The sequence below is a fragment of the Nicotiana attenuata genome, chromosome 3 (assembly GCF_001879085.1).
Source record: "Nicotiana attenuata strain UT chromosome 3, NIATTr2, whole genome shotgun sequence".
In the NCBI taxonomy this organism is placed as follows: Eukaryota; Viridiplantae; Streptophyta; class Magnoliopsida; order Solanales; family Solanaceae; genus Nicotiana; species Nicotiana attenuata.
Genome location: NC_031991.1, coordinates 22,966,404 through 23,038,492, shown reverse-complemented (window position 1 = coordinate 23,038,492; position 72,089 = coordinate 22,966,404).

The following is a 72,089-nucleotide window of genomic DNA, read 5'->3' as shown; positions in this document are numbered from 1 at the left end:
TGGCTTTTGAGTGGAACTAATTAAATAAGGAGAAAGGTGCACTGTTTTGAAACAGTAAGAGCCACTTGAATTGAAAAAAAAAAGAAAAAAATAGTTCGATTGCTGTGAAAAAAAAAGTATTTCTTTAATAAGTGGTGACTCTTGCTGTAATTGTGCTTAAAGAAGTATTGGGTAATATACATTGATGTGAAGGTGGAGTTTGGTTTGACATAAGTATAGGGTTTGAATGTTAAAGTATATGTATTAAAGTGCTTAGGGAGGTGTAGTCACTCTTATATCTAAATATATCCTACCCGTCCCGTAACCTACATTACAACCAAATAAAGTCCTAATTGATCCTAGATTGAATGAGCTCGATTAGTGGAGTAGTACACTACGGGCAAGCTTATGGTGCATCTTTTGTGGCATATGAATGTTATTTCTGAGAGTGAGTGAATTCTTTCTATCTTGAGTTCCTACGTGTTCTTAAATTTTATTGTGTGGAACTACTCTCTTTTGTTGTGTGAGGGCACTTGATTCATGAAGGAAAGGTAATGTCAGTGACCTCTATGTTAGAGTAAGTGGGTGAGTTGTGAATAATGCTTGGTACTTATGAGTCAAATCTTGAGGTGAAGATGTTATGCTTTTGTGCTTAGTCTACTTTAAATACTCTTGGTGTGATGAGTTAGGAGAATTGTTTAAAAAGGTCGTGTCTATAAAAAAAGTGTAGTTTGATTGCTCGAGGACGAGCAAGAGTTTAAGTGTGGGATGTTGATAAATGATGAAAAGTGCATATTTTTGAGTATATTTGCATATTAATTCTTGTGTGTGTCGCGGGAGATTACATGATTTTCAAAGTGAAATATACTCATTTATGTGTTTCTTATGTGTAGGAACAAGTTTGGATGATAAATGATCAAAAGATGACAATTCGACACAAAAAGAAGAAATTGAAGGAGTGGGAGCTCGTCTATTCTCGTGCGTGGCACGAAGTCGGACGCGAAAAAGGAGAAAAGTTAAGGCACAAAACAGCGAAGCGAAGCAAAGGCACGGAGCGCTTCGCGAAATGGAAGAATTTCAAAAGCTGGATCCGCGTCAAAGTCCGCGTCTAGACGCGAAGGCAAACGCGGATCCGTGTCAAAGTCCGCGTCTAGACGCGAAGGCAGACGCGGATTCTAGCTCGCCCATCCGAAGTTGGATTGAAGAATTCCGCCCCTCATCAACCCTAGGTCATATAAATACATCCTAAAACACCACTTTGAAGGGAGAGACACTACTTTAGGGTTAGACAACACCCTTGGAGGCAAGAACTTGCTAGGAGCAAGGAGGAAGATTCAACTACGAGTTTTTCCCCTTCTTCTTCCTATTTTATTGTTGGTTACGAATTGGAGTATTGTGTTTTCACATACTTTTATGAAAAGCTAATTCGTTTTCTAGGGTTTTGATGGAACCTGTTGGGGATGAATTGGTTGTTATATTAATATAGTTTTGAGTTAGTTGTTAATCTCTATTTGTTCAACTACGTTTTGATTTTGGTTAATTGAAAGGATCCTCAATTAGCCGTTCGTATTTATTATGTATCTGCTTGAGAGAGAGTGCATATTTAGGTAGTTGTTTGAACAACATCACTCCCGGAGTATAGGCGAGAGTCATAACCGAGGGTTTAGAGGTTGGATTAGAGATAACGATACCTCGGGTGCGATCTACGTGAACTGTAATGTGAATCTAGCTAGCGTAGCTTGAGAGAGTGCGTCTAGTAAATTATCATAATTGCTTGAGAGAGATTTATGATAGGTGGAGAGTTCATGATTGATAGAGGCAACAAAGTCAAAGCTATAAGAAACATACAACTAATGGAATCAACAATTGGGGAAATCATAACTCTAGACCTCCTTTATTTAGTCTCTAAACCTTTGTCTCGTTAGTTGATAATTTTACCGTTTTATAGTATTTGCTAGTTAATTAGTTAGAAATATAAATCTCAATCTTTATAATTTAAAAAATTATTCAAACTTGTCTTTTTAGTGATATTAAACAGATATAGCTAAGCCTTAGTTCTCCGTGGGATTCGACTCCGAACTTTTAAACCGGATTATATTTGCAGTGACCGCTTATCCTTTTTAGGACAAGAGTTGGGCGTGATCAAGTACCTAGTTCTACAACTCAGAAATTAAGGATATTGTAATGGAGTTCGTGGTGTCATAATTGAGAAATCAAGGATAGTGTCTTAAAGTATTTCTACATTTGATAACTCACGTATAGTGTATGAAGTTCGTACTTCTACAATTGAGAACTCAAGCATAGAGTCATAGAGTTTGTGTTTCTAGAATTGAGAACTCGAGGATAGAGTCATGAAATTTATAATTTTACAATTGAGAATTCAAGGATGGAGCTATGGAGTTTATGGTTATACAACTGTGAACACTGTGATAGGGTTATGGAGTTCGTGGTCCTACAACTGAGAACTCAATAATTGAGTCACGGGGTTCGTTGTTCTACATTTGAGAACTCAAAGATGGAGTTATGGAGTTCATGTTTCTACAATTGAGAACTCAAAGAGAGAGTGATGATAGGCTATAATTACGCATTTTAGTCGATTATTACATTCCAATTCATTGCACTTCAGTTGAGTTTGAGCTTTAATCGCTAGTGTTTTGCACTAATTGTGTGTTTTATGCCTTGTAGGAGTGATTCCAAGCTATGTAGATGTTATGGAATGAATTCAAGTGACTTGGAGCTTTGTATTCTGAGTAAAAGCCCAAGGAATTAAGCCGGGATCGTATTCGGGGATCAACAGATGATAGTTAAGAACGAACGAAGAATCGAGTAGGTATATTGCGCACTGTCTAGTAAAATGAACATAACTTTTAGCTCAGAACTCCATTTGAGCTCCACATATATTGGAAAGTTAATTCAAAGGGCTACAACTTTCATGTTTTACGTTTTCCAAAATTCTGAACCAAACAGGGTAAAAAATGCGCGACAAGTGCGCGGCCGCGCACTGGCCGCGGATGTGAGGCAGAAACTGGGTAAAATCCGCGGCCAAATCCGCAGTTGATAGAAGTCACGGGTTCAAAACTAAGCAACTTCACTTTATATAAAAGAAATCTGCCTCGTCCACACATAAAAAATGTGTTGATGGGGTTTGAAGTAATGTCCTCTAAGGCGTTAAAAGAGCTTTTCTTTTTCCAGTGGGTAAAAGAGCATTGATCCAATAGATCAAGAGTCATATTTGGATAATCTTAGCAATAATAAATTACTTGACTTAGATTTTTTTTTTTTTTTTTGTGTTCTTTCTTCTATCATCTTCTTTCTCGACATGAAATTAATTAAGAATGATTTATATGGTATCAAATGATTGACATCACCTATATAAAATTGATTAAATTGTGACACCGCTTACAAAAAATCCTGCATACGCCACTGATTATTGGTTATGAATTTTAGTATTGTAGTTATGCATACTATTATAAATAGCTAATTTGTTATCTAGAGTTTTTATAGAACCTTTTGTAGGATGAATTCTTGTTATGTTTTAATATAATTTAGCCTTTGAATTTCTCTATTTGTTCAATTACGTGCTTATATCAGTTGATTGAATGGCCATTGATTGACTGTGCCTATTTATTATGTGTTGCTTGAGAAATGATACATATTTAGGTGGTTAATGAACAACGTCACTCCTAGCGTATGTGAGAAATCAATACAGCGGGTTTAAAGGTAGGTTTAGAAATAACAAAGCCTTGACGTGATCATAATGAGCGGTTAGATAAAGCCAACTAGCGTAGCTCGAGAGAATATGTCTAGTAATTTATTGTAGTTGCTCGAGAGAGAATTACGGCACCTAAAGTGCTCATGATCAGTAGAGAATACATAGGCGAAATTGTAGGGAGCATAGCTGTAACGACCCGGCCGGTCATTTTGAGAATTTAAGCTCCGTTCGGTAGCGTAAGATCTTGAACAGCTTCATAATATGTGTATCGACTTGCGTGCATGATTGAATTCAGTTAACGGATGATTCAGAGTCAAATTGGAAGAAGGAAACTAGTTTTGGAAGTTTAAACGATGAGTATTTGACCGGAATTGGACTTTTAAGTAAACGGCCCCGGAATGGGTTTTGGGTGATCTCAACAGCTTTGTATGGTAATTTTGGACTTAGGCGTGCGTCCGGATTCGGATTTGGAGGTCCGTAGGGTAATTTGAGGCGTTTCGGCGAATGTTGGAAAAGTTGAAGTTTGGAAAATGGAGAAGTTTGACCCATAGTTGACTTTTTGTGATATCGCGGTCGGAATGTGATTCCGAGAGTTGGAACAGCTCCGTTATGCCACTTTGGACTTGTCTGCAAAATTTGGCTTCATTCCAGGTTGATTTGATCGGTTTCGGCACAAGTTTTCGAAGTTGGAAGATTTGGAAGTTCATAGCTCGATTCGTGGTGTGATTCGGCGTTTCGGCATTGTTTGATATGATTTGAAACCTCGAGCGAGTCCGTGTTAGGTTATATGACTTGTTTGTGTGTGTAGACGGGGTCCCGGGGGCCTCGGGTGTGTTTCGGGTTGTATTGCGCTCTTATTTGATGTTTCAACGTCGTTTCTTTGGGAATAAAGGGTACCACATTAAACAAATGAGCTCCAAATTTAGTTTTTATTGAATCATTAGATCCGTATCGTAATTATGGAGCCATAACAAAAAGAATCATCGAATTTGGACATCGTATGAGGAAGTTATGCTTATTTTTGTGTCGGGAAAAACTGCTGCTTCTGGTATGGTCGCAATTGCGAACATATCCATCGCAATTGCGATGCCCAGTTCGCAATTGCGAATTTTTTGTCGCAAATGCGACCTTTTCCAGCCCTTCCTTGTTCGCAATTGCGAAGGCTTTCTTCAATTTTGCGAGGGTTCGTACTTGTTTTCAGCTGTGTAACACGGGTTTTTGCTCATTTTTCATATTCTTTGAACCCTAACTCCGAGAGTGGGTGATTTTGAGAGAAGATTTTTATACCAAATCACTGGGTAAGTGTCTCTAATCAATTTCCAACTATATATTGTGATTATATCTTAGATTTAACATCAAATTCATGAGAATCTAAAGGATAATTTGGGAAAAAAATTGTGAAATCTTTCAAAAATGTAAAATGATGATTTGAGGGACCAAATGGTGTCGGAATTAGATAATTTTCGTATGGGTGAACTCGTATCAGAATAGGTATTTCGTTTTTGTAAATTTTGTCGGGTTCCGAGGTGTCGGCTAGGGGAGTTAACTTTTGTTGACTTTTTGCAAATTGTATAAGAATTATAGTTTTGTTAATTGAAATTGTTTTCTCTTGCATTGTTTGATGTATTCAAGTTGTTTTTGGCTAGATTGAGCCGAGCGTTGATGAATTGGTAAAGGAAAAGCTAAATTGAGTATTGAATTGGCCGGATTGAGGTAAGTATCTTGCCTAACCTTGTGTGGGGGACTTCTCCTTAGGATTTGAGTCTTCTATATTGATTGTAGTTCGTGTACGCGACGTGACGAGTGCGTGCTCAGACTTATTTGTGAAAAATTGGTCTTTAGGGTTCTTAGGTCTTTATATTCACTGTATATGAATGTGTTCTTGACATGACTGAGTTTCCTATTTACTAGTTTCACCTCTACGTGCTTAATTGGAATTAAATTGCTTCATGATTCACTCTTATTGCCTAATCGAATCACTACAAGAAAAAGCCTTATCTGCGACCAGCATTTAGGGACAAGTTAATAATCTCGTCTCTAAAAGTATATGTATTGGGATGAGATTTGGATCTTTAGGGACTAGATTCCCCTTCCTTAAAGGCCATTTTTCTTGTAGTGAATCCTATTTGATTTAACTGAAGAATTTTGCCTCTCTTATTGTCATGCTAGCTTGTCTTATTGAGAATTTATCATTGTCCCTCCTGAAATTGTTTAGTCTTAAGTGAAGCTAAGATCATCTTTCCTTAATTCAATTGTCGAATATCCTCGTAATTGTCCAACATTAAAAGGAGTTAGATAGCGTATCTCTTTGTTTACTTGCCTTTATTTGGGATCGTTGCTGCATGTTAGATTTCCCTTTTATTGAACCGTTCCCTTTATGCTAGCATTCTTTTATGTGGTTATTCCTTGTGAGCTGGTCCTACCGTTTCTTCGTGATTTACAGCTCTTGAGTTGACTTACTTGCCGTACTTTGTATTATTGTCATTGTTTCTGTTGTGTATTTACTTTGGGATTACGAATCGGTATTCCGGGAGATCCCCCTACACCTTTATATTTGGGACTACGGGACAATATCCCGGGTTATCCCCTTGTAATGGATATTTACTTTGGGACTACGGATCGGTATTCCGGGAGATCCCCCTGCACCTTTATATTTGGCACTACGGGACGATATCCCGGGAGATCCCCCTGTACTGGATATTTATTTTGGGACTACGGATCGGTATTCCGGGAGATTCCCCTGCATATTTACAATTTGGACTACGGGACGATATCCTGGGAGATCCTCTGCACATTTATGTTTGGGACTACGGGGTGTTATCCTGGGAGATCCCCTGTTGTTATCTCTGTGTTCTGAGCTGTTGTTTTCATTGATCCTATCCCTGTGTAAACAGTATATGTTCTGTCCATTTCTGTACTTATGCTTACTAGCTGGTATGAACTATGATAGGACACTTGCACTAGCATACACGTGGTAAGAACCCTTATCGGATAGGAGGCTCCTTGAGATTTCTAAGTATAGACGCACGCCCTTGTTGTTTGCCTTCCATGTGAGAATGACTCTTTTGGGCACGTGAGTTGTCAGTATGATTAGGAGTTGTGATGAGGGCACAGGATGTCAAGTGTTAGGGTTCAGGTATTGAGACCCGTATTATATGATTATGAGATGAGGTGTCACAGGGTGACTGATATGCGAAGGTTATCTATTTGAAAAGATTATATTCGAAAAGCATTTATTTTGAAAGAACTCTTTTTGAAAAGAACATTTATTTGAAGGAATTATATTTCGAAACATTTTTATCACTTGAAAGGTTTGACTATTTGATCGACGCTTGCTGGTTAAGACTTAAGGTGAAAACTATCGGAGTTGTTGAGTTATGACTTGTCTTTACTGTATTTGTGATTTCGGATTTGGGTTGTATTCTCGCTTACCTTTCCGTGTTTTCTTGATGGTGTTCCGCTGAGTACTTGCTGTTTTCTTTCCTTATTTTTAATTACTGTATTGTTAGCCGTATCGCGTAGTCTCTATATAAATATCATGTTCTGTATATTAGATCAGTAGGTGTCTTGACTGTTCCTCATCACTACTCCACCGAGGTTAGTCTTGATACTTACTGGGCACCACTGTGGTGTGCTCATACTATATTTCTGCACATTTTTTGTGCAGATCCAGGTATTGATCGTTAGTAGCTGAGCGGATTCTTGCCGAGGAGATTCAAGGTAAACCCGCTGCTGCGTTCGCAGGCTTCGGAGTCACCTTCCTATTTTATAATCACATTGTTGTACTTATTTCCATACGGTTGTGTTTAGAAGTTGTAGAGAAACTCTATAGATAAATTTTATGGAGATTTCTGCTTCAAGACTGTTAAATTTCATTTATTATTGTGGTATTTCAGTATGAGTTAGGCTTACCTAGTCCCTAAGACTAGGTGCCATCAACAACCCAAACGGAGGGAAACTTGGGTCGTGACAATAGCGGGAAGGATTCAAACATTTGGGGAAATCATAACTCTAGACCTCCTTAATTTAGTCTCCAACCCTTCGTCTCGTTAGTTGATAATTTTACCGCTTTCTAGTATTTGCTAGTTAATTCGTTAGAAATATAAATCTCAATCTTTATAATTTTTAAAAGTTGTTCAAACTTGTCTTCTTAGTGATATTAAACAGATATAGCTAAGCCTTAGTTTTCTGTGGGATTTAACTCCGAACTTTTAGACCGGATTATATTTGCAGCGACCGCTTATCCTTTTTAGGACTAGAGTTGGGCGTGATCAAATTTTGGCGCCGTTGCTGGGGAACTAACGGTGTAGTTGTAGCTATATATATTGCTAGGTTTCAAGTTTGAACTTTTATTTTGTTTTATTTTTTGTTATTATAACTGTTGATTTGAGAAACATGACATCTTGGAATTATGTGAATTTAGGTGTAGATAATTCTACTATAGATCCTCATACATATTGTGAAGGAAATCACCCGTATCAAAATTATCAAACTATTCCCGAGAGCGAGTTATGTGCACCAACTCAATCTTATTTGTGGAATGTGTGTGGTGGTAAAAATGGTCACTTTCATGGTTGTGCTTATATTTCTTATCTTCCCCCAATCCCTTACTATGATGGTTCTACCTTTTCTTGTGAAGTTAGTAGGAACAAAGAACCTGGGGATGCAGACCTGAAGGAGATCAAGGATATGTTAAAGTGCCTTCTGGAATAAAATATATGAAAAACAATTGCAGATAGAAAGGCAAGAGGCAACTATTCGCAACTTGGAGGCTCAAGTGAGTCAAGTGGTTGAAGCTTTTAATGCTCAGCAAGCCAATTTTGGGGATAGGAGCCAAGAAGAGCGTGAATTTGAGGTGCTAATTGAGGAGGTCAGAGTAGAACATCAACAACCTAGCCAACTACAATTTGAGGATGTCAATGTTGTAGAAGTGAGACTCGAGTCAGCCAAGGACATTAAGGATATAAATTTTGTTGACTCTAGTATCATTGATGTTGAGGATGCTGAAAGTCCTGAAGTTCATGTGTGTGAGCGCATTGGTCCTCACTCCAGACATTTTTCTACATTGTGCTTGGATGACGATACGGAAATAGAGTCATCCGAGCCGATTGAGAAGTCAAGGAATGAGGAACAAGGTGCCTATATTCTGGAATTTTTTTTGCTAAAAAGACAGGACTACATACCTCATCTAAAAGCCAAGAAGTGTAGAATAGTACAATGGTTGCTTTGGCCAATTAGATTTGGTCCTCCACCCCTGGAGCGTAGCCGAAAACTTGATGCCAAATTGGGGATTCAATTCATAAGCTCGAGGTGGAGGCAAAAAGTGATTCGCGTCGTGCTGTGACGTTAAATCAAGCGCTTGTTGGGAGGCAACCCAGCTTTATTGCTTTCTTTTATTTTTTTATTTCTCTAATTGTATTATGTTTGTAGTGTCGATTTTTTTGATTTTCCAGGAGCATGGAAAGTAAAGCTATTGGAAGGATGCAACAGCAAACCATATGGTTGGAACTAAGTGTGAGGTACCCGCACGAAGGACCAAGCCTGGGAGAAGTCTGAGTACCCAATGAGCTGCTAGTGCTTCGGCCTTTGGCCTACCAGGGAGTTTCTTTTACCCTCATATAGTTCCCCAATGCACAATTTTAAGTGTGGGGTGAGGAGATTTTCTGGGTGACTTTCTATGCTACTTTAGTTGTGTTAGTTTAATTGAATAATATTTAAAAAAAAAGATTGGACTTTTCCCGACGATGGATCTATTAGACAATTTTCTTGAGGGATTTAAGTCTAAAGAAAAAGAAAAAAAAAGATGTTCTTTTGTTAGGTAGTGTAGCAATTCCCCCTTGGTTTTTCTTTATACCGCAGTTCTTTTCCAAGGGTTTTATTTGAACCGGGTGTAGTTAGTTTTATTTTTTTAGGAGCAGGAGCCAGTTTGAGATGAATTGAATTGAAGTAATATCTCTTGACTTTGTTATGCCTTGAGAATAGTGAGTACATTGGTTGTGACGCTTAGGCTCATTTTTTTAACTCTTGTATAAGTACCTTAAATTGTAAGCTTAACTTTACTTAACTGCTTTGACTCTGTGTCTTGGTGAAACCAATCCTGGGTGAGTTCTGTGCCATGTGTGTGTGAGGTTTATGTGTTATTCTGTGCATTGTATTTGATGTCTAGAACTTGCCACTTGTGTTTTCAAAGCGAAATAGTAGTTTTGTTCAGTCTTGGAAGTGATATAGGCGTTTCTTTGTTGAGCCATATATATATATTTTACCCGCCTAATTGTTATGTATCGTAGTTAACCCCTTTGAGCCTGTAATCCTGTTTCTTTGGCAACCACATTACAAGCCTTACCCATTTGTTTGAATTAACCATCTATTTGAACCTTCTAACCTCTCATGAGCACTTGAATAGTTATGAACTTTGTAAAAGTTAAAGTGTGGGGTGGTTGGTTTGGCTTTTGAGTGGAACTAATGAAATAAGGAGAAAGGTGCACTGTTTTAAAAAAGTAAGAGCCACTTGAATTGAAACAAAAAAAAAAGAAAAGAAAAAAAATAGTTGTATTGCTGTGAAAAAAATATTCCTTGAGAAGTGGTGAATCTTGATGTAATTGTGCTTAAAGAAGTATGGGGTAATATACATTGATGTGAAGGTGGAGTTTGGTTTGACATAAGTATGGGGTTTGAATGTTAAAGTATATGTATTAAAGTGCTTAGGGAGGTGTAGTCACTCTTATATCTAAATATATCCTACCCGTCCCGCAGCCTATATTACAACCAAATAAAGTCCTACTTGATCCTAGACTGAATGAGCTCGATTAGTAGAGTAGTACACTACAGGAAAGCCTATGGTGCATCTTTTGTGGCATATGAATGTTATTTCTGAGAGTGAGTGAATTCTTTCTATCTTGAGTTCCTAAGCGTTCTTAAATTTTATTGTGTGGAACTACTCTCTTTTATTGTGTGAGGGCACGTGATTCATGAAGGAAAGGTAATGTCAGTGACCTCTATGTTAGAGTAAGTGGGTGAGTTGTGAATAATGCGTGGTACTTGTGAGTCAAATCTTGAGGTGAAGATGTTACGCTTTTGTGCTTAGTCTATTGTAAATATTCTTGGTGTGATGAGTTAGGAGAATTGTTTAAAAAGGTCGTGTCTATATAAACTGTAGTTTGATTGCTCGAGGACGAGCAATTATTTAAGTGTGAGGTGTTGATGATAGGTTATAATTACGTATTTTAGTCGATTATTACATTCCAATTCACTGCACTTCAGTTGGGTTTGAGCTTTAATCGCTAGTGTTTTGCACTAATTGTGTGTTTTATGCCTTGTAGGAGTGGTTTCGAGCTATGTAGATGTTATGGAATGAATTTAAGTGATTTGAAGCTTTGAAGTCTGAGTAAAAAGCCCAAGGAATTATGCCGGGATCGTATTCGGGTATCAACAGATGATCGTTAAGAACGAACGAAGAATCGAGTAAGCATATTGTTTATAGTCTAGTAAAATGCATATAATATTTCGCTCAGAACTCCATTTGAGCTTCACAATATATCGCTGGAAAGCTAATTCAAAGGGTTACAACTTTCATGTTTTATGCTTTTCCAAATTCTAAACCGAACAGGGTAAAAAATGTGCAGCAAGTACGCGGTCGCGCACTGGCCGCGGATGTGAGGCAGAAACTGAGTAAAATCCGCGGCCAAATCCGCGGTTGAATCTACGGCCGCAGAAGTCTGTCCGGGAAAACTGTCCTTTTCCGCGTAGGGGAAGTTATAATTGTTTTGTCCCGACCCTACTTGGTATATATACATAGTAAAACGTTATTTTTAGGACTTTTGACACAGATTCGACCTAAGGAGGCAAGAACACACTAGGAGCAAGGCGGAGAATTCTTCCATGAGTTTTTCACTTCCATCTTCCTATTTCCATTATTCGTTATGAATTCTAGTATTGTAGTTATGCATACTATTATGAATAGCTAATTTGTTATCTAGAGTTTTGATAGAACTTTTTGTAGGATGAATTCTTGTTATGTTTTAATGTAATTTAGCCTTTGAATTTCTCTATTTGTTCAATTACGTGCGTATTTCAGTTGATTGAATGGCCATTGATTGACTGTGCCTATTTATTATGTGTTGCTTGAGAAAGGATACATATTTAGGTAGTTTTTGAACAACGTCACTCCTAACATATGTGAGAAATCAATTCAGCGGGTTTAAAGGTAGGTTTAAAAATAACAAAGCCTTGACGCAGTTATAATGAGCGGTTAGATAAAGCCAACTAGCGTAGTTCGAGAGAATGTCTAGTAAATTGCTGTAGTTGCTTGAGAGAAAATTACAGCACCAAAAGTGCTCAGGATCAGTAGTGAATACATAGGTGAAATTATAGGCAACATAGCGGGAAGGGTTCCAACATTTGGGAGACCTCCTTAATTTAGTCTCCAACCCTTTGTCTCGTTAGTTGATAATTTTACCGCTTTCTAGTATTTGGTAGTTAATTCGTTAGAAATATAAATCTCAATCTTTATAACTTTTAAAAGTTGTTCAAACTTGTCTTCTTAGTGATATTAAACAGATATAGCTAAGCCTTAGTTCTCTGTGGGATTCGACTCCGAACTTTTAGACCGGATTATATTTGCAGCGACCACTTATCCTTTTTAGGACTAGAGTTGGGCGTGTCATAGAGTTTGTAGTTCTACAATTGAGAACCCAAGGGTAGAATAATAAAAATTTGTGCTTCTACGATTGAGAACTCAAGAATGGAGTCATGGAGTTCCTGTTAATTGAAAATCAAGGATAGCGTCATGGAGTTCGTGTTTCTACAAGTGAAAATTTAAGGATAGCACCATAGAATTCGTAAGTCTACAATTGAGAATTCAAGCATAACATCATGCAATTGGTGTCTCTACAATTATGATTTTGCGGTTCTACAATTCAGAATTCAAGGATAGAGTCATGGATCAGAGTTCGTGTTTTTACAATTTAGAACTCAACGATATAGTCGTGAAATTTGTGACTTTACAATTAACAACTCAAGGATAGCATCATAGAGTTCAAGTTTCTGCAGTTAAGAAATCAAGGATAGAGTCATGGAGTTTATGGTTTTACAATTGAGAACTTAGGGATAGAGTCATGGGGTTCTTGGTATTATAATTGAGAAATCAAAGATAGACTCATAGGATTCGTGATTCTAAAATTGAGAATTCAAGGATGGAGTCATGGAATTCGTGGTTCTACAATTGAGAACACAAGGATGAAGTCATGGCATTTGTGACAGAATTCAAGGATAGAGTCATGTAGTTTAAGGTTCAACAATTGACAATTCAAGGATAGAGTCATGGAATTTGTGGTTCTACAATTGAGAACTCAAAGATAGCATCATGAAGTTCGTGGTTCTACAATTGAGAACTCAAGGATAGCAGTATGGAGTTCGCAGTTAGACAATTGAAAAATCAAGGATATCTTCATGATTCTACAATTAAGAAATCAAGGATATCGTCATGGAGTTAGTGTTTCTACAATTGAGAATTCAAGGATAGAGTCATGGAGTTCTTCGTTCAACAATTGGGAAATCAAGCATAGAGTCATGGACTTGGTGGTTTACAACTGAGAACTCAACGATATAATCATGGAGTTCGTGGTTCTACATTTCAAAATTCAAGGGTAAAGTCAAAAACTTTATGATTTTATAATTTAGAACTTTAAAGATATAGTTGTGTAGTTTGTTGTTTTACAATTGGAAGAATACTGACATTAAATAAGAAGGCAAAAAATAAACCTTGGCGAACCTTGGAATGTGAAAGAAAGGTGTAATCTTATTGAATGTGACGGAAAATATATAATATTATATTTTTGGGCATGTTTATCCGTAAAATGGTACTGTTAAATTTGTAATGTGATTTGTAGATACATGAATTACCTTGATCCAAGAATATGAAAAAACAATAATGAAATAAAAAAGTAAAAATAACTTAAAGAAATACAAGCCTGGTTGTATGATGAGCTTCTCAGAAAGCAGTAATATGAACAAAAACCAGTGAGAGATTTTATAGTATGATAGCAAATTTAGCCTTTGAGTGCAATAATTTTTTCGTGTCCCTTAATGGATACTAATTTTTGTATTTATCACTCTATCGAGTGAGACAAGATCCTCAAATCAAGCTCCTCTTGAATGAGAATAAATACGGTTAGCTATTAATACAGAGATTCTCTGTAATGGCTACTCATTGAATGTTGTCCGATGTCATCCCTTCAAATCTTCGCTATTGGTTCCCATGCCTTCGGAATTCACACACCACCGATCACATGCTTGTATTCGATGCCAATTACTTACTGACTCATATCATAACTGTCTTCGGTTTCAAGTGTCTTCTCGTTATTTGTCCAACTGCCACTAACCAAAATTTTACCCCATAAAGATAGTCCCCCTACTTTCCGGTAACAATACTTTAGTGTTGTTGGGAAGTAGATAAAACTTCTTTTCTTAGCGGGTAAGTTTCTGATCAGTTTCTGACACTTGAAAGGACGCACGTCTCTTCGCATTTAATGACCCGATCATGTAATATCCTGTGATTTGGCAAATACTTTTTCCAGTTTCCAAAGTAACCGTGACCACAAATTATGCCGCTTATTATGTAAAATACAGTTATTGAAGTATGGTATCGTCCCTAGGTGGATCAGGAAAACCACTTCAGATGTTCCCCGATGAGATGTGAGCCCTGGTGACAATGTATTAGTAAGAGGTTTCAAGTTATCAATGGTGGATTATAAATCAACACTAAGGTGAATCAACAATAGATAGATAAAAATTCTAAAGTATGAGAGGAGATTATGATGCCATTCTTTAGATGAACAAAAATAAGGAAGCATTAAAGGGCTTAGATTTAAAAATACAAGATAAGCGGTGAGAGAGTAACCTGGAGTTGGATAGCAGACCTCGGTAATAATAAACCAAAGTAAGAGATAATGTATAGTATGACCTACTTAGATGTAGTAAAGCCATAAAGATAGATAACTGAGGCTATGGTACAAAATATAGCAATAGTTGTAAGTTTGACAAAGTATCTAGGGAAGAACCTCAGTACACCTATAGATGCCCAGAGGGACAACTTGTCAAGTTCTGTATATGTTCCCAAAGTGAGGCCTAGAGATTGCCTAAAAGCTGGAGGAAAAAGAAGGGAAAAGTCGCATATTCGCACATACGAGGACAAAGTCATATAGGCTGCATGACAAAACATGGCAACAGTGACGAGATTGGAAGAATTACGACAACAAGTCGTGGTGTGGGAAAGAGGCCTAAAGGGGGGAATGCCCTGGCCTTTAGATTTATTCACAGAATAGTTGCCTAGATGGCAAGGACAATATTAAACATATTCATAAGAGCTATGGGTTATGAGACTAATAACCGCATCAGTCAACATTCGAGGACGAATATTCCAAAGGGGGGAATGATGTTACACCCCATGTTTTCGTACGTAAGAGTACGTCGTAAGTCAATTGATGTAACCTCAAAAATAAAAAGAAATATCGAAAATTCGAGTGGAAATCATCTTTGAAAAGTTTATAAAGTATGTTAATTATGTTATCGTGGAGGTTAAAAATATTTAAGATTATGAATACCAAGTACCAAGAGGGTTGGAAGGCTTAGAAACTAAATGAATTGAAGAAAAGAAGATTCGTCGAAAGTCGACAAGTTGGAATGTTATAAGATGTACTTTTGGGGTGAGACTAGGGTGTTTAAAATTATAAGGAGTTTATGTTATTAGTTTTTGTAGACGTATGATATTCGTATGTTATGTTTTGAAGTCAAGTGAGTTGTGGAACAAAAGTTGGCAAAAGTCATCACAAGTAGCTGAGATTTTCTCTAAATATACTTCGAATTCTTCCTACCAAATTGAAGAACTATGAGTCTAGTTTCTAGCGCATTATTCCGTTCATCGATACGACATCGAAGTAGAGAGATATTCACATTTTTGCGAGATTGCGCAAGTAGTTTCCAATGGGACCCACTTAGGCGGTGGTCGACCTACTTCACTTTTTAAACTATTTGGATGCCTAATTTTTGCTCATTTTTTACTAGACTTCGTCTTCAAACTTCTCCTAAACCTCCTAAATAGATACCATAAGGGTTTGAAGTAATTCCAAAGTGATTACATCATATTTAAACATCAAAAGTTAGTTCTAGTGAAGAACAACACCTCTTTGAGGTTATGTTGTCATTGAGGATAGTTGGGGGATGTGTCTGGCCGAAATTTCAAGTTGTTGCTACTGTCTTAGGTGAGTATAACAGCCTACTAATTGTGCTTAAGCTTGCTTGTATGTTGGTTAAGTTGTTAGGATGATAAACTACAAGATAATACTTGGATTAGTTTAAGTCACTTCTATGGTGTTGTACTGCCATTGAGGGCTGTTGTAAGCTAATTATAACTTGGATTTCAACTAGAGATTCCGGAGTGAAAATGGGAGCAGATCACTATGGATTTCGTTGTTGGGATTCCACGAACTCAGCGGAAGTTCGATGCAGTTTGGGTGATTGTGGATAGGCTGACCAAGTCAGCTCATTTCATTCGAGTGACGACTACTTATTCTTCCGAGCAGCTGGCTCGAGTTTATATCGCAAGATTGTCAGGCTTCATGGCGTGCCGATATCTATTTAGATACTGGAGGATATGCTCCGTGCATGTGTGATGTAGTTTGGGGTCAGTTCTTGCCCTTACGAAATTTGCCTACGACAATAGTTATCAGTCGAGTATTCAGATGGCCCCATGTGAGGCTCTGTATCGTAGGCGGTGTCGGTCTCCAGCGGGTTGGTTTGGGCCGAGCGAGGCTAGGCTATTGGGTACAGACTTGGTTCAGGATTCCTTGGAGAAGGTTAAGGTGATTCAGGATCGACTTCGCACAGCCCAGTCCAGACAGAAGAGTTATGCGGATCGGAAGGTTCACGATATCGCATTCATGGTTGAAGAGCAGGTCTTGCTTCGGGTTTCACCAATGAAGGTCGTTATGAGGTTCAGAAAGAATGGCAAGCTGAGCCCAAGGTTTATTGGCCTATTCCAGGTGTTACGGCGAGTTGGGGAGGTTTCTTATGAGCTTGACTTGCCTCCCAGTCTAGCAGGAGTTCATCCGCTATTCCATGTTTTTATGCTCCGGAAGTATCACGGTGATCCGTATCATGCGTTGGATTTCAGCTCAGTTCAGTTGGACAAGGATTTATCTTATGTTGAGGAGCTAGTGGCTATTTCGGATAGGCAGGTTCAAAAGTTGAGGTCAAAGAGCATTGCTTCAGTGAAGGTTCAGTGGAGCGGTCAGCCAGTCGAGGAGGCGACTTGGGAGATCGAGCATGTTATGCGTAGCCGTTATCCTCATCTTTTCACCACTTCAGGTATGTCTCTATGCTCGTTCGAGAACGAATGATTTTTTAAGAGGGGGAGGATTTAATGACCCGGCCGGTCGTTTTGAGAGTATTAGCCCCGATCCCCTATTTTCTGCTTCCCCCATATCATTTTATGCTTATGTGACTTACTGGGTGGTTTTATTTTTGGTTTCGGAGTGGTTTGGGACACTTAGTCCCTTAAACGGAACGTTAGGTCCTAGAATTTTGACCGTAGTTGGAACTGTGTGAAGACGACTCCGGAATGGAGTTTCTTCGGTTTCGTTAGCTCCGTTGGGTGATTTTGGACTTAGGAGCGTATCCGATTTTTGAATTGGAGGTCTATAGCTGAATTGGGCTTGAAATGCAAAAAGTTGATTTTTTGGGAAGTTGACCGGGAGTGGACTTTTTGATATCGAGGTCGAATTCCGATTCAAGAAGTTAGAGTAGCTCCTTAATGTAAAATATGACTTGTGTGCAAAATTTGAGGTCAATCGAATGTGATTTGATAGGTTTTGGCATTGATTGTAGAAGTTTGAAGTTTCAAAGTTCATTAAGTTTGAATTGGGGTGCGATTTGTGTTTTTATTGTTGTTTGATGTGATTTGAGGGTTCGACTAAGTTCGTATGGTGTTTTAGGACTTGTTGGTATATTTTGTGCGGTCTAGGGGGCTTCGGGTGTGTTTCGAATCATTTTCGGATTCATTTTGGACTTGTGAGAATTGCTGAAGCATTACAACTTCTGGTGTCATTGCACCTGTGGTGGGGTTGACCGCAGGCGCGGACTCACACGTGCGAGTGGAGGATCGCATGTACGGTGAGGTTTGGAGAAGCCTGACCTGCGGTCGCAGAGTGAAGACCATAGAAGCGGAGTCGCTTCTAAAGAAGTTGGAACACAGGAGCGGAAGGCCTGGGGAGCTTGAGGATCGCAGTATCGGAAGTTATCCGCAGAAGCGGGCGTGCAGGTGCGGCCCCTTACTCGCAGAAGCGGAATTGTGAACTTAAGTGAAGTCCGCACCTGTGATGGTTTTTCCGCAGGTGCGGAACCGCAGATGCGGTGATTCCCTTGCAAAAGCGAAATCGCTGGGCAAAAAAGGGGAAATTACGAAGGTTTGATCTCATTTTCAATTTGGGACTTTGAGAGCTCGGATTTAGGCGATAATTTGAGGAATTTTCAGAGGAAGCTATTGGGTAATAATTTTTAACTTGTTTACAGTTATATTCCACTAATGTATCATTAATTTCATCTTTTAATTAAGGTTTTGGGTTGAGAAAATTGGGAAAAAAGTGGGGAAGTTCTTCAACAAAAATTTTGGGTTTCGATTGATATTTTGGTATCGGATTTGTGTATTTATTGGTACGAGTGAACTCTTGGCTGAATGGGTTTTCGTATTTTGTGACTTTGACACTATTCTGAGACGTGGGCTCGGGTCGATTTTTTGGGGCGATTTTCAAAATTCTTGTTAAAGTCTTGATATCATTAGTTGGATTGGTTTCTTATAGTTATATTTATGGTATGCAATTGCTTTTGGCTAGATTTGGGCCATTCGGAGTCGGAAAGTCGTGGAAAAGGCATTCTTACTGATTGATTGAGCTTGTTCGAGGTAAGTGGCTTGCCTAACCTTGTGTGGGGTAAATCCCCGTAGGATTTGGTTCTTTTGTGATAATCCTGTGATATGTGAGTGTTGCGTACGTGAGGTCACGAGTGCGTACACGGGCTAATTATAGTAAAACTCGATTTTTACTAAGCAGTAACCTCTTACATCTTAATTGAGTTACACCAGCATGTGTAATTATCCTGTTTAGCCTAGTATCGCATGCCTACAAGTCTTAGATGCTTATTTGAACTCTGTGCAGCATGCTTAGTTGAATTCCTACTTTTTCCTTGACTTGTACTTAGTCTTAAAGTGTAGGATTTCTTGCTGTAACTGTTATTTCCATCAATTTCGAGCTCTGTGTTTACTTTTGGGACTACGAGACGGTATCTCGGAAGATCCCCCATTTCATATTTACTTTTGGAACAACGGGATAGTATCTTGGGAGATCCCCTGCTGCATATTTATTTTTGGGATTACGAGACGGCATCTCGGGAGATCCCCCTCTTCATATTTACTTTTAGGACTACGAGACAGTATCTCGGGAGATCTCCCGATGCATATTTACTTTTGGGACTACGAGACGGCATCTCGGGAGATCCCCCGCTGCATATTTACTTTTCGGACTACGAGGCAGTACCTCAAGAGATCCCCTATTGAGCATTTATCCCTATGTGTTATGTTATTATCTTCCTGTATTCCTCGTTGTTAAATTATCAGTCTTTCATTATGTTGCTGTATTTCCTGCCTTATTTATTATATACCAGTAAGGCCCTGACCTGACCTCACCACTACTTTATCAAGGTTAGGCTTGGCACTTACTGGGTACCGTTGTGGTGTACTCATGCTACTCTTCTGGATATGTTTTGTGTGCAGACCCAGGTACCTCCTACCAGCTGCGCTACTACCAGAGAGTACTTGCTGCTGCTACGAATACTTCAAGTTATATCTTCCAGCGCCCGCAGACCTCGGAGTCCCCCTCTTTTCCCTCCTATGTTGTTTTCTTTCTGTATTTTTCCTTGGACTCTGGTGTATAGAGACACTTAGTTATTCTCCTAGAAGGTGTGACTTGTGACTACAGGGTTTTGGGAATATTGTTATACTCGAGTGTTGGTTTACTTGTACATGCCGAGCGGCATTTTATCAGTTATATAGTATCTGTTGAAGTCTAGTTATTAAATTCTTCTTTTATTTCCTTTATTTCGCAAATTATTAGGCTTACCTAGTCGTAGGGACTAGGTACCGTCAAGACATCTTATGGAGGGAGATTTGGGTCGTGACATCGATGCTAAGATGTTTGGCTTTCAATTTGTATGCATGTAAAATTACAATTAATTTTATTATACTAAAGCAATGTTAGTAATCTGATTTTTAAGTAGTTAAGTTTAATTGGATGAAAATCCAATTAATAAATGTACATGCAAATAGATTTCACAAAATAAGCTCCTTTCTTTATGGTCCAAAGTTACCATTCGAAATTTCATTGATTAGATTTAGATTATCAATTCAAAATCTTTATATAGATTCTCATTAAATTTTTTCTAATTTTTTATCCTAAAAATGCCAAGTGGCTTTTTCTTAATATTCCACTTGGCTTAACTATAATGCATATTACCTTCCTTTTAATATATTGTAGATTATCTAAAGTTGCTTTTTGGTGTTGCACTTTAACATACTTCTCATGAAATGTTAGATCCGTCCTTGAATATTGGTATTGACTGTGTTTAATCCCAAATTTTTATTAATTTAATTGTATTAAATCAAAGTCTATTTTTTGGGTCGTACAAATACGAGTGCTGGATTCCGCTAAGAAAATTTAAAATTATAAAAAAAGAGCTATAAAAATATTCTAAATTTTGCGAGATATTCTATGAAAAACTTACATGTATATTGTATCAGTGAATATGAGACAAAAGGACTATAATATTGAAGCTATGCCATTTTTCATGTCTTAAACCTGTTTTATCTTTTATTTTGAGAAATCAAAATCTTAATTTTTTCTCCAGATCTGTCCACGAACTCTGATCAAAGTATTCGAAGTTGGTTGACCAAATCCGAAATGTGTCCCACACCCTCACCCATCTTAGTGTCGTGTCGAGATGGGTCGGCATAAAAATGAAGTGTCCGTACAAGTTAGGTATTAACACTTGATGCGAGTAATACTTTCTTACGTTGACCTTCGGTCTCTCAATGTCACGACCCAAAATCCAACTAGTCGTGATGGCACCTAACTCAACCTGCTAGGTACGCCAACTAATAATAATCCAATTCAAATGAGATTTACTAAGAAAGTAAATAATGAAATAACTGAATTTCTACACAATATCCCAAGGACTGGTAGTACAAGTCATTAGCTTTTAAGACTTAGAATTTACGAACCTAGTACAAAATAAATACATCATCTTTTCGAAATATACATAAATGGATTTATAAATCTAAAGCTACAAAGAATAAGAGGCAGCTATAACCGGAACATAGGTACATCTTCAATGCCAGCTCTTGCCATATGCAGCAACATCAGCTCCAGAATCTGCACGCAAGGTGCAAAAGTGTGGTATGAGTATAACCGACCCTATGTACTTAATAAATAACGAACCTAACCTTAGGTTGAAAGTAGTGAAGAGATCGGAAAACACTGTTAAAGTCCAACACCAATAGCTGAAAATAACTCGTAATAATATAATGAAAGCAGTACAAGTAGTAACTCAAAAGATCTCATGCTCAGCTCGTTCACAGTTACAGAATAATAGACATGTTTTTCAAGTATAATAGGAAAAAACCAAATCTTTCACCGGAATTACCAAAATATGAGTATATTAGAAAATTGTGATTTTTCCCAAACATTCAAAAACAGATAATATATTGTATTATCAGATAACATGAGAAAAGTACATCTCTATGCCTACATGTTAATATGCATGTCAAGTCATCACTTATCACATACCGTCTAGCATGAGGAATATACATCTCAATGCCTACATGTCAATGTAAATGTCAAATCATACATGCCACAATACTGTGTAGCATGAGGAAAAATGCATCCCTATGCCTACATGCCACATATGCATGTCAAATGAATAATTCCATGGTGATATTCTTAGGTACTCTCACCCTCAACATACTCAAGATATCTGTCTCAAATGCCCACTGCATCACACACACACACACAGATACACATACAATCACTCAGCACTGTATGGTACCTGCGGTCACTGCTGGTATGTTAAACTGCGGAGAGGCGGATGCTGCCCAAGTGCTAATATAAAGCCAATATGGCCTGCTACGACGTGTAGCCTGATCTCATAATGATAAATAAGCCGATAAGGCCTATTGCGGCGTGCTGCCCGATCCTATAAATAGCCAATAAGGCCTGCTGCGGCATGCAACCCGATCCCATAAATAGCCAATAAAGCCTGCTGCGGCGTGCAGCCCGCTCCCATAAATAGCACTCACAATCCGGCTCTCAGACCCCAACTCAGTCATCAATCTCTCAAATCTCAAGGGATCACAATCTTGTACCACTCAGCCCAAATAATGATAATATGTGATGTAACAATGAATGATGAACAGAGACTGAGATATGATATGCAAATGAAGAATCATGACTGGGTATGTAATTAAAATTAGAGCAGATAACTCAAAACAACAGAGATAGCCTCATTAGGTCTCAACCGAATAAGCGTATAGCCTAAACATGATTTCAACCTGATTCACAGATCATATAATGAAACAAGTAGGGAGAACATGGTTTTAACAAGATATAACATCAAAACAAGTCCAGTCATAGTCTAATAGTCAACTAGGATCATGAATTTCCCGGTGCACGCCCACACGCTCGTCACCTAACATGTATGTCACCTCAATACATCCCTTATAACATAGTTTCCGGGGTTAAATACTCTAAAATTCAAGTTTAGATATGTTACTTACCTCGAACAAGCCAAATCCAATACCAAGCAAGCCAAACAATACTCTAGAAAAGCCATCCCGCGCGTAACAACCTCCGAACGGCTCGAAACTAACTAAAAGCAACTCAATACATCAAATAATGCCTAAGAAAACAATCCCAAATGATAAAGGTGGAATCTTAACACATTTACTCAAAGTCAACCAAAATGTTAAACCCGAGCCTGCACCTCAGAACCTGACAAAACTCATAAAATCCGACAACCCATTCTATTACGTGTCCAACCTTACTAATTTCACTCATATCTGACTCTGAACTGATGTTCAAAACTCAAAAATCCACTTTAGGAAAGATTAGACAACCCCCCCCCCCAATTTCTCTTTTTAAATCATCAATTAAATGCCAAAAATGAAGATGGAATCACGGAGTATAATCAAAACCGAGTATAAAACACTTACCCCAATCAATGTGGTGAAAATCGCCTCCAAAATCGCTTGAATCCGAGATCCTCAACTCAAAATATGACCAAATGAACAAACCCTCGATATTATATAACATCTGCCAAGAATTTCCGCATTTGCGGACAACACACCGCGCCTGCGGCATTGCTTCTGTGACCAAAAAATTACATTTCTGCGAAAACACCTTGACCCAGCACTCATCGCATCTGCGATAGCAAATTAGCTTCTGCGATCGCGCTTCTGCGCTCACAGACTGCACATGGGATTGCGTAGATGCGCTTAGCTCCCCGAACATGCGGCTTCTTGATAAGTTAGGATTTTGACATGTTTTATGCCTCTACATGCCTATGCTTTGATCATATATTTGTACAAAATAGTCCCAAAAGGCTCACGGGTTGTGCTTGTTTGCAGGTTTGATCGACAAAGTGACGAAATGTCAAAGATCGGCTCAAAAAGGAGTGAAACCTGTTCAAGTATCAAAGACCAAGAAATCTAAGGGAAGAAGGCCTAGTGCGGACCGCGCAAATTGGTATGCGGCCGCACTAGAAGATTCAAAGAGTTGGCAAACTAGGCTCAAGGGCAATGCGCCCGCAGTCCATATCTCGCGGTCCGCGGTCAGGGCTCCGCGGCCGCACTACTCTTTTGTGTGGTCCGCGGTCAAGAGATTTAGAGGACTACAATTTTGCCAAGACAATGCCATGCGGTCCGCGGTCGATATTGTACGAACCGCGCCAACTCCCTCCGCGGCCGCGGTTCATTCTACGCGGTCCCCGGAGTCCAACTTCAGAGAGCTAAATTTTGAATTTCAAAGAGTCTTGTGCGGCCGCGGTCCATTTTGCGCGGCCCGCACTGACCCCGCAGGGGTATTTTTATCCAGTTTTTTCAACCTAGTATAAATAGGACATTTTACCATTTTTAGGTCATCTGTTATCTTCAGAACACAGTTGCGCTCGTGAGAACAACTTTTGTAGCCATTTTTGGCATCTTAGCTTCAAATTAACGATAGATTCTTGCGATTTAGTTTAGTATTTAGTTATTATGTCTTGTTCTTAATCTATTTCTTCATTTTCTCCTTCAAGTATGAGTAGCTAAACCCTTTAGCTAGGGTTTTGGCTCAACCCTAGTGTGGGTAATTGATGGGTGTTGCCATCTAGGGTTAGATTGACTATGGGTGTTTGCTATTTGGGTTGATTTTATGTTTAATCTATGAATTGGTGGTTGCAAACACTGATTTGTGCTTTGTGGATTTGACTCTTCTTGAGAAAGAGAGTCTAAGTCTCCAAAATTGACCCAACAAGGAATTGGGATGGACTCATGAGAAATGATAGTCCCAATTAACGGGTTAAATCTCGAGAGAGTAATCACCCTACTTGAGTCCTAGTTGCTTGGTCTAATTTTCCTACCCATTTGGTCTCGAGAGAGTCAAGTGGGCAAAATCACTCTCTCTACCGAGAGGTGTGAGAGTGGTAAAATTGTGCAACGGTTATAGCATAAGCCCTAATTATATCAATCGAACCTTAGTAACATCTACCCGTCAATTAGCCACCTAGGTGACGCCACGACCCTAGTGCCTTTCTTCCCATTAGATACAACTTAGCAATATTCTAGTAGCATAATTTAGCGTTAATCATTAGTTTTATCATAGTACTTATAAAATCAAAAACCAAGAATGTTTGAAGTGACAGTAGGAGTACAAACACATCTATAGACTAGATAGAAAATCCAACTCCACTACTAGCTCCCTGAGGAAATCGATCCCGACCTTTATTTGGGTAAAAGCTATTGCGACCCGCTCTCGCTACTTTTTAGTGGTGCAGAGTAGGCAGCGATTACTTTTTGGCGCCGTTGCCGGGGAGCTTACGGTGTTGACTATCTGTTTAGTTCATTTTGTGTTTTGCTTCTCTTTCCTTCTTGTTTACTAATTTTGTTTGTGTCGATCACTCAGGTACTATGGCTTTAAATGCTAATGACCGTCTAGGCAATGACATGGCGGGGGAGGAGGTAGAAGATATTGATCATGATGAGCTTCCCTTACCTCACGCTCCACGTAGAGGCCGTCAGGCCAATGACAACAATCCTATTCCAGACCCTCATCCGCCACCGCCAAGAGTTCTCCCTAATCAAGGGTATGCGAGTGCCATTGTTCCTCCCCGAATCCGGGCGGGGAACTTTCAAATCACAAATGTTATGTTGACCTTGCTCGAGCAAAGAGGGTATTTTACAGGCACCTCCGATCAAAGTGCCTACAAGCACTTGAAGGGGTTCGTGGATACATGCTGGGGTAGCAAGTAGACAAACGTGTCCGAGGATGCGTAGAGATTGAGGCTTTTCCCGTTCTCTCTTCGGGGTAAAGCGTTGGATTGGTTAGAAAGGCTCCCCAATCATTCTATCACCATATGGGATGAATTGGCGGACAAATTTATTGCCAAGTTCTTTTCTCCAAGTCATATGGCGGCTCTTCGGGATGAGATTCTAGCTTTCAAGCAAATGCCAACAGAACTTTTGCACGAGATATGGGAAAGATATAGAACAATGGTGAAGGAGTGCCCTAATAACGACATGACCGAGGCGATGATACAACAAACTTTTTATCGGGGCATCAACACCACGAATCAGTGCATTGTGAACCAATTGGCCAGAGGGAACTTTATGAAACTTTCTTACCAAGAGGCATGTGATGTACTTGATGAAATGGCCGACACCTCTTCGGCATGGCAAATCCGAGCAAATGTGCCCCAAGGTGACCCCACGGTCATCCATTTGCACAAGGAATTGAACGATCATGGCCAAGCTATTGCCGAGCTTACAACAACTATGAATCAATTGGCTAAGGCGCAATTACAACAAGTCCAAAATCCTCGCCAAGTCAATGCCATGGAAGGAGTGAATATGCTTAAGAGAAGGCAAATAGGGAAACAACCTCAAGGAAATTGTGATCAATATGATGATGGTGGTGGTTTTTCAAATGAGTGTTATGATGAGCAAAGCGAAGAAGTTCAATATGTCAATAACTATCAAGGCAATCGAGGCAACTCTTCAAATCAACAATGGCGACCCCTAGGAAATTGGGGAAATCAACAAGGTGGTGGTAATTGAACAACAACAACCAAGGCAGAAATTGGGGGAACAACAATCAAGGAAACCAAGGGCAGTGGAATGGAAATAACAACAATTGGAACAACAATGGTCAAGGCAATTGGAACAATAACGGAAACCAAGGCAATAGGGGGCAAGGCTTTCAAAGGCCCCCCATGTACCAACAACCGAACAATCCACCCCCGTTCCCTTCTCAAGGATCTAGTTCTTCGGGTAATGATATGGGAAGAATAGAAATGATGTTCGAACAAATGATGAAGAAGAACCAAGATTCCGATGCTCAATTGGCTTCCACAATACCTCCATTCGGAATTTAGAGGTGCAATTAGGCCAAATTTTTCAGTCGTTGAATACTCGCCCAAAGGGTGCTCTACCAAGTGATACGGTAGTGAAACCTAAAGGTGGGAACAATCATGTGATGGCGGTTACAACAAGAAGTGGGAGAGGCGGTGATGTGCATGCCTCGAAAGATAAGCAAGTTGTGGATGATGATGTTGAGTTGCACGAAAATGATAGTCCTTTGGTACTTGAAGATATGGTAGAGAATGATGTGAACAATGATGTGAGGATTGACATTGATGAGGCCGAGGTGGAAACTCAAGAGGCCGTGAACCCGTCTAGGGAGCACATAATTGACATGCCGGAGCCGGTGGTGCCAAAAGCTAAGGCACCTTTGCCTAGACCACCTCTGCCTTATCCTCAAAGGCTAGCCAAGCAGAAAATGAAAACTCAAGAGGCCGTGAACCCGTCTAGGGAGCACATAATTGATATGCCGGAGCCGGAGGTGCCAAAAGCCAAGGCATCTTTGCCTAGACCACCTCCCCCTATCCTCAGAGGCTAGCCAAGCAGAAAAGTGATAATCAATTCAAAAAGTTCATTGACATGATGAAGAGCTTATCCATCAACGTGCCTTTGATTGAGGCTTTGGAGAAAATGCCTGGGTATGAGAAATTCATGAAAGAGTTGGTTACAAAGAAAAGATCAATGGACTGCGAAACTATCAAGATGACCCACCAAGTTAGTGCCATAGTAAATTCAATGGCCCCAAAATTAGAGGATCCCTGTGCTTTCACTATCCCTTGCACCATTGGTAGTGCAGACTTTGCTAGAGCTTTATGTGATCTTAGGGCAAGCATCAATTTAATGCCCTTCTTAGTTTTCAAGACCCTGGGTATTGGGCCACCAAGGCCAACTTCCATGAGATTACAGATGGCAGATAAATCAATGAAGCGTCCTTTGGGTATAGTTGATGATGTGCTTGTCCGGGTGGACAAATTTATCCTACCGGCGGACTTTGTGATTTTGGATTGTGAAGTGGACTATGAGGTCCCGATTATTCTAGGGAGACCTTTCCTTGCAACGGGAAAAGCATTGGTTGATGTTGAAGCAGGTGAACTAACTTTTAGAGTGGGTGATGAAAAGGTTGTCTTTAATGTTTGCAAGTCTATGAAGCAACCCAATCGCACCGAAGTGTGCTCATTTGTAGACCTTGTCACAGCTGTGATTGTGGATGACACAAGTTCTATGATCAACGTGGAGGACCCTCTTGANGCTCTACATGTTATGGAATCTGTGAACCCAGTAAATTGTCTTTGGATATTGAAAACCTGGAAACTTTTGCAACCTGGGAAACTCCACCAACAAAGCCAACAATTGAGGAACCACCGGTGTTGGTAATACAACCACTTCTTCCACACCTCAGCCACACAATCTTTAAGCCTGAAATTCTCTTGGAGGATGATGCAATGCCTTCCTTGGAGCATCAAAGAAGTTTAAATGAAGCACTGCATACAATGGTGACATATCCTCTTAATGTGTTGATTCCAAAAAGAACAGTCACAGGTTGGCAAGGGTGCATAGACTATGGGAAATTGAACAGAGTGCCCCGCAAGGATCTTTATCCCTTGCCATTCATTGATTGGATGCTAACCCAACTTGCTGGGCGTGCCTGTTACTGCTTCTTGGAGAGCTTGATGAGAGCCACGTGGTGGCGCTTCTTGATTTGAAGTGATGTGATGGTAACATGCGTCGTGCCGCGACGTTAAATCAGGCGCTTCTTGGGAGGCAACCCATGTATTTTTCTTCTTGTTTTCTTTGATTTTCTTTGTAGTTTAGGTTTGATTTTTGGACTAATTGGTTGTGAGATGTTGCAGGGATTGTGTTGATGCAGTGCAAAACATGTTGGAAAAAAATGTCAGGTCTCTGAAGTTTCCAGTGCGGCCACACGGCCATTTTGTGCGGTCCGCACTGGGGTGAGCAAGAAATGATGACTCTCTAAAGTTTGCCACCGCGGCCGCATTCCATTTTGTGTGGACCGCGGTGGACCTCCGTGGCCGCGGTCACTTTTGTGCGGACCGCGGAGGTTGCCTTCTCAAGCTTCAATGAAACAAACCCAGCGTGGTCCGCGGTCCATTTTTTGCAGCCGCGCTGGTAGGTAAGGCTGGGTCCCACTGCTTTTTCTATAATAGACCTCAAGGGTCTCCTTTTACCCTTTTCGAACCCTAAGCTCTCGGAGACTAAAAATACACTGTTCATCTGCGTAATAGCATACTTGTACTGTGTGTCTTCACTCCTTATCAATATCCGGTAACATTTCATCCATTTTTCTTTGTTTCATTTTATAATTCCTTTTATTTTCATGATCAGTAGCCCATAGCTTCTTCTTTTTCTCATTTTTCTCTATTTGATTAGCTTAGGTTAGTTTTAAATACTGGTTTTTGTGTGATTGGTGTGCATAATGACTGGAAAAATTGAGTAGGGACATAGTAGGTGATGATTTGAACAATATTGCAACAAAAAAACTTAAACCCTAACTCAATGCCCTAAGTCAGCACCTTCCGCGGTGCTTAAGTTCTGAGAAATGACCTGTGCTAGCGCGGCCGCATTGCACTTTGTGCGGTCCGCGCTGACCCACCGCGGCCCCCATACCACTTTGTGCGGTCCGCGGTGGGTAGATTCAGAGAGCATGTTTAGGAGGGCCTTTGACTTGTGCGGACCGCGGTCAATATTGTGCGGTCCGCGATAGCCCCTGTGCGGCCGCACGTCCATTTTGTGTGGCCCGCACTGGCCAGTTACTGCAACTGTTTCTGCAACTGTCTGAGCTTCTATTCTATAATTCATTTTGCATCTGTTTCACTGCCTGTTCTTAGACTAACAATGTTAGATGTGTGTGCTTGCAGACAATGGTTAAACAAAAAGGTGGCAAAGGATCACAACAACCCGGGAGAGGTGGTTCCTCCCGAGGGGGTAAAGGCAAGAGAGTAGCAAAACTCACTCCCCAAGCTCGAGAGAACATCAAAAAGACTCGGAAATTGATAAAAGCTACAGATAGAGCTGCTTCCCATTCCTCGGGGAGTGAGTATATGCCATCCCAGGACATCTCCTCAGACTCAGTCCCAACTCACATCACTACCCACTTCCAACTGACTGATACTCATCCAGCATCACCCACTGTCAAGAGGCCAGTAAATGTAGTTTCTGACTCATCTGAGGGGTCGGAAGCAGGTAGTGGAGACGACTCCACCTCCCCCACAGCTTCATTATCTGGGGAGAGTGCAGGCGGAAATGAGGAGGAGGTACAGGGTGCTGAGGGTGGTGAGCCTCAAGTCGGAGGCGTTGCTAGAACTAGAAAACCTAAGGAGTGGGAGGATAGATTTGTGAGCCAAGTTGCATATAATAAGTTTATGGAGTGGTGGCCGGTGAGATATTTGATACCGGAGAGGAGCTTTATTGACAAAGATCTACTTCCCCATAGCCCGAACGTGCAAAGGGAGTTTAGAACTAGAGTGGGCTGGGAGTTTTTCATGGAGAAGTGTATTGAGGCAAATGAACATATGGTCAGGGAATTCTATTGTAATGTGGCCCACATCGTCAAGGGTTCTAAGGTGACAAAGGTTCGAAACAAAAAAAGTGTTATTCGACGGGCAGTCTCTGAATGAATATCTGGGCTTCAATGAAGAGGACGAGACTCTATACTTGGCAAAGTTAGAGATGGGCGAGGGGGTCCGTCCATGGTTAGCACAGTACTTGGCAATCCCAGGTACCGTTCCTGAGTGGTTGACTGCGGGGGTAAAAATTTTGAGGGGGACCCTGAACTTCGAAGCTAAGGGCTGGGATACTTTCGTTTGCAGCAGGCTAGACCCTACCATACATGACCAGACACTTCCTATCTCCCGGGCTGTGTTGGTTGCATCAATCATGGCAGGTTACCCCATCAACGTGGGGAATGTGATGTCCCGCATCATCTCTCTTGTGGGTGCGGAAGCTAACCGGAACTACCCTTTCCCCAACACTCTCTCTATGTATTTCCGTGACTTGGAGGTGGAAAAGAAGCCATATGATGTCAAGGCCAAACCGGTTGCTCCATTCTCCTGGTACAGTTTGAGGGGGCCAGACAACCCCAAGGACAAGAACTACAAGCCCCCGACTTCTGCCCCAACTGGCCAGTCTGAAGAGCCAGTTGAGGTAGAGGCCTCCACTGAGCCTGCCTCCACAGCTGCTGTTATGCCTCCCGGACCGTCCACTACTGTAGATTTGCCTCCTGGTCCTTCCACCTCAGCTGGCCCGGAGATTCCATCTTCCCGAGCCCATCATCACTGCCCACAAACTGCACCAGACACTTCAGAGCCTGAACAACTGGATGTATACTGCTTCATCCAAGTTGTCCACTTTGACCTCCACCATTGCAGCTCAGTCGGCCCCTCCGCCAGTTCAGGTCCCACAGTCAATAGAGGATGCTTTGAAGAAGTTGCTTGATAACCAGGAGAAGATCCTCAGCACCCAGACCCAGTTGGTGAAGGCAGTGGCATCACATGGCAAGGCTCTCAAAGAGCTTGCCAAGGAACACAAAAAGCTGCACAAAACACGGGCTTCTAGGGAGTCCGTGAAGGAGCTCAGGGCGGATGTAGAGAGACTGAAGACAGATCAGCTGCCTTTAGATTTATTATTTGAGGACCCAGCTTCAGCAGCAGTCCCAGCAGCAGCCACAGTTTCGGAGTAGTCACAGAGGCCTTTTAAGAGGAAGAGGACTATCCCGAGAGCAGATGATGCCGTTATCCTGTTGGCAGACCCTCCGGAGGCCTCATCCAGTCAGCCACAGGACGCACCAGATCCAAGCCAGTCCAGGTCCAGCACCAGTCCCAGCAGCTGAGCAGCAGGAGACCGGGAACCAGTCTGAGGTTCCCGAGCATACCGAGGACCCGGGGACCACTCATGCTCCTATGCAGACGGACGAGGCTTAGGGAGTCTTCATATCCTTTCACTACTTTTTGGTGCTTATTTTGCTTTAGCTGGCATTGGGGACAATGCCAGCTTTTATTTGAGGGGTGTGCCCTACTTTTATCCATGGATGACTGTATATATAGATTGACTTAGTTTATGCTTTCTTTGATTTTCACTTGGTCTATATATAATCTTGCATTTAGTTACTTTTATCGTACTTTTGATCTTTCTTTTGTCTGTATATAAAGTTACATTATTGTATATAATCATCCCCCATTGNGTCAATATTGTGCGGTCCGCGATAGCCCCTGTGCGGCCGCACGTCCATTTTGTGTGGCCCGCACTGGCCAGTTACTCAAGAGGACTACAATTTTGCAAAGACAATGCCATGCGGTCCGCGGTCGATATTGTGCGAACCGCGCCAACTCCCTCCGCGGCCGCAGTTCATTCTACGCGGTTCGCGGAGTCCAACTTCAGAGAGCTAAATTTTGAATTTCAAAGAGCCTTGTGCGGCCGCGGTCCATTTTGCGCGGCCCGCACTGACCCCGCAGGGGTATTTTTGTCCAGTTTTTCTAGCCTAGTATAAATAGGACATTTTACCATTTTTAGGTCATCTGTTATCTTCAGAACACAACTGCGCTCGTGAGAACAACTTTTGTAGCCATTTTTGGCATCTTAGCTTCAAATTAACGATAGCCTTGCAATTTAATTTAGTTTAGTTATTATGTCTTGTTCTTCAACTATTTCTTCATTTTCTCCTTCAAGCATGAGTAGCTAAACCCTTTAGCTAGGGTTATGGCTCAACCCTAGTGTGGGTAATTGATGGGTGTTGCCATCTAGGGTTAGATTGACTATGGGTGTTTGCTATTTGGGTTGATTTTATGTTTTAATCTATAAATTGGTGGTTGCAAACACTGATTTGTGCTTTGTGGATTTGACTCTTCTTGAGAAAGAGAGTCTAAGTCTCCAAAATTGACCCAACAAGGAATTGGGATGGACTCATGAGAAATGATAGTCCCAATTAACGGGTTAAATCTCGAGAGAGTAATCACCCTACTTGAGCCCTAGTTGCTTGGTCTAATTTGCCTACCCATTTGGTCTCGAGAGAGTCAAGTAGGCAAAATCACTCTCTCTACAAAGAGGTGTGAGAGTGGGTAAAATTGTGCAACGGTTATAGCATAAGCCCCAATTATGTCAATCGAACCTTAGTAACATCTACCCGTCAATTAGCCACCTAGGTGACGCCACGACCCTAGTGCCTTTCTTCCCATTAGATACAACTTAGCAATATTCTAGTAGCATAATTTAGCGTTAATCATTAGTTTTATCATAGTAGTTATAAAATCAAAAACCAAGAATGTTTGAAGTGACATTAGGAGTACAAAACCTTCTCTAGACTAGAAAGAAAATCCAACTCCACTACTAGCTCCCTGAGGAAATCGATCACGACCTCTATTCGGGTAAAAGCTATTGTGACCCGCTCTCGCTACTTTTTAGTGGTGCAGAGTAGGCAGCGATCACTTCTCTCCTTCCAGTATGTATTCGCTTCTGCGATGCAAAGCCCGCATTTGCGGACTCGCTTCTACGACCAAGCTTCCGCAGATGCGGTCACACCAGCACCGAAAATTCCTTCAGTCATGATGCATGAGATAAAATGATCTGAATCTCGCGCGAAACACACCCGAGCTCCTCGAAACCCCGTCCGAACATACCAACAAGTTCCAAAACACAACACAGACCTACTCGAGGCCTCAAATCACTCATAACATTACCATGATTCGCACCTCATATCGAAGTTAATGAACTTTTTAACTTGCAACTTCTAAAACTCGTGCCGAATCATATTAAATCAACTCGGAATGACTTCAAATTTTGCACACAAGTCCCAAATGACCTAACAAAGCTATTCCGATTCCCGGAACCACAATCCAAATCTGATATCATCAAAGTCAACCCCTGTTCAAACTTATGGACATTCCAAACCTTCAAATTGCAAACTTTTGCCAAATAGCGCCGAAACCTTCTAGAAACAGCCAAATATAAATCCAGGCATACACCCAAGTCCAAAATCATCGTCCGGACCTAGCGGAACCATCAAAACTCCGATCCGAGGTCAAATACTCAAAAGACAAACTTGGTCAACTTTTTCAATTTAAAGCTTCCTAGTTGAAAATCATTCTTCCAGATTAATCCCGAATCACCTGAAATTCAAAACCGACGATTCACACAAGTCATAATACATAATATGAAGCTACTCAAGACTTCAAAAAACTGAACAGAGAACAAATGCTCAAAAGGACCGGTTGGGTCGTTATATTCTCCCCCACTTAAACATACGTTCGTCCTTAAATATGCCAAGAGTCGTTCGAAAGCCATCAATTCACTGTGTAACCTTACCATGCACATACCCGGGGGTGATCCCACGGCACCCTAATCCATGTATGCCTGACAACATAACATCACTGAAGATCCTTAATTCAACCTTAGTCCATAAACCTTATAACCCAATTTTCAACATTCGAAATTCATTACAGGACCGAAATCTCGCATCCACACGTTGTATTGCTATAACCACAACCCAAGATGTAATCACATAATATGCCACATAACTTGCATACTCGTAGCAATAATTTTCGATCACAATAGTTGGTCGGAAACAAAACCGGTACCGGTAATAAACCTCATATTAAATAAAACATCGATCAAAACCTTCGTACACTATTGATGATGAAAGAAACATGAAGAAGTCATAACCACTCATAGATCAACAAGTCATGGATCTCCCTCTCGTCCGGTAAGAAGCGTATCCAAATTCTAACAGATCAGTGGCATTTTCTTTCCAAATATACCGCAATTAAATCTGATAGTACTCGTTCTAGGTCCAATGACCTCATCCCATCAAATACAATTAATCTACTAACATGATACACCAATACCATCGCAATCCACATATCGTACAATCCGTGCACTAAACGAGCAACAACTTAAATTCTCCCAGCAATGGAATGAGAATCAAATGAGAGAATCGCCTCGCAAGCTCATCAAGTACCACCACATGCACAACGCTGTAAACCCATCACATAGAGAGAATCAAGACACATGAAACCAGCCTGAAGGATCATAACCCAATATAACTCCTCATGCAATGCATGACCCAATCCACACACCGGTCCACATAAAATACCTCGAGTCATAATGCTTAAAATCAACAACCTTACGCAAATAAACATCAAATACATGAAGTGAATGACCATAAACATGGAGAAACAAATAACATAATTTACGCAACAACATAAGCTCCAGAATCTGCACTCAAAGTGCATAAGTGTAGTATGAGTACAACCGATCCCATGAACTCAATAACAAATTTAACCTTAGGTTGAAAGTAGTGACGAGCTTAAAAAAAATAGTCAGAGTCCAACACCAATAGATAAAAACAACCTGTAACAATATAATGAAATCAGTACAAGTAATAACCCAAAAAATCTGATGCTCAGCTCGTTCACAGTTACAGAAAAATAGACATGCTTTTCAGGTATAATAGAAAAAATCCAAATCTTACACCGGAATTACCAAAATATGAGTATATCAGAAAACTGTGATTTTCCCCAATCTTTCAGCAACAGATAAGATATTTTTGTCACGACTCCAAGTACCCCGGTCATGATGGGGCCTATCACTCACAAATATGGCCTCTCGGGCAAGCCTTTCAGTCACACGTGACTCAACTCTCGTCACACAGTACTCACACTCAGCACTCAGGCTCAATATTATCTCATAATAGTAATAATCATAATAATCGCTGCGGTGTGCAGCCCGATCCATAGCTTATAGTCGACTACGCTCACTAGGGTTATACAGACTCCGGAAGGGCTCCTACAGCCCAAGCGTCATATCGCTGCGGCGCGCAGCCCGATCCAATATATATATATTGCTGCGGCGTGCACCCCGATCCATATAAGTATCGTTGCGGCGTGCAGCCCGATCCATAATATATACATATAATATTGCTGCGGCGTGCAGCCTGATCGATAATATATATATATAATCCTCACGATTAGATCCTCAACCTCTCTCAGTCATTAACCTCACAGCCACTCGGGCATAACAGTGTAAATCAGGAAAACTTAGCCAAAACAATTTTTCACGTTTAAGTAGTAGAGTGATAAAAACCAGGTTTAAACAATAAACAGGCAAAACATGACTGAGGATATGCTTTCAAACAAATAGAGTAAGGGTCTCAACAGGTCGGCACAAGGCCCCAAACATGGCATACAACCCATAACATAGTATCAATCTCTAAAATACATGATATCATACGATTTCAAATCAATTACGCGGCTTAATAGTCGCTATGGGACGGACCAAGTCACGATCCCTACCGGTGCACGCCCACACGCTCGTCACCTAGCATGTGCGTCACCTCATTCATCAAACAATACAAAATACCGGGGTTTTATACCCTCAGTTCCAGATTTACAATGGTTACTTACCTCAAACCGGATGAAATACTACTCCGCGACGCCTTTGCCTCTCGCCTCGGCCTCAACTCGCATCGAATCTACCCAAAATAAGAATCATAACATTAGAATAAGCTAAGAGAACGAAGTCCATGCGAAAATAATCAAATTAAAACCAAAAATCCCGAAATTGGTCCGACCCGACCCCCGGACCCACGTCTCGAAATTCGCTAAAGTTTACATCAATAGACTCCTTATCTCTCCACGAGTTCATACATATCAAAAGTATTAAAATCCAACTACAAATGACCCCTCAAACCCTTGCTCAAACGTCTCCAATCTCAAGCCTTAATTTCCCAATTTTTAACCCTTAATTTCCATTAATTTTCAAGCCAAATCAGTGAAATACCACCATAGAAACGAATTTAGGGTCCAAAAATCTTACCTCTATGAAATCCCCCTTGAAATCCCTCTTCAAATAGCTCCCCCAAGCTCAAACCCGCATGCAAATGGTGAAGAATAACTCAAAAATCACGAAGGAAGACTTTTATACCTTCTGGCCCAGGTTTTTCGCACCTGCGGTCCAAATCACGCTCCTGCGGTACTGCTTCTGCTGTCCACCAACCGCTTTTGCGGTTTTCACTTAAGAATCCCAGTTCCGCATCTACGATAAGATACCCGCACCTGCGCTATCGCAGGTGCGCTCTCCTAGCCACTTCTGCAGTTCCAGCTCCCCATGGTCCATTCCGCTTCTGCGACTTGCTTTCCGTATCAGCGAGGGTCGCACCTGCGTTCTCTCAACCGCAGATGCGGTTATGACAGCAGTCCTAGAACATCAGCTGCAAACTCCCAACTCTTAACTTTCCGACAACTATCCAAAATCACCCCGAGGCCCCCGGGACCCCAACCAAAAGCGCAAACAAGTCATATACCACCATCCAAACTTATACCAATCTTCAAAACACCTCAAACAACATCGAGACAACCAAAACACATCGTATTCGAGCCTAAGAACTCTAAAACTTCTGAATTCCGCCTTTGATGAAAAAGTCTACCAAACCACGTCCGAATGACCTGAAATTTTGCACACACATTCCAAATGACACAACGGACCTACTACAACTCTCGGAATTCCATTCCGACCCCTATATCAAAATTTCACCTATCAACCGGAAAACGCCAAAATTCCAATTTCGCCAATTCAAGCGTAAATCTACTACGGACCTCCAGAACACGTTTCGATCACACTCCTAAGTCCCAAATCACTTCCCAAAGCTATTCGAATCATGGGAATTTATATCCGAGCCCTATTTCACATAAGTCAACATCCGGTTGACTTTTCCAACTTAAGCTTTCTCGAAAGAGACTAAGTGTCTCAAACCTTAACAAAACCTCTCCGAACCCGAGCCAACCAACCCGATAACACCTAATACAGCTGAACAAGACAATAAGAAGCAGAAATGGGGAAAACGGAGCGGTAACTCATGAAACGACCGACCGGGTCGTTACATCCTCCCCCTCTTAAACAAATGTTCATCCTCGAACGAGTCAAGAAACGTACCTGAAGCCTCGAATAGGTGAGGATATCTGCTCCGCATCTCCCGCTCGGTCTCCCAGGTAGCCTCCTCCACGGGCCGACCTCTCCACTGCACTTTCACTGAAGCTATACCCTTTGACCTCAACTTTCGAACCTGCCGCTCCAAAATAGCTACTGGCTCCACATCATACGTCAAATCATCATCTAACTGAACCGTTCTGAAGTCCAAAACATGAGACGAATCCCCAATATACTTCCGGAGCATAGAAACATAAAATACCGGATGCACACTCGATAGGCTGGGTGGCAATGCAAGCTCATATGCCACCTCCCCAATCCTCCGAAGCACCTCAAAAGACCCAATGAACCGAGGACTCAATTTACCTTTCTTCCCAAATCTCATAACACCCTTCATGGGTGAAACCTTCAACAGAACCTTCTTACACTTCTCGAACCTTCCTGTCAGCATAACTCTTTTGTCTCGACTGCGCTGTACGAAGCCTCTCCTGAATCACGTTCACCTTGTCTAAAGCATCCTGCACCAAGTCTGTACCCAATAGTCTAGCCTCACCCGGCTCAAACCAACCAACTGGAGATCTACACCGCTCCCATACAAAGCCTCATATGGAGCCATCTGAATACTCGACTGGTAACTGTTGTTATAAGAAAACTCTGCGAGCGGTAGAAACTGATCCCATGACCCTCCAAAATCAATGACACAAGCGTGCAACATGTCCTCCAATATCTGAATAGTGTGCTCGGACTGCCCGTCCGTCTGAGGGTGAAAAGCTATGCTAAACTCAACCTGAGTACCCAACTCTCGCTGTACAGACCTCCAAAACTGTGAAGTAAACTGAGTGCCCCTATCTGAAATGATGGAAACCGGGACACCAGGCAGACGAACAATCTCCCGGATATAGATCTCTGCCAACCGCTCTGAAGAATAAGTATTACACACAGGAATGAAGTGTGCGGACTTGGTCAGCCAATCCACAATCACCCAAATAGCATCGAACTTCTTCAAAGTCCGTGGGAGCCCAACTAACAAGTCAATGGTGATCCACTCCCACTTCCACTCTGGAATATCCATCAGCTGAAGCAAGCCACCCGGTCTCTGATGCTCATATTTCACCTGCTGACAATTGAGACACCGAGCTACAAATCCCACAATGTCCTTCTTCATTCTCCGCCACCAATAGTGCTGTCTCAGACCCTGATATATCTTCGCGGCACCCGGATGAATGGAATACCGCGAGCTATGGGCCTCCTCCAAAATCAACTCCCGAAGCCCATCTACATTGTGCACACATATCCGGCCCTGCATCCTGAACACCCCATCATCACCAATGGTCACATCTCTGGCATCATCGTGCTGAACTCTATCCCTAAGGACAAGCAAATGAGGATCATCATACTGGCTCTCTCTGATGCGATCAAATAAGGAAGACCGAGAAATCACACAAGCCAATACCCGACTGGGCTCCAAAATATCCAACCTCACGAACCGATTGGCCAAGTCCTGAACATCCACTGCAAGAGGTCTCTCCCCAACTAGAATATATGCCAAACTCCCCATACTCACTGCCTTTCGGCTCAACGCATCGGCCACCACATTGGCCTTCCCCAGATGGTACAAGATAGTAATATCATAATCTTTTAGCAATTCTAACCATCTCCGCTGCCTCAAATTGAGATCCTTCTGCTTGAACAAGTGCTGGAGGCTACGATGATCGGTAAACACCTCACAAGACATACCATACAAGTAATGCCTCCAAATCTTCAATGCGTGGACAATGGCAGCCAACTCCAAATCATGAACAGGGTATTTCTTCTCATGGGGCTTCAACTGACGAGAAGCATAAGCAATAACTCTACCCTCCTGCATCAACACACACCCAATACCAACTCTCGAAGCATCGCAATACACGATATAAGAACCTGAAGCTGATGGCAACACTAATACTGGAGTTGTGGTCAAGGCAGTCTTGAGCTTCTGAAAGCTCTCCTCACACTCATCCGACCACCTGAATAAAGCACCCTTCTGAGTCAGCTTGGTCAAGGGCGATGCGATAGATGAAAATCCCTGAACAAACCGGCGGTAATAACCTGCCAAACCAAGAAAACTGCGAATCTCTATAGCTGAGGACAGTCTGGGCCAACTCTGAACCACCTCTATCTTCTTTGGATCAACCTGAATACCCTCACTGGACACCACGTGCCCCAAGAAAGCCACTGAACTGAGCCAAAACTCACACTTGGAGAACTTTGCATAAAGCTTCTCCTCCCTCAATCTCTCCAACACAACTCGCAAATGCTCCGCGTGCTCCTCCTGACTACGCGAATACACCGGAATATCATCAATGAAAACTATGACAAATCAGTCGAGATAAGGCCAAAACACGCTGTTCATCAAATGCATAAATGCTGCTGGGGCATTGGTCAGCCCAAAAGACATCACCATCAACTCATAATGACCATAATGGGTCCTGAAAGCTGTCTTGAGAATATCCGAGTCCACGATCTTCAACTGGTGATAACCTGAACGGAGATCAATCTTGGAGAACACTCTCACTCCTTGAAGCTGGTCAAACAAATCATCAATGCGAGGTAGGGGATACTTGTTCTTAATTGAAACCTTGTTCAACTGCCTGTAATCAATGCACATCCTCATCGTTCCATCCTTCTTCTTCACAAATAGGATAGGCGCACCCCAAGGCGACACACTAGGCCGAATAAACCCCTTATCAAGGAGTTCCTGAAGCTGCTCCTTTAACTCCTTCAACTTCGCTGGTGCCATATGGTACGGTGGAATAGAAATGGGCTGAGTGCCCGGCACCGGATCAATACCAAAATCGATATCCCTATCCGGTGGCATGCCCGGCAGGTCTGTAGGAAACACATCTGGAAAATCTCTCACAACTGGAACATAATCAATGCTGGGAGTCTCTACACTGACATCCCTCACGAATGCTAAGTATGAAAGACAACCCTTCCAAACTATACGCTGGGCCTTCAAGAATGAGATTACCCTGCTGGGAACATAATCAGACAGACCTCGCCACTCAATCCGTGGCACACCCGGCATATCTAACGTCACCGTCTTGGCATGACAGTCCAGAATAGCCCGGCACGGAGATAACCAATCCATGCCCAATATCACATCGAAGTATACCATACATAACAACAGAAGATCCACTCGGGTCTCTAGACCCCAATAGATACAACACACGATCGGTATACACGGTCTACCACAACAGTGTCGCCCACCGGAGTAGAGACATGAACAGAAGAAACGAAAAACTCGCAGGGCGTATCCAAATAAAGGGAAAAATAAGATGACACATAAGAGAATGTAGAACCAGGATCAAATAACACAGAGGCATCTCTGCGGCAGACTGAGATAATACCTATAATCACCGCATCTGAAGCAACTGCATCAGCTCTAGCTGGAAGTGCATAGAAACGGGCCTGACCACCACCTGATCGACCCCCTCCCCCCCCAAATTTCTCTTTTTAAATCATCAATTAAATGCCAAAAACGAAGATGGAATCACGGAATATAATCAAAACCGAGTATAAAACACTTACCCCAATCAATGTGGTGAAACTCGCCTCCAAAATCGCTTGAATCCGAGATCCTCAACTCAAAATATGACCAAATGAACAAACCCTCGATATTATATAACATCTGCCCAACATTTCCGTATTTGCGGACAACACACCGCGCCTGCGGCATTGCTTCTACGACCAAAAAATTACATTCTGCGAAAACACCTTGACCAAGCACTCATCGCAACTGCGATAGCAAATTAACTTCTGCGATTGCGCTTCTGCGCTCACAAACTGCACATGGGATTGCGTAGATGCGCTTAGCTCCCCGAACATGCGGCTTCTCTCCTTCCAGTATGTATTCGCTTCTGCGATGAAGAGCCTGCATTTGCGGACTCGCTTCTACGACCAAGCTTCCGCAGATGCGGCCACACCAGCACCGAAAATTCCTTCAGTCATGCTACATGAGATAAAATGATCTGAATCTCGCGCGAAACACACCCGAGCTCCTCGAAACCCCGTCCGAACATACCAACAAGTTCCAAAACACAACACAAACCTACTCGAGGCCTCAAATCACTCATAACATTACCATGATTCGCACCTCATATCGAAGTTAATGAACTTTTGAACTTGCAACTTCTAAAACTCGTGCCGAATCATATCAAATCAACTCGGAATGACTTCAAATTCGGCACACAAGTCCCAAATGACATACCAAAGCTATACCAATTCCCGGAACCACAATCCAAATCTGATATCATCAAAGTCAACCCCTGTTCAAACTTATGGACATTCCAAACCTTCAAATTGCAAACTTTCGCCAAATAGCGCTGAAACCTTCTAGAAATAGCCAAATATAAATCCAGGCATACACCCAAGTCCAAAATCATCATCCGGACCTAGCGGAACCATCAAAACTCCGATCCGAGGTCAAATACTCAAAAGACAAACTTGGTCAACTTTTTCAATTTAAAGCTTCCTAGTAGAAAATCATTCTTCCAGATTAATCCCGAATCACCTGAAATTCAAAACCGACGATTCAGACAAGTCATAATACATAATATGAAGCTACTCAAGACTTCAAAAAACTGAACAGAGAATAAATGCTCAAAAGGACCGGCTGGGTCGTTATATTCTCCCCCACTTAAACATTCGTTCGTCCTAAAATATGCCAAGAGTCGTTCGAAAGCCATCAATTAACTGTGTAACCTTACCATGCACATACCCGGTGTGATCCCACGGCACCCTAATCCATGTAAGCCTCACAACATAACATCACTGAAGATCCATAATTCAACCTTAGTCCATAAACCTTATAACCCAATTTTCAACATTAGGAATTCATTACAGGACCGAAATCTCGCATCCACACGTTGTATTGCTATGACCACAACCCAAGATGTAATCACATAATATGCCACATAACTTGCATACTCGTAGCAATACTTTTCGATCACAATAGTTGCTCAGAAACGAAATTGGTACCGGTAATAAACCTCATATTAAATAAAACATCATTCAAAACCTTCATACACTTTTGATGATGAAAGAAACACGAAGAAGTCATAGCCACTCATAGATCAACATGTCATGGATCTCCCTCTGGTCCGGTAAGAACCGTATCCAAATTCTAACAGATCAGTGACATTATCTTTCCAAATATACCGCAATCAAATCTGATAGTACTCATTCCAGGTCCAATGGCCTCATCCCATCAAATACAATTACTCTACTAACATGCTACACCAATACCACCTCAACCCACATATCGTACAATCTGTGCACTAAACGAGCAACAACTTAAATTCTCCCAGCAATGGAATGGGAATCAAATGAGAGAATTGCCTCGTAAGCTCAACAAGTACCGCCACATGCACAATGCTTTAAACCCATCACATAGGGAGAATCAAGATACATGAAACCAGCCTGAAGGATCATAACCCAATATAACTCCTCATGCAATGCATGACCCAATCCATACACCGGTCCACATAAAATACCTCGAGTCATAATGCTTAAAATCAACAAACTTACGCAAATCAACATCAAATACATGAAGTGTATGACCATAAACATGGAGAAACAAATAGCATAATATACGCAACAACATAAGCTCCAGAATCTGCACTCAAGGTGCATAAGTGTAGTATGAGTACAACCGATCCCGTGAACTCAATAACGAATTTAACCTTAGGTTGAAAGTAGTGACGAGCTTAAAAAAAATAGTCAGAGTCCAACACCAATAGATAAAAAGAACTTGTAACAATATAATGAAAGCAGTACAAGTAATAACTCAAAAGATCTCATGCTCAGCTCGTTCACAGTTACAGAAAAATAGACATGCTTTTCAGGTATAACAGAAAAAATCCAAATCTTTCACCGGAATTACCAAAATACGAGTATATCAGAAAACTATGATTTTCCCCGATCTTTTAGCAATAGATGAGATATTTTTGTCACGACCCCAAGTACCCCGGTCGTGATCGCCTATCACAATACTAGGCAAGCCAACCCAAACCATTAGCCACAGCAAATTCCTTTTAATAAACCATTTGCTAATACTGATTGAGCTTCAAATTTGCAAGAGAAATATTTAAATCACAAAAATATGCGGAAAGACAGTATAACAACAATCCAAACACTGCCCAACCATCTGGTGTCACAAGTCTAGAGCCTCTAAATACAACCATTCTGACTGTCTAATACATGATAAGTCTAAAAATACGGAAAAACAAGGATATGAAGGAGGAAAGCATGGCTGCGGACGCCGTGCAGCTACCTTGCAGTCTCCGATAAGCTCGGAAAATGCTGGGAACCCTCACTCTGCCGCTCGGGCACCTGAATCTGCACACAAGGTGCAGGGAGTAATGTGAGTACGCCAACTCAGTAAGTAACTAAAGTAAATAAGGTTTGAGTGCAGTGACGAGCAGTTAAAAATCATATATAAAAGTATACAACAGAATACCAAGCCAAACTCAACTGTTTAAAAGCCAGTTACTTCGCAAAACTTCAGTTTAAATTGAAATACATTGAAATCATTTTCTTAGCAATTTTCAACAGAGGCTCATTATAAAAGGAAGAGTGAAATAAGCAAATATGTCATAAATGGGCCCCTCGGGCAAGGTATCACTCACAAATATGGCCTCTCGGGCAAGCCTTTCAGTCACACGTGACTCAACTCTCGTCACACAGTACTCACACTCAGCACTCAGGCTCAATATTATCTCATAATAGTAATAATTATAATAATCGCTGCGGCGTGCAGCCCGATCCACAGCTTATAGTCGACTACGCTCACTGGGGGTGTACAGACTCCGGAGGGGCTCCTACAGCCCAAGCGTCATATTGCTGCGACGTGCAGCCCAATCCAATATATATATATCGCTGCTGCGTGCAGCCCGATCCATGTAAGTATAGTTGTGGCGTGCAGCTCGATCCGTAATATATACATATAATATTGTTGCGGCGTGCAGCCCGATCTATAATATATATATATAATCCTCACGATTAGATCTTCAACCTCTCACAGTCATTAACCTCACAGTCACACAGGCATAACCGTGTAAATCAGGAAAACTCAGCCCAAATAGTTTTTCGCATTTAAGAAGTAGAGTGATAAAAACCAGGTTTAAACAATAAACAGGCAAAACATGATTGAGGATATGCTTTCAAACAAATAGAGTGAGGAAAACAGTAAAAATGCCCCTAAGGGTCTCAACAGGTCGGCACAAGGCCCCAAACATGGCATACATCCCATAACATAGTATCAATCTCTAAAATATATGATATCATACGATTTCAAATCAATTACGCGACTTAATAGTCGCTATGGGACGGACCAAGTCACGATCCCTACCGGTGCACGCCCACATGCTCGTCATCTAGCATGTGCGTCACCTCATTCATCAAACAATACGAAATACCGGGGTTTTATACCCTCAGTTCCAGATTTACAATGGTTACTTACCTCAAACCGGATGAAATACTACTCCGCGACGCCTTTGCCTCTCGCCTCAGCCTCAACTCGCGTAGAATCTACCCAAAATCAGAATCATAACATTAGAATAAGCTAAGGGAACGAAGCCCATGCAAAAATAATCAAATTAAACTAAAAATCCCGAAATTGGTCCGACCTGACTCGACTTCGGGGCCCACGTCTCGGAATTCGCTAAAATTTACATCAATAGACTCCTTATCTCCCCACGAGTTCATACATATCAAAAGTATTAAAATCCGACCACAAATGACCCCTCAAACCCTTGCTCAAAGGTCTCCAAACTCAAGCCCTAATTTCCCAATTTTTGACCCTTAATTTCCATTATTTTTCAAGCCAAATCAGTGAAATAGCACCATAGAAACGAATTTAGGGTCCAAAAACCTCACCTCTATGAAATCCCCCTTGAAATCCCTCTTCAAATAGCTCCCCCAAGCTCAAACCCGCATGCAAATGGTGAAGAATAACTCAAAAATCGCAAAGGAAGTCTTTTATACCTTCTGGCCCAGGTTTTTCGCACCTGCGGTCCACATCAGCTCCTGCAGTATCGCTTCTGCGGTCCACCAACCGCTTTTGCGGTTTTCACTTAAGAATCCCAGTTCCGCATCTGCGATAAGACACCTGCACCTGCGCTATCGTAGGTGCGGTCACCTAGCCGCTTCTGCCAGCTCCCCATGGTCCATTCCGCTTCTGCGACTTACTTTCCGTATCTGCGAGGGTCGCACCTGCGGCCTCTCTACCGCAGATGCGGTTATGACAGCAGTCCTAGAACTTCAGCTGCAAACTCCCAACTCTTAACTTTCCGACAACCATCCAAAATCACCCCGAGGCCCCCGGGACCCCCAACCAAAAGCGCAAACAAGTCATATACCACAATCCAAACTTATACCAATCTTCAAAACACCTCAAACAACATCGAGACAACCAAAAAACATCGGATTCAAGCCTAAGCACTCTAAAACTTCTGAATTCCGCCTTTGATCAAAAAGTCTACCAAACCACGTCCGAATGACCTGAAATTTTGCACACACATCCCAAATAACACAACGGACCTACTGCAACTCCAGGAATTCCATTCCGACCCCTAACTCAAAATCTAACCTATCAACCGGAAAACGCAAAAATTCCAATTTCGCCAATTCAAGCCTAAATCTACTACGGACCTCCAAAACACGTTCTGATCACACACTTAAGTCCCAAATCACCTTCTGAAGCTATCCAAATCATGGGAATTTACATCCGAGCCCTATTTCACATAAGTAAACATCCGGTTGACTTTTCCAACTGAAGCTTTCTCGAAAGAGACTAAGTGTCTCAAACCTTACCAAAACCTCTCCGAACCCGAGACAACCAACCCGATAACACATAATACAGCCGAACAAGACAATAAGAAGCAGAAATGGGGAACACGGAGCGGTAACTCATGAAACGACCGGCCGGGTCGTTACAATTTTATTATCAGATAGCATGAGGAAAGTACATCTCTATGCCTACATGTCAATATGCATGTCAAGTCATCACTTATCGCATGCCGTCTAACATGAGAAATATACATGTTAATGCCTATATGTCAAATCATGTATGTCACAATATTGTAGCATGAGGAGAAATGCATATCTATGCCTACATGCCAAGTATGCATGTCGAATGAATGATTCCGTAGTGATATTCCCAAGCCTCGAACCCTCAACATACTCAAGTTGTCTGTCTCAAATGCCCACATCATCACACATACACAAAATCACTCAGCACAGTACGGTACATGTGCTCACTGTTGGTATGTCAGACTCTGAATGGGCGGATCCTACCCAAGTGCTAATATAAAGCCAATATGGCCTACTGCGGCGTGCAGCCCGATCCATAATGATAAATAAGCCGATAAGGCCTGCTGCGGCATGCAACCTGATCTCATAAATAGCCAATAAGGCATGATATGGTGTGCAGCCCTATCCCATAAATAGCCAATAATGATAATTCATTATTATCATTTATGATAATCGTCGTTCCAACCTTTTTAGGCACATATTGTACTGGACATACCCACTTGCTGTCAGAGATGGGAAAGATAATACATGCATCTAGCCACTTGATGACTTTATTTCTTACCAGTTCCTCCATGACTGGATTCAAGCGGCTTTGGTGTTCCACACTTGGTTTGTGCCCATCCTCCATGAGAATTTTGTGCATACAAAACGTTGGGCTAATACCACGAATGTCAGCCATGGTCCATCCAGTCGCTTGCTTGTGCTCTCTAAGCACGCGAAGCACATTTTCCTCCTGCAAAATAGATAACTCATAAGACACAACAACAGGTAAAGTTTAATTAGCACCCAATAATAAGCATAATGAAGTTGAAATGGTAAGGACTTGAGCTCCAATTTGGGAGCTTCTTCGATGGACGACTTGGGTGGTGGCCCAGTTGGTCTATCTGGAGGCTCAAAATCGATCATTCCTTTGATGTAAGAACATGCATCTTGATGATGCACCATCTCTTTAACGTCATCATCCAAGTCAATTTTGTCGAACAACATAAGTGATGTCTCTAGAGAATCATCTAGATATGAACCCACGTAATTTTTTTCTTTCAACCACAGAATTCATAGCTAGAATCTCATAGTGAATTTTAAGCTCAATTGCCTTGTACACATTAAAGACTGCTTCCACATTATAAACCCGAAGAATCATTTTTCCTTCACAAACCTTTATCATTGCATCGGCGGTGGCTAACAGGGATCGCCGAAGATGCTGGGGACGTGTTCATTAGCTTCATAATACAATATACTAAAATCCACCAGAAGAATAAATTGTCCAATCTGTAGTAACACATCTTCTATCACCACTTCGGAATGGACAATAGATCTATCAACAAGCTGCAACATGACAGTGGTTGGCCTTGGGCCCCCCAAGGCCAATTGACTAACAACCGAGAGGGGCATCAAATTTATGCTAAGCCCCCAAATAACAAATTGCCCGTCCCACATCTACCTCACGAACAGGTATGGTGAAGCTCCAGGATCGTTCAATTATTGGGGAAACTTTCTTTGAATTCGTGATGTGCACTCTTTAGTAAGTTCCACCATTTCAAACTCTGTCAATCTTATTTTATCAGCCACAATATCATTGTTGCACTTGGCATATTTTGGAATTTCACGTAAGACATCAACCAATAGGAGATTCAATTGGATTTGGCTCAGCATATCAAGAAATTTGTTGAACATTCTGTCATCACTTTTCTTCTTCAATGTTTGTGGGAAGGGAGGTGGTAGCCTTGCAACTGGAGTCTTTTCACTTTACTTAATTTCTTTCTCACTTTCACCCACTACTATAGGGACCAATTCACCTGTAGGAATGACTTTCTCTTTCTTTCTTTTTGGCACCTCTTCAAATTCTCTACTATTCCTCAAAGTTACAGCATTTACTTGAGGATCCATCTCTATATCACTTGGAAGGGCCCCTGCACAGGGCAATTTTTTGGTGAGCAGCCAACTGCCCAATCTGCCTCTCTAAATTTCTAAAATCAGTCCGTAGCTGTTGGTTGACAATTGCAAGCTTTTTCAACATATCATTGGTGCTTTCTTCTCCCTGTTGGGTGGCTATTGGGGCTTATTATAGTTTCCTTGAGGTCTCTATTGATTTTGATTAGCCTGATTTCCACCCATGAGAAATTTGGGTGGTCCCTCCAGTTGGGATTATAAGTGTTCCTATATTGTGCATTTTGATTCATTAGACCTCTACCCCGCCGGCCCACATAATAGATAGATTCTGGATTCACTGGACATTGGTCACTGATGTGACCATCTCTACAAATTTCACAACATATGGCCATCCCTTGCACCTGTTGCATCTGATGCCCTTTACCTATTGCTATCTTAGCAACTTGGTTGTTTAGCTTGGAAATTTCTGCATGCATGGCTGACTTCTCATCTAGATCGAGTGTACCTGCTACTTTCTGTCTAATCATTCTTCTTAGTTCACCCTCAACTTGCCAGTAAGATCATTTGCAGTGAAATTATTCAGTAGAGTCTAAATCTCATTGTATGGCTTTTGCTTGGAACTTCTTCCACAAGCTGAGTTTAGATTAAATTCGGAGGTCTCGTCCAACACAACCACAAAAGTATATCCCAACGCTTCATCACTTTGACAGTGATGAGGACAATCTCAAAGTAGCAAGTTATATCTCTCCCAAGCCTAACGCAGAGTATCTCCATCTTTTTGTTGAAATCCCAGGATTTGGCTTCTTAGTGACTTTGTTTTCTTTGTGGGAAATAATTTGATGAGGAATATCCGTGCTAGGTCATCCCATGTGTGGATTGAGTGTGCTGGCTCTTTGTTTAACCATTCCTTTGCTTCCCCTATTAGTGAAAAGGGAGGCAAAGTTAGTCTGACAAGTCCCTGGAGACACTCGAATAGTTGTATGTATCCGTAATCTCCAAAACATTCTGTATAGACCTTTGGGGATCTTCACTCGACTTAGCCTCGTGGATTGAATCAATTGCACCATGTTCTGTTTAGCTCGAAGTGCCAAGTTATATCAGGCTTCAAGATAGCCTGGGTCTTGTTCGAGATACTAGGCCTTTTAGTCTCAATCACCGGTCTCTAATCATTTTTTGCCATCTTGATTAGCTGTGGTTGGACTATAATACCCAACTCTGCAATTCTTGCTCTTGCTTTTGCCTCCCTCCTTTACCTATGACGAGTCTTTTATGTTTAGGATCAAAAAGAGGAAGATTGTTAAAACTATTACTTCTTCTTAGCATTCAATGTGAACACCTATAGAGCCAGAAATAATAAAAGAAATTAAATCTCAGACAAAAACAAATAAAATCTTATTTCAGACAAGTAGCTAATTTCTAAATCTCCGGCAATGGTGCCAAAAACTTGTTGAGTCCAAATGCACACGCAAATATACGCGGTCGACAAGTTATAAAGTAATGAAGAAGTATCGTTCCCATGAGGATTTATGATTCACTATCGTCCAATATAAACTAATTATAAATTTATTGCTCAAGTGGTTGTGAAGAAGATGATTGTGATTTGTATGATTAAAAAACACTATGAAATTACTAAACAAGCTAACAATTCAAGAGAATATTCAAAATATGTAACAAATAGTAAACCTAATACTCTGGCGACTGTCAATTTGCGAAGAAAAGTAGACGAAGCTTGAGCAGGCCATTCATGGCTTCTCCGGCCACTGGTCAGCCTCCTAGTGAGGCTGGTCAGTCATCCCTACCATCTCCACATCCCCAAACAACATCAATAAACCCTAGTCCACTCCAAAACTACACACAATTATTACAACATGCAAACCCTAGCCAAAATTCCTATTAAAACAGTCGAGCATCTACATGGTGAGCCTATCATCAGGTGGAAGAAGCAAGAAGTTAAGCAATCAATCGTTCAACAAGGTCTACAACTGGCAGTTCTTGGAAAATTCTCTTTTAGGAAGCATGTGATCAATGAACTTCATAAAGTTATTTCCATTCAATGTGAACTTAAAGGTGCTAGTTCAATTGGTTTATTTGAGGATAATCATATGTTGATATGGCTGTAATTAATGGAGGATTATGTTCATCTTTTATCAAAGCCTGCATTCTACTTAAAAGCTCAAGCTGAGATATGGCAGATGAGATGCACAAAGTGGAATCCATGGTGGAAGCCTGAGGAAGAAATACCTATTGCAATTTCTTGGATTAGCTTTCCTGAATTGCCACCAAATATTTTTGGTAAGGAATTCATTTTTTTTATTAGCAAGTGCAGTAGGTAATCCATTACATGTTTATTTAGAAACTCAAAATAGTACTAGACCTAGTTGTGCAAAGGTTAAGGTGGAGGTGAATTTGTTAGGTAAATGTCACGACCCAAACCGAAGGGCCGCGACGGGCACCCGGTGCCTTACTCAACCGAGTACCAACGTAACATATCTTTCTTATCATACTATCAAGGGTAAATGAGATAGAAAACATGTCATGAGATAACAAGAATAAAACATAAGGGAATACTCAACATATGATGACCGAACATGATATACAAACTTATACATGTGACATACGGGCCTATAAGGCCGACATGACCATTTGTAAACTCAAAACATAGGCCGACAAGGCCATACAAGTATCCATACACCTGACATCTGTCTACAAGCCTCTAAGAGTACATAAAATCATAAAGGTCGGGACAGGGCCCCGCCATACCAATCAATACATATCCAAAGCATACTGACCAAATAGGCAACTCCGGAGCAAGTGGAGTACACCAACACCTTCGCTGAGCTGATAGCCTATTAGGAGGAATGTCAACCTGTCTATCGGGACCTGCGGGCATGAAACGCAGCGTCCCCAGGCAAAAGGGACGTCAGTACGAATAAAGTACCGAGTATGTAAGGCAGGAAAGCATAAATAAGAACAGTAATGTAAAGAGAGATAGAGGAGATACAACCTGTAACATCTGAGTGCCTCTAGGGGCTACTGACATGAAATGCATAATACATATATNATTAGATAACAAATAGCTTATGGCTTGCCAAATTCTAGGTTGAATATCTTTAAAAAATGGAATCGAGGTGCGCCGCGCCAAATAAAATCACAAATCGCGTGGCCCTCTTTAACTATTTCCTTTAAAATACTTAGAACTCGGGACGTGCCATTTAGTGAATTTCACGGCCTCCCGCAAAGATAATAATACGTTAGTCACTTTAGGCGCGCTCTTTAATAATGTTACCTTCCTAAATACGGGTGGGCATTTCGTGCAACCCAAATCCAAATCCCAAAACGTTGAATAAGAGGTGTTGAGGATCCGGGTGCATTTCATGTGACGTGATCCAAAAGCACGCTCTTAAACGGCGTTCACTTTCGTAAAAAATAACTAAAAGCGGTAAATAATTTATGAAATTGCACTATAGGTTTGAACTTGTATAAAACCAGATGTTTAGCCATTAATAATAATTTAAGCGACCGTGCTAGAACCACGGGATCCGGGGGTGCCTAACACCTTCCCTCGGGTCAACGGAATTCCTTACACAGAATTTCTGGTTCGCAGACTCCAATTGGGAAGTCGAAATTTTTCCTCGATTTGGGATTTAAATTAAACCGGTGACTCGGGACACCAAAAGCCCATCCTTTCCTGAGTGGCGACTCTAAAAAAATAAATAAATAATCCCATTTCGAATAATGTCACTTTAAATGGAAAAACTCCCTTATACATTTATCCTTCGGGGTAGAGGTGTAAAAGGGAGGTGTGACAGCTCTGGCGACTCTGCTGGGGTTCCGAACCCAGAATTTCGATTCAGGGTTCAAGAATTCGAGCTTACTACAATTGTTATATTTGGCTTTATCTGATTTTTCTACATGTTCCATGCCATATGTGCTAAATGTTTTACCGCTTTGATATTTGTTGAAATTGTATATATAAACTGTCGCGAATCCCTTCCTCTTTCTGAGTCATCTACATCATGGAGAAGGGTGCACTTCGTGTAGCTTCTCTTCTGTTTAGAGTCTTTTCCCATTTAGAACGAGGTTGGATAAGTTGCAAAGCCGGCGGAGCTTCTGTATCCCCGGTACGCTGCCTCCCCCTAGGCCCGAGTTGTCCGCTCGGGTAAGCCAGGTCTAGACCAATAAACCTAGGGTTAAACCTAGAAGAACAAATCCTCATGCCGGATCCCTAGTAGGACGCTTGTTTGCATCATGTGCATTTGACTTAGGGGGCTCAACACAGGGGTTGGGTCCGTCTAGGACAGGTGACCTGAAATGAATTGACCATCCTGATGCATCTTATGTGCTACTTGCGCATTTATTTGCTCGGCTTCGTATGTTGACCGGCTTGTCTAAATGAGTGAATTATGAAAATAAGCAGTGTTAGGACTAAGTGAGGGTGATCATTTGTTGTGAAAAACCAAATGCCCAAATAGTACCGAAATGCTGCCAGATTTTTGAAAAAATAGAAAAGAAAAATATTTGAAAACATAGAAAAGAAATTTGTTGTTCAAAATAGTTTTGATTTTGGCAAATCTGACCGAACTACGCGGGTCTGATTCTCACCAGATGTGAGATACGTAGGCAAACCTCATCGGTTGTAAATGTCCATAAAATTTTGAAAAATTGAAGTCCAAAAATATTTTTGCTTTTCTTTAGAAGTGCTTTTGTAAATAAATAAAACTCAGAAATCCAAAACATTTTCTTAAAGAAGTCCCTCTTTCGAAAATTAAGAGGTTACATTCAAAATCCAAAAATATTTTCTTTTTTCCTTAGAAAAAGAGAAAACAATTGAAAAACTCAAACAAAAAATATTTTCTTTTAACTTTTAAAATTCCCAAAGTTCAAATCAAAAAAAAATGAGATTTTCAGAAGTCTTTCTTTCAAAAATAAAATCAAAATCAAAAANATAATAATACGTTAGTCACTTTAGGCGCGCTCTTTAATAATGTTACCTTCCTAAATACGGGTGGGCATTTCGTGCAACCCAAATCCAAATCCCAAAACGTTGAATAAGAGGTGTTGAGGATCCGGGTGCATTTCATGTGACGTGATCCAAAAGCACGCTCTTAAACGGCGTTCACTTTCGTAAAAAATAACTAAAAGCGGTAAATAATTTATGAAATTGTACTATAGGTTTGAACTTGTATAAAACCAGATGTTTAGCCATTTATAATAATTTAAGCGACCGTGCTAGAACCACGGGATCCGGGGGTGCCTAACACCTTCCCTCGGGTCAACAGAATTCCTTACACAGAATTTCTGGTTCGCAGACTCCAATTGGGAAGTCGAAATTTTTCCTCGATTTGGGATTTAAATTAAACCGGTGACTCGGGACACCAAAATCCCATCCTTTCCCGAGTGGCGACTCTAAAAAAATAAATAAATAATCCCATTTCGAATAATGTCACTTTAAATGGAAAAACTCCCTTATACATTTATCCTTCGGGGTAGAGGTATAAAAGGGAGGTGTGACACCATATACCAACAACAACAGCCAGGGAAGTCCAGCAACCTATAAATATCAATAACAAGACACCATATAACAACAACAAGTCACAACTACTTCACGACGAGCGGCAAGCTCCGATTGGAATCCGTATAACCCATATCACCCCTTATAGACTTCTTACATTAATTTAACAGTATCATTAACATGATAATGAAGTCATTCATCAATGATTCCATCCTTATACCATATATTTATAACAAAGGAGACAATCCTCAACTCCAACTATCTTCAATTAGTAGCTTTATTCACTAGTTCATGTCTACTCCATCCATTTAACTTAATCAACATCAAGATAACCTTAAGCACATGAAAGAAGACAATACACACAACTCCTATAGTAACTTCAAGTCGAAATCCAAGTTATATTCAGCTCACAACAACCCTCAATAGCAATACAACACCATAGAAGTGACTTAAGCTAATCCAAGTACTATCTTGTAGTTTATCATCCTAACAACTTAACCAACATACAAGCAAGCTTAAGCACAATTAGTAGGTTGTTATACTTACCTTAGACAGCAGCAACAACTTGGAATTTCATCCAAATACAGCCCACAACAATCCTCAATGACAACACAATCTCAAAGAGGTGTTGTTCTTCACTAGAACTAAGTTTTGATGTTGAGATATGGTGTAATCACTTTGGAAGCATTTCAAACACTTGTGGAATCTGTTTAGAAGGGTTAGGAGAAGTTTGGAGACGAAGTTGAGTTGAAAATAGGTGAAAAATAGGCGTCCAAATCGTTTATAAAGTGAAGTAGGTCGACCACCGCCTAAGTGGGTCCCATTGGAAGCTGCTTGCGCGGTCTCGCGAAAATGCGAATATCTCTCTACTCCGATGTCGTATTGACGAATGGTTTAATGAGTTCGAAACTAAACTCGTAGATCTTCAATTTGATATGTAGATCATCCATTTATGCCAAGTATATTGGGAGAAAAGTGCATCTACATTTGACCTAAATTTCAGTACATTATAAATGCAACTTGTGATGATCTTTGCTAACTTTTGTTCCACAACTCGCTTGACTTCAAAACATAACACACGACTATCATATGACTACAATAACTCATAACTTAACCTCCTCATCATGTTAATTACCCTAGTCTCGCCCGGAAAGAATATGTTATAACATTCCAAACTTGTCGATTTTCGACGAAACTTATTTTCTTCAATTCGTTTAGCGACTAAGCTTTCCAACCCTTTTGGTACTTGTTATTCATGATCTTAAATATTGTAACCTCCAAGGTAACATGATTAACTTACTTTATTTGCTTTCAAATATAATCTCATTTTCGAGCTTACATCAATAACTTACGACGTACTCTCACGTATGAAAACTTGGGGTGTAACAACTATCCTATTAAGTTAATGCGTGGTTTTAGTAGTTCTTGAAAGTTACTTTATGTGCATCATTCACTGGTTTATTGCAATAATTGCTTACTCAATTCCTTTTGTTTACTTATTTTGTGCTTACACTTGATAAAGCCTTATTACGGTAGGGGTAAGGTCTGCATACACACTACCCTCCCCAGACCCAATTTATAGGATTACACCTGGGTTTGTTGTTGTTGTACTTGATAAAGCCTTATATCTATTTGTATTTCCTTTACTCTGTCGTATACTTTTTGTTGACAAAATTTTACCCTGTGCTAGATTTGTTATGTTCATATTGTTTGCAATCCAGCTATACATGTCGTTTTTGTGTTGAGTCCATGTCCATATGGACAGTTTTTAGGCAAAGGAAACGGCATTCTAAATCTACAATTCTAGAAGCTGTGACAAAATTCTAAATTTTTGTTTCTTCTCAACATTTACTACATGAATTCTGAAAAGTCAAACCTTTTTAAGAATATTAAAGTATATTCATTTGGTTTTCCTTTGTATAGTTAGCTGGACTTGCTAGCCACATTCTTTAAGAAGAGTTTAGGATGTTTGGGAATTATTCATATTTATGATACATGCTGTAGAAATGTTTTCTGTTGAGCATTAAAATGAGTAAGAGGGAGATATGGAAACCATGAAGGTGTATAAAACTGCTAAGATAGTACACTTACATTCTCTAGTCTTTTTTTTCCATTTGTCATTCTCATAATATTTTTGTTTTCTTCTGTCAATTTTCGGACAGATAGGATTTGCATTCTTGACATGTGTACTTGCTGGGCTTAGCACTGCACCACAGTATTTGATCAAGGGAAATAATTTTTCAGAGGTACACATATATCCTCTTCTCTGAATCTGTTTCTCATTCCTTTTTTTTGTTGATAAATGTGACCACTGCTTCTTGTAGAATCTAAATTTTGCTAAATATGAGAGTATACTGAAGTGATTGCTAGCTGTGTGTAATGTGTTTCTGAAGTAGGATCTTTTGTTTGGTGAAAACATATACTCGCATATGAATCAAGTATTTCTTCTCTTCTCTACTCCTCTGATTCTTTAAGATGGCTATCCTCTGCCATATGCTCTTTATGTTCCCGAAAGATTGCTTCCGTAAGACGACTATTGTGCTTTTTTCCTTTTTGGTGTTTTTCTTCTTACCATTTTCAGAGAAAAGAAATAATATAGTATTGTAGAGAACTTGTAGAATTGTAGTATAGTATGTTTATGCTAATGTGTGTTACAATGTTGGGGAGGAGGATATTTAATTGAATAATTGTAATTCAGAATTCCTTATCCCATATCTGTTTCTGCATTGTGTAAAAAGGTGATTTCTTTTTTTTTTAACCTCCAAGTATGTCCTTCTTGATCCCTGGACCTTGCTTACCTTGAATACTAATTTCGGTNTTGTGGAATCTGTTTAGAAAGGTTAGGAGAAGTTTGGAGACGAAATTGAGTTGAAAATAAGTGAAAAATAGGCGTCCAAATCGTTTATAAAGTGAAGTAGGTCGACCACCGCCTAAGTGGGTCCCATTGGGAGCTGCTTGCGCGGTCTCGCGAAAATGCGAATATCTCTTTCCTCCGATGTCGTATTGACGAATGGTTTAATGCGTTGGAAACTAGACTCATAGATCTTCAATTTGATATGTAGATCATCCATTTATGCCAAGTATATTGGGAGAAAAGTGCATCTACATTTGACCTAAATTTCAGCACATTATAAATGTAACTTGTGATGATCTTTGCTAACTTTTGTTCCATAACTCGTTTGACTTAAAAACATAACACACGACTATAATACGACTACAATAACTCACAAATTAACCTCCTCATCATGTTAATCACCCTAGTCTCACCCCAAAAGAATATGTTATAACATTCCAAACTTGTCGATTTTTGACGAAACTTATTTTCTTCAATTCGTTTAGCGACTAAGCTTTCCAACCCTTTGGGTACTTGTTATTCATGATCTTAAATATTTGCAACCTCCAAGGTAACATGATTAACTTACTTTATTTGCTTCCAAATATAATCTCATTTTCGAGCTTACATCAATGACTTACGACGTACTCTCACGTATGAAAACTTGGGGTGTAACAGTAAATTCCCTCACAGAATTAAAATTGTAGAGGAAGAAGACGAGTCTAGGCCTGAGCAACTAAGTGGAACAAAATCAAGTATGACTACATGCCAAAATATTGTAAGAATTTCAAGAAGCAAGGGGACAATAAACTGGATTGATGAGTGATTAATCTTGAGTTGCACAAAAATTTGATGAAGCTATTGAAGATAAAAGTAAAGGAAAGCAAGTTGTTGGAACTGTAGATAACACTAATAAGGTTCTCACAAGTGGTAAGGTGGTTGGGAAAACTATTCCTAACCCTACAAAGAAATAGTGGATGCAAAGAAAACAAAGCAAGCACCAAAGGGATAAGAGGGGCTATATAATCGACAATGCAAAGGAACAAGAGGCTGACAAATTGAAGGGAAAGATCAATGAAGAGGTAGTGGCTAAAAAAAAAAATTTTGATGCATTGGAAGTTGAAGAAATTGAACAATTAACTTTGATGCTCACTGATGGCAAGGGAGATATGAACGTTAAAGAGAAGGAGAAGAAACAAATGGAGAATGAATCCAGGGAGGACTAGGAGAAAAAGAAACTGGAGAATGTTCAAAATTCCAGCTCCACTCCTAAGACAGTTGGGATTACTATAGCGGCAAAAAATGGTAACCCTCATCTTATTTCTATAGGGATTGGCGTGGAGGCTAGTAAGGAAAGGATATTTGATTGGTTAAAAAGAAGGTTTGGGGCTCCTTAAGAGATATTGAATGTCACCATGAACCAGTCATGTCATGATGTACCCTCATAAATGATGGAAGAATCATCAAAGACATTAGAGCACACTAGAGCAACAAATAATGGCAATGCTTTATGGAGTGATGAAGTGGAGATTATGGAGAATATGTCTGGGGCAAATTCAAGTGCTAGGACCAAAGATCAAAGGAGCAAGACACAAGAAAAACAAACTAACACTATTGAGGGCAGTACTACAGCAAACCCAAGTTTTCAAAAAAAAAAACTAGGGTTTATATTATTCAAGGAACAGGGAAAACACATGAAATGCAACCAAGTGTATTTGAGAAAGGATAACTAGGGGATGATATAATCATAGGTGGATCAATTGTTGATGCATCTGGGAAGAAGAACACCAATGGAGCAGTAAACCTTAGTGGAACTGTTCAGGTTTTTGCTACTTCTAGAGGTGATCCGGTGGAGTTTTCAGGTGGTGATAAGATTGTTAATGGTAATGTTGAGGTCTTAGGGGATATAGTGAGGTCAGACCAACAAATAGCTTATGGCAAGACCATTGATCTCAATGAAACAGTAATTCCTGCTAGTGTTGCTACATTGAACCCTAGGAACACTGTCTAGAATTTTGCTTCAACTGCAGCTTAAGTGATGGAGGGTGAAGGTTTTAGACCTACTAATAATGCTCCAATAATGATCTTACATTATATAGTGAGGTCCTAGAACCAAACAGTTGATGGCAAGGCTCATAAAACTAATGGAACAGTAATTCTTGCATCCAATGCTACAGTGAACCCTAGCTTAGGGACAGTGTATGATTTACAGTTTAAGGTGGTGCATGAGGCACTGGGTGGCAAGGAACAGAATGCACTGGTGTTGAATGAGGTAAACAGGTTGTCACATGATAAATGAAACAAGCCATTTTTCCTAAGACTTCAAGAACAATAGAGGTATTCCCAACGGCCTGTGTTTTAGGTATCGGGCAGACTATGCAACTTCAAGTTAATGTGCCATTGAAATCACCAAACCGAATCCTGCATGACATTATCACACACAATGTAACTCCTGTGGAAATTCAGAATGCAGTAATAGAACAAAGTCAACTTGAGGAGGAAAGAGAGGATGAATCAACTGCATGGAACTTCAAAAAGTGGCAAGAGAGGCAGGCCTATCACCTAGAGCTACTAGTAGAAGTTTAAAAAATTGGAAGAAGCAAGGTCAGATTAAACAAGTACATCAACCTACAAGAATCTTGCCTGTTGGTCCAAATGCACACACAAGTATTGTCACGACCTGGATTTCTCACCCTCGGGAGTCGTGATGGCGCCTACTAGTGAAAGCTAGGAAGCTAGTTATTTAACCTTTTACATTATTTATCTCTTAACAATTATGAATAAACATTATATAAACAACGGAAATAATAAGGCGGAAGAATGAAATGTAACCATTCAATAATAATACTGATACTAATCCATAAACATAAGCTACCAAGAATTGGTGTCACAATCTCACAGACTGTCTAGAAATACTACAAATAAGGTCTGAATAGAATTACACGAATTTGTCTCTGAATAAGTAAAAACAGAAAGAAAATGATATAAGGAGACGCCAAGGCCTGCGGACGCCTGCAGGACTACCTCGGGTTGCCTGACGGTCCGGAAGCAGTAACTTCACTGTGGTCCAAAAGCTCCAACACCGGGATCTGCACACAGTGCAGAGTGTAGTATCAGCACAACCGACCCCATGTGCCGGTAAGTGCCTAGCCTAACCTCGGTGAAAGTGACGAGGCTAGGACCAGACTACCAAATAAACCTGTGCAGTTAACTCATATATAGCGGAAAAGTAAAGGCAGAAATTTACAGGTAAAGATGGGATGGGGGAAAACATGTTGCGGGGGAAATCAAGTAACAACAGAAAACCAATAAATAACCGTAAAGAACACCAAAACTCAATTATCAGCAAGAATCAGGAACTCAATGACAAGTACACGGCATCACCCTTCGTGATTTTACTCTCGTCCTCACCATAAGAGTCAATATAATCGGCACGACATCACCCTTCGTGCTTTTACCTCACATAATCATGGGACAGAATTATCCTTCGTGCATTATCACTCATATCATGGCACGGCATTATACATCGTGCGGCACGGCATCACCCTTCGTGCTTTAACCTCACAATATCGGCACGACATCACCCTTCGTGCATTGACACTCTCTCACAAATATCATGCACGGCATCACCCTTCGTGCTTTTACACTCTTCCTTACCCAAACAAAAATCACAAAGCAATAGGGGCAAGGGAATCAAGAAAATCACAACAAAATCCCGGCAAGGGAAACAATATCAAAGGCAATAACATCTCGGCAAGGGAGATAATATCAAAAGCAATAACATCCCGACAAGGGAGATAATATCAAAAGCAATAATATCCCGGCAAGGTAGACAATTTCGTAAACCTCCTCTCTTTTCCACAATTACTTCACAACTCTATTCACAACTTGAGCCAACGCTATACAATGTTCAATTACCAGTAATACTTCCACAAATCAATTCACGACTAGAGCCAACGCTCTACAATGTTCAATTATAAATAATACTTCCAGACGCCTTGTTCAACAATAGATATCATCACATAAAGCATAAACAAATACGAAATGGAGTCACATTTATCAAAGTATAAGACTCACGGGCATGCTTAACACCGACGTATAGATACTTATCAACATGCCTATACGTCGTGCTCAACTATTAACACATAGCAATTAAGACACAACTCCTTATCCCTCAAGCTAAGGTTAGACCAAACACTTACCTCGATGCCACGAACACAATTCAAGCCTCAACTACCGCTTTACCTCTTGTTTCCACCACCAATTCGGTTGTATCTAGCCACAATTTAATTAATACTATTAATAAATACTAAATGAAATAATTCTAATGCATGAAAATAGGTTTTCAAATGATTTCGCAAAAATTCAAAAATCGACCACCCCCCCCCCCCCCCGGGCCCGCTTGGTCCAAACCCGAAATTCGGACCAACACCCGATTACCCATTCACCCTAGAGCCCGGATATATAATTGGTTTTGGAAGCCGACCTCAATTTGAGGTCTAAATCCCCAAATTTCAATATTCCTAAGTTCCACCCAAAATTCCCAATTCCACCATGAAAACCCTAGATTCTAGGATGAAATCTTGTAAAAAGAAGATAAGGAGTGAAAGAAATGAGTTTAAAATCGCTTACTTGTGTTTTGGGGAAGAAAGAGTGTTTGAAAAATCGCCTCTTATGTTTTAGGTTTTTTGAAAAATGAAAAATGGCTGAAAAGTCCCGTTTATATACTTCTCTCAAACCATCACCGCGGACCGCATGAAAAGGACCGCGGACCGCAAAATATCGAGCGCAGCCGCAAAGTTATAGCCTTGCTCATCGCGGACTGCATAGAATCCCACCGCGGCCGCGAAGACACCAGCGCGGTCGCGAAGATTTACTGCGGACCGCGAAGCCTGGTTCAGAGACCTCCAACTTCTCTGAACCTGCAACAGTTATTTTCCAAGTCTAAATGCACTCCGTGGCCTATCCAAAAACTCGCCCGAGCCCTCGAGGCTCCAAACCAAACATGCACGCAAGTCCAAAAATATCATACGGATTTGCTCGTGCGACCAAATCATCAAAATAACATCAACATCTATGAATTAAACCTCAAATTCATGAAATCACTCAAGAACATCAAAATTACTATTTTCTCAACTATAGGTCCGTTTTATACAAAATCAATTCCGGTCTTTACCAAATTTTTACAGATTCAACTTAATCATTATTTCAAACTTGTACCGGGCTCCGGAACCAAGATACGGGCCCGATACCATCAAGAAAATGCATCAATTCACTTCCAAATAACCTTTATATTTTCCAGAAAACAATTTTCTTTAAAAATTTATTTCTCGGACTTGGGACCTCGGAATTCGATTTCGGGCATACGCCCAAGTCCCATATTTTACTACGGACCCTACGAGACCGTCGGATCACGGGTCCGGGTCCGTTTACCAAGTATGTTGACCAAAGTCAATTTTATTCAATTATAAAAGCCAATTTCCATATTTTTACTTAGTTTTTCACATAAAAACATTCCGGAAACGCGCCCGGACTGTGCACGCAAATCGAGGTGGGACAAAAAGAGGTTTTGAAGGCCTCGAAACACAGAATTTACTTTCAAAACGAGTGATGACCTTTTGGGTCATCACATCCTCCACCTCTAAAATAACACCGTTCGTCCTCGAACGGACATAGAAAAGAAGTACCTGAGTCGGAAAACAGATGGGGATATCGGCTCCGCATGTCGGACTCGGACTCCCAGGTCGCTGCCTCGGCAGGCTGACCTCTCCATTGAACACGAACTGAAGGGAATTTCTTCGATCTCAACCGACGAACCTGTCGGTCTAGAATAGCTACCAGCTCCTTCTCATAGGACAAGTCTTTGTCCAACTGGACAGTGGTGAAGTCTAACACGTGGGATGGATCGCCGTGATACTTCCGAAGCATGGACACATGAAACACTGGATGCACAGCTGATAAACTCGGCGGCAACGCAAGTCTATAAGCCACCTCTCCCACTCGATCGAGAATCTCAAACGGGCCAATGAATCTAGGGCTAAGCTTGCCCCTCTTCCCAAATCTCATCATGCCCTTCATAGGCGACACCCAAAGCAACACCCGCTCGCCTACCATGAATGCCACATTGCGAAACTTATGGTCGGCATAACTCTTTTGCCTGGACTGAGCTGTACGAAGCCTATCCTGAATAATCCTGACCTTGTCCAAGGCATCCTGTACTAGATCCGTACCCAACAACCAAGCCTCTCCCAGCTCAAACCAACCAACCGGTGACCGACACCGCCTACCATATAAAGCCTCATAGGGAGCCATCTGAATGCTCGACTGGTAACTGTTGTTGTAGGCAAACTCCGCTAATGGCAAAAACTGATCCCACGAGCCTCCAAAATCAATAACACAAGCTCGGAGCATATCCTCCAAAATCTTAATAGTACGCTCGGACTGCCCGTCCGTCTGAGGATGAAATGCTATTTTCAACTCGCTCGTGTGCCCAACTCGCGTTGAACTGCCCTCCAGAAATGTGAGGTAAACAGCATACCTCGGTCAGGAATGATAGACACGGGCACACCATGAAGACGAACAATCTCTTGGATATAGATCTCAGCTAACCTCTCAGAAGAATAAGAAACTTCCATAGGAATGAAATGCGCTAACTTGGTCAGCCTATCACAATAACCCATACTGCGTCGAACTTCCTCTGAGTCCGTGGGAGTCCAACAAAAAAGTCCATAGTGATACGCTCCCACTTCCACTCAGGAATCTCAATCTTCTGGAAAAAACCACCAGGTCTATGATGCTCGTACTTTACCTGCTGACAATTCAAACACCGATCCACATATGCAACAATATCCTTCTTCATCCTCCTCCATCAAAAATGCTGCCGCAAATCCTGATACATCTTAGCGGCGCCCGGATGAATGGAGTACCGGGAACTATGGGCCTCCTCTAGAATCAACTCACGAAGACCATCCACATTAGGCACGCATATACGACCCTGCATCCTCAAAACTCCATCATCTCCAACTGTAACCTGCTTGGCACTTCCGTGCCGCACTGTGTCCCTAAGAACACACAAATGAGGATCATCATATGTCGATCTCGGATACGCTCAAATAATGAAGAACGAGCGACTGTGCAAGCTAACACACGGTTAGGCTCGGAGACATCCAACGTCAGGAACTGATTGGCCAAAGTCTGAACATCCAAAGCAAATGGCCTCTCACCGACTGGAATATACGCAAGACTGCCCATACTGGCTGACTTTCTACTCAAAGCATCGGCCACCACATTGGACTTCCCTGGATGATATAAGATGGTGATATCATAGTCTTTCAACAGCTCCAACCACCTTCTCTGCCTCAAATTTAGTTCCTTCTGCTTGAAAAAATACTGTAGACTCTTGTGATCCGTGAACACCTCACATTTCACGCTATACAGATAATGGCTCCAAATCTTCAATGCGTGAACAATGGATGCTAACTCCAAATCATGGACTGGATAGTTCTTCTCATGAATCTCCAACTGTCGCGAAGCATAAGCAATGACCTTACCATCCTGCATCAACACCGCACCAAGTCCAATACGAGATGCGTCATAATACACTGTATATGGCCCTAAACCTGTGGGAAAAACCAACACTGGTGCCGTAGTCAAAGCTGTCTTGAGCTTGTGAAAGCTTGCCTCACGCTCGTCCGACCACCTGAACTAGGCACCCTTCTAGGTCAACCTGGTCATCGGGGTTGCAATGGATGAAAACCCCTCCACAAACCGACGGTAATAGCCCGCCAAACCCAAGAAACTCCGGATCTCTGTAGCTGATGTGGGTCGAGGCCAGTTCTTGAATGCCTCTATCTTCTTCGGATCCACCTGAATACCCTCTGCTAATACAACGTGACCCATGAATGTATCTGAACTCAACCAATACTCGCACTTCGAAAACTTAGCATACAGTTGACTATCCTTCAGAGTCTGAAGAACGACTCGAAGATGCTGTTCGTGCTCCTCCCTGCTGCGGGAATAGATCAAAATATCGTCAATGAAGACAATCACGAAGGAATCCAAATAAGGTCTGAACACTCGGTTCATCAAATCCATCAAAGCTGGTGGAGCATTTGTCAATCCGAATGACATCACCAAGAACTCATAATGCCCGTACCGAGTGCGGAAAGCGGTCTTAGGGACATCGGATGCCCTACTCCTCAACTGATGGTAGCCAGATCTCAAGTCGATCATAGAAAACACTTGGGCACCCTGAAGCTGGTCAAACAAATCATCAATCCGCGGCAATGGGTACTTATTCTTGATTGTGACCTTGTTCAATTACCGGTAATCTATACACATCCTCATCGATCCGTCCTTCTTCTTAACAAACAACACCGGCGCACCCCAAGGCGAGACACTAGGCCTAATAAAGCCCTTATCAAGCAAGTCTTGCAACTGCTCCTTGAATTCTTTCAACTCGGGTGTGGCTATACGATACGGCGGAATAGAAATGGGCTGAGTGCCCGGAGCCAAATTAATACAGAAGTCAATATCCCTGTCAGGTGGCATGCTCGGCAGGTCTGAAGGAAATACCTCAGGAAACTCACGGACAACAGGCACTGAATCCATAGAAGGAACCTCAGCACTAGAATCACGAACATACGCCAAATAGGCCAAACATCCCTTATCAACCATACGCCGAGCCTTCACATATGAGATAACCCTACGGGTAGAATGACCAAGAGTCCCTCTCCACTCGAGACGAGGTAAACCCAGTAAGGCTAAGGTCACAGTCTTGGCATGACAGTCCAAGATAGCGTGGTAAGGTGATAACCAGTCCATCCCCAATATGACATCAAAATCAACCATATCCAAAAGTAACAAATCTACTCGATTCTCAAGACCCCCAATCACAACTATACATGAACGATGGACACGATCTACCACAATAGAATCACCCACCAGTGTAGACACATATACAGGAGCACTCAAAGAATCACTAGGCATGACCAGATACGGTGCAAAATAAGACGACATATAGGAGTATGTAGATCCTGGATCAAATAGAACTGAAGCATCTCTACTACAAACCAGAACAGTACCTGTGATAACTGCATCGGACGCCTCAGCCTCAGGCCTGGCTGAAAGGGCATAACATCGGGGCTGGGCCCCACCACTCTCAACTATATCTCTAGGACTACCTGTTGCTGGCTGGCCACCAACTCTAGCGGCTGACCTCCACCTCTAATACCTCTACCTCCACCTCTAGCACCTCTACCCCCCCCCCCCCTCTAGCTGGCAGAACAGGCAGCGGAACACTCGGTGCCTGGACCATGGCACGAGAACCTTGATGCTGAGAGCTGCTCGGTGCTCGAGGGCAAAATCTAGCAATATGCCTCGTATCGCCACAAGTATAACAAGCCATCGGCTGCCGAGACTGCTGACCCTAACGGCCTGGATGACCACTCTAAAAACTCTGGAGCGACGGTGCACTGATAGGAGTTGGTAGTGCACTGTAGAACTGCTGATCCGAATACTGCATATAAGAACCACAGCCACTTAAAGCACCGTGAGAAACCTGAAGTGCTGACTGAAAAGGCCTAGGAGGATGGCCTCTACCAAAAGAATCTCTGCCTCCAGATGAGGCACCACTGGACCTGCCCGAATGACGAGGCCTCTTGTCAGACCCCTGACCACTCCCCTGTGACAGAACCATCTCCACTCTCCTGGCCACATTGGCCGCATCCTGAAAGGAAATCTCGCTCCCCGTCTCCTTAGCTATCTGCAGTCGAATAGGCTGAACGAGTCCCTCAATGAACCTCCTCACTCTCTCTCTCTCTTAGTGGGAAGTATAAGAAGAGCATGATGGGCCAAGTCAATGAATCTGGTCTCGTACTGAGTGACAGTCATAGAACCCTGCTGGAGACGCTCGAACTGCCTCCGATAGTTCTCCCTCTGAGTGACAGGAAGAAACTTCTCCAGAAATAACTGAGAGAACTGATCCCAAGTCAAAGCTCTTGACCCAGATGGTCTAGCCAAAGAATAATCTCTCCACCAAGTCTTGGCGGATCCAGATAGTCGAAAAGAAGCAAAGTCGACCCCAATGGTCTCCACTATCCCCATGTTCCGAAGAACCTCATGACAGCTGTCCAAATAATCATGGGGATCCTCAGAGGAACTACCACCAAAAGTAGTAGTGAACAACTTGGTGAACCTATCCAACCTCCACAAAGCATCGGCAAACATAGCTGCTCCCTCACTGGTCTGAGCTACCACACCCGGGTGAACTGCTCCAACTGGCTGAGCTGTTGGAGTCTGAAACTGGGGAGCCACCTGCTCTGGAGTGTGGGTAGCGGGAGTCTGTGTTCCTCCCCCAGCCTGAGAGACAGCTGGTGCTACAGGAAGTAAGCCTGCCCGAGTGACACTCTCCATAAGGCCCACTAGACGGACCAGAGCATCCTGGAGTACTAGGGCAGCAATGAACCCCTCTGGGATCTGAGCTGGTCCTGCTGGAACTGTCTGGGCTGGAACCTCCTCGTCAAACTCAACCTGAGGCTCCGCCACTGGGGCTGCTGCTCTGGGCTGAGCTCTGCCCCTGCCTCGACACCTAGCACAGCCTCGGCCTCGCCCTCCGCCCCTCGTAGATGCTACCGCTGGGTGCTCAGGCTGCTGATCAGCGGATGAAGAAGCGCGTGTTCTCGCCATCTGCGAAAGAATAGAGTAGAAGTTCAATTAGCGTAGAGAAACCAAATCGCACGACAGGAAAGAATAGATGAGAAGTTTTTCCTAACTCTGTAGCCTCTGGAGGATAAATACAGACGTCTCCGTACCAATCCCTTAGACTCTACTAAGCTTGTCCGTGAATTGTGAGACCTAAGCAACCTAGGGCTCTGATACCAACTTGTCACGACCCGGATTTCCCACCCTCGGGAGTCATGATGGCGCCTAGAAGTGAAAGCTAGGAAGCCAGTTATTTATCTTTTTTCATTTTTAATCTCTTAACAATTATGAATAAACATTATATAAACAGCGGAAATAATAATACGGAAGAATGAAATGTAACAATTCAATAATAATACTGATACTAATCCATAAACATAAGCTACCCAGAATTGGTGTCACAATCTCACATACTGTCTAGGAATACTACAAATAAGGTCTGAATAGAATTACACGAATATGTCTCTGAATAAGTAAAAACAGAAAGAAAATGATAGAAGGAGACGCCAAGGCCTGCGGACGCCTGCAGGACTACCTCGGGTCGCCTGACGGTCTTGAAGCAGCAACCTCACTGTGGTCCAAAAGCTGCAGCACTCTAGGATCTGCACACAGTGCAGAGTGTAGTATCAGCACAACCGACCCCATGTGCTGGTAAGTGCGTAGCCTAACCTCGGTGAAGTAGTGACGAGGCTAGGACCAGACTACCAAATAAACCTGTGCAGTTAACTCATATACAGTGGAAAAGTAAAGGCAGAAATTTACAGGTAAAGATGGGAGGGGGGAAAACATGTTGCGGGGGAAATCAAGCAACAGCAGAAAACCAATAAATAACCGTAAAGAACACCATAACTCAATTATCAGCAAGAATCAGGAAATCAAAGACAAGTGCACGGCATCACCCTTCGTGCTTTTACTCTCGTCCTTAACATCAGAATCAATATAATCGGCACGGCATCACCATTCGTGCTTTTACCTCGCATAATCATGGCACGGAACTATCCTTCATGCATTATCACTCATATCATGGCACGGCATTGTACATCGTGCGGCACAGCATCACCCTTTGTGCTTTAACCTCAAAATATCGGCACGACGTCACCCTTCGTGCATTAACACTCTCTCACAAATATCATGCACGGCATCACCTTTCGTGCTTTTACACTCTTCCTTACCCAAACAACAATCACAAAGAAATAGGGGCAATGGAATCAATAAAATCACAACAAAATCCCAGCAAGGGAAACAATATCAAAGCCAGTAACATCCCGGCAAGGAAGATAATATCAAAAGCAATAACATCCCGGGAAGGGAGATAATATCAAAAGCAATAACATCCCGGCAAGGTAGACAATTTCATAAACCTCCTCTCTTTTCCACAATTACTTCTCAACTCTATTCACAACTTGAGCCAATGCTCTACAATGTTCAATTACCAATACTACTTCCACAAATCAATTCACGACTTGAGCCAACGCTCTACAATGTTCAATTATCAATAATACTTCCACACACCTTGTTCAACAATAGATATCATCACATAAAGCATAAACAAATAGGAAACGGAGTATCAAAGTATAAGACTCACGGGTTTGCTTAATACCGACGTATAGATACTCGTCACCATGCCTATACGTCGTACTCAACAATTAACTCATAGCAATTAAGACACAACTCCTAATCCCTCAAGCTAAGGTTAGACCAAACACTTACCTCGATGCCACGAACACAATTCAAGCCTCAACTACCGCTTTACCTCTTGTTTCCACCACCAATTCGCTTGTATCTAGCCACAATTTAATTAATACTATTAATAAATGCTAAATGAATCAATTCTAATGCATGAAAATAGGTTTTCAAATGATTTCCCAAAAAGTCAAAAATCGACCCCACCCCCCCTCCCCGGGCCCCCTTGGTCCAAACCCGAAATTCGGACCAAAACCCGATACCATTCACCCCCGAGCCCGGATATATAATTGGTTTTAGAACCCGACCTCAATTTGAGTTCTAAATCTCCAAATTTCAACATTCCTAAGTTCTACCCAAAATTTCCAATTCCACCATGAAAACCCTAGATTCTAGGATGAAATCTTGTAAAAAGAAGTTAAGGAGTGAAAGAAACGAGTTTAAAATCACTTACTTGTGTTTTGGGGAAGAAAGAGTGTTTGAAAAATCGCCTCTTATGTTTTAGGTTTTTTGAAAAATGAAAAATGGCTGAAAAGTCCCGTTTATATACTCCTCTCAGACCCTCACTGCGGACCACATGAAAAGGACCGCGGCCGCGGAGCTCCACCGCGGACTGCGAAATATCGAGCGCGGTCACGAAGACATAGCCTTGCTCATCGTGGACCGCATAGAATCCCACCGCGATCGCGAAGATTTACTGCGGACCGCCAAGCCTGGTTCAGAGACTTGCAACTTCTCTGAACCTGCAACAGTTATTTTCCAAGTCTAAATGCACTTTGTGGCCTATCCAAAAACACGCCCGAGCCCTCGCGGCTCCAAACCAAACATGCACGCAAGTCCAAAAACATCATACGGACTTGCTCGTGCGATCAAATCATCAAAATAACATCAACATCTATGAATTAAACCTCAAATTTATGAAATCACTCAAGAACATCAAAATTACTATTTTCTCAACTATAGGTCCATTTTATACCAAACCAATTTCGGTCTTTACCAAAGTTTTACAGATTCAACTTAATCATTATTTCATACTTGTACCGGGCTTTGGAACCAAGATACGGGCCTGATACCATCAAGAAAATACATCAATTCACTTCAAAAAAACCTTTATATTTTCCAGAAAATAATTTTTTTTAAAAATTTATTTCTCGGACTTGGGATCTCGGGATTTCATTCCAAGCATACGCCCAAGTCCCATATTTTACTACAGACCCTACGAGACCGTCGGATCACGGGTCCGGGTCCGTTTACCAAGTATGTTGACCAAAGTCAATTTTATTCAATTTTATAAACCAATTTCCATATTTTTACTTAGTTTTTCACATAAAAACTTTCCGGAAACGCGCCCGGACTACGCACGCAAATCAAGATGGGAAAAAAAGTGATTTTTAAGGCCTCGGAACACAGAATTTACTCATCACAAGTATACATGATCAACAAGTAATAAAATGATGAGAGAGTATCGTTCCCATGAGGATTTATGATCCACTACTGTCTAAACTAAACTATTTACGAGTTATTTTTTCAAATTTTTTTGAAGAAGATGATTGTGGTTTTTACTAACTAACTTACTATGAACTAATAAGCAAATAAGAGAATAAGATAGCAAGTATTTCAAACAAACAATTAGAAACATTCAATGAGATGGGAAATATTCCGGGGTTATGGGATTAATGTCTCTCGAAGTTGTGTTTTTCTGATTGATTTAATCACTTATTTTATCTAATTTGTTGATTAGTAGGGTTTACTTTGTTCGCGAAGTACTCTGGACGCTTCGCTTGCCTATTCAAGCCAACCTAAGACTATATGTCTATAGAATCAGAATTAACAAGAATGTATGTGTATTTCCTGCAAAAATAACCAAGTAAGACAATTAGAATATGTCTATCCTAATCGCAAATCTATTCTCCGATGCCCAGATTAAAGAACAAACTCTATTCAATCTTATATACAATCTATAGTTTTCACTTTCGAGTTCAACTATAGATTCGTAGATAGTACTCTACTGTTAGCTACACAATAGAATAATTAAGTGCAAGATTGAATAAACAAATTAATATGATAAAATCAAGAAATATTATCAACCGTCAAACTACAATAGTCAGTATCAACTCATAACCCCCAGAATAATGACGTTCTTAGCCACTCATGTTCCTAACAATACTCAAAATACTATTTTTAAACATAAAAGCTATGAATACTAGATGGAAGATGGAAGAATGATGAATTATGTGCTCCGTTTGTGTTTCTTTGCCTTTTCTTGCCTCCAAAATTGACCAACCCCTTACTAATCACGTTTAGGGGGTATTTATAGGTTAGGGTCGGAGTCCCCAAGCCCAAATCCAACTAGAAAATGTCTGTAGGGACTAGGAAAGGACCAGGCCTCAGAGCTTGCAAGGACTGGTGTAGAGCGCGCCTCGGAAAAGGCTTAGCCCACTCCAGCGGTTGGTATACCGCGCCCACGACCAGGCGTCGCCTGGCCTGGTGTTATACCCCATTTTAACACGAGTCAAATTAGAGTATAACCTATTGGAAAACCTAAGTTTTAATTAATTAAAGAGTCGCCACCTAATTAATTTAATGGTGAATTAGGATACCTATTTATTAAATAATGCATTAAAGTTAACTCAGTTTTATGGTTTGCTTAAACGTAGAAATTCTAGGTAAGGGTTCTAATTAATCCTATAGGGAAGGTTATAAAAGCACCCTATATGATCCATTAACTATGGTTGACCAACCAAACTTAGATAATTAAGACTTGGTTAAGGCAAAATATAAGTTGTACTTAAGTAGTGATTAACACGAACTACTAGAGGCATTAAGTGATCAAATTTATCAGAAAAGATATATTAGCTAAATGGATACTGTAAAATTGGTGATGAACTAATTGTTGAAAACCCAACCTGGATAACATTTAGTTTTAAACTAAAAGAGAAAAAAAGTTCAAAGAGTTAAGCTTTTTGGAATTAAACCCTTGTTGAAAACAAGACTTATGAAGAAAAATATATTAACTCAAAAGGATACCCAAAGCCCATAGTCTTTAATCACGGTTGGACTTGAA